This window comes from Pseudophryne corroboree, chromosome 6 (assembly GCF_028390025.1).
Source record: "Pseudophryne corroboree isolate aPseCor3 chromosome 6, aPseCor3.hap2, whole genome shotgun sequence".
NCBI lineage: Eukaryota > Metazoa > Chordata > Amphibia > Anura > Myobatrachidae > Pseudophryne > Pseudophryne corroboree.
Genome location: NC_086449.1, coordinates 18,142,484 through 18,203,431, shown reverse-complemented (window position 1 = coordinate 18,203,431; position 60,948 = coordinate 18,142,484). Strand labels below are relative to the sequence as shown.

At 42.7% G+C, this 60,948-nt stretch overlaps 1 protein-coding gene across 1 annotated transcript; it reads left to right on the top strand.

Annotated features, from left to right (window-relative positions):
- Positions 1-8,830: 8,830 nt before the first annotated feature.
- LOC134934074 (olfactory receptor 10A7-like) lies at positions 8,831-40,052 on the top strand. The gene is made up of 4 exons (XM_063929584.1): positions 8,831-9,338; positions 19,692-19,784; positions 36,784-36,857; positions 39,111-40,052. The coding sequence occupies exons 1-4, from the start codon at positions 8,831-8,833 to the stop codon at positions 40,050-40,052; spliced, it is 1,617 nt and encodes a 538-aa protein (XP_063785654.1).
- The last annotated feature ends 20,896 nt before the right edge of the window (positions 40,053-60,948 follow it).

Below are 60,948 nucleotides of genomic sequence, written 5' to 3'. Positions count from 1 at the left end.
GGATTATATGTCTCTGTAGTCCTGCACTTATATTGTATGTTTTGTATGTCACGTGAGTTTATAAATACTGAGATACACTAACCTCGGCTGTTTGGTTGCGGTGAGGTTGGCCACCAACCTCTCTATTCTGTAGTGTGAGACGCTGGATGTTTTGGCGTCTTCCTATGGCTCCGTATCTCTACGGGGTCTGTTTCCTTTCCTTCTCTCTTGCTTCTCTTTATTCTACCCCTGTGAGTTCCCCTTATGTGTCTCCCCCAGGGTTTTGCCTCTACTGTGGCACTCCGTTCAAGTTAAGGTACTTTTTCTGATGGCATCTGTTGGTTTCAGCGGCTATTTCGCTCCCTGTTTAATTTGTTATGGTCAGGATAGTCTCACTAAATGTTAAAGGATTGAACTCCCCACAGAAACGGAAATTGGCTCTGTCCTCCTTTTATAAACTGAAGGCGAACGTGATGGCAATTCAAGAAACCCATTTTAGGAAATTGGACCCCCCTAGATTTCATGATAACCATTTCCCTACATGCTATATGGCTAATGGTCCTACTAAAAAGGCTGGGGTAGCGATACTCTTTTCCCTGAACTGCTCTTTCACACTAGAGTCTCAAATTGTAGACCCTGAGGGTCGGTATCTCATATTAATAGAATAACTGGAAAATGTTATGGTCACTTTAGTATCATGTTATGCTCCAAATTCTGGTCAGCTTATGTTCTGTAAGAAACTATGTTCCTTAATACAAAAGCACACTAAAGAGGATGTTATGATTTTGGGGGATTTTAATTTAGTTGTGGATCCTCTACTAGATAGATCTCGTGCTACTAGTAGTAACATGTCTGGGAATCGGAACACTCAGGATGGGAGGACTGGCCTTCGCCAGTTGCTGGGTGAATACGATCTTTATGACGCATGGAGAACTAAACATCCCACTATGCGGGACTACTCTTTCTACTCGCATGTTCACTCCTCGTATTCTAGGATAGATCTTGCCTTGACTAATAAAGAGACTCTGACGGCAATTCGTGAAATTACTATATTACCAATGACTTGGTCTGACCATTCCCCATTATTGGTAGTATGGGAACTGGAGGCATGTAAACTCTCCCCAGGGCCCTGGAGACTGGGGAATTTTTTACTTAACCACCCCGACGCATTTCTCACCATACAACATTCTATACAGCTATACCTAGACACAAATAAGCCGGAAGATACCTCGATTTTCAATAATTGGTGCTCCTTTAAGGCAGTAATTCGAGGTTCTGCCATTCAAACTGCTTCCAGACTTAAACGCTCTCAATATGCTGAGCGCTTGTTAGCTGAAAGTGAGGCTGCCAGACTTGAATTGCTGCATAAAGCTGACCCTTTCAATAGATCTACTTTCAAACTTCTGCTAGCTGCTAGGGAAAAGATTAATGTTTTCTCCCTTCGAGATGTGCAACGTAACATTGCTCGTCTGAACCAGGGGTTTTATGTACTTGATAATAAGGCGGGTCGCCTCTTGGCTCGGAAGTTACGGGGTAGGCGAGCTAGAGCTAGGATCCACTATGTTTGCTCCTCCACGGGATCTAGAGGGTCTGACCCTTACGATATTGCTAACACCTTTGCAGAGTATTACTCTCGACTCTACGGTTTAAAATCAGACCAGACTACTCCCCAACCCAGAGCAGCTGACATTCAGTCCTTCTTGAAGGAGATCTCCCTCCCGACACTGGACCCCATGACCTGCCTGTCCCTTAGCTCCCCTTGGACAATAAAAGAACTGGAAGCAGCCATTATTGATCTCCCGAGAGACTAGGCGCCTGGCCCTGATGGCTTCCCCTCCAATTTTTATAAATCATATAAGGCTGATTTGGCCCCTGTGCTGTTGTCTGTTTTCAATGAGGCATCGGTTGTGGGGAGGTTTCCGAGAGAAATGCTTGAGGCACAAATACAGATGTGTCCACTATTACCTTTCTGAAAAAAGTATAATGGCCTGCCGTTCATGGCACGAGATAAGCTTTCCTCTTAAGATATACACGGCAAGCCATGTGTATTTCCTCTGAAATATAGTGCAGTACCACTTTTCAGACAGCAGGTGGCATTTTCAGAAACTGAGCAAGCAGAAAGTCTGATAAAGAGATTCTAGAGGGAGTAGTTCAGAACTGATTCTAGCAGCATTTTATTTGCAAATGGGCAAAACCATGGGGGTCATTCCGAAATGATCGCACGCTAGGTTGTTTTGCAGCATTGCGATCAGGTCGAAACTGCACATGCGTATGCACCTCAATGCGCATGTGCGTCGTACGGGTACAAAGCGGATCATTGCTGAGCAATGGATTTAACGAAGAATCGATTCGCACAGCAGATCGCAAGGAGATTGACAGGAAGAGGGCATTTGTGGGTGGCAACTGAACGCTTTCTGGGAGTGTTTGGAAAAACGCAGGCGTGTCCAAGCGTTTGCAGGGCAGGTGTCTGACGTCAATTCCGGACACGAACAGGCTAAAGTGTTTGCCCCGAATTTACATCAGACACCCACCCTGCAAACGCATAGACACACCTGCGTTTTTCCAAACACTCCCAGAAAACGGTCAGTTGACATCCACAAATGTTTTCTTCCAGTCAATCTCCTTGCGATTGTCTGTGCGAATGGATTCTTCATTAAATCCATTGCTCAGCAACGATCCACTTTGTACCTGTGCAACGCGCCTGCGTATTGCGGGGCACACACATGCGCAGTTATGTCCTGATCGCAGCTCAGCAAAACAACCTAGCGTGCAATCAGGCCTGCATGACCCCCATGGTTTTGCCCATCTGCTAACAAAATTGCAGCTATGGGGGGGTCATTCCGAGTTGATCGTAACCCTGCAAAATTTTGCAGGGCTACGATCAGGAACAGAGACATGTGGGGGATGCCCAGCACAGGGCCAGTCCGCCCTGCAGGTCAGTTACGCCCCCCCCCCCCCCCTGCAGAAGTGCAAAAGTATTGCACAGCGGCGATGCTTTTGTACTTCAGGAGTAGCTCCCGGCCAGCGCAGCTTTAGCGTGGTGGCCGGGAGCTACTCATTACTACACGGCCCGCAGCGGCTGGTCAGCAGCAGCGATCGGGTCAGAATGACCCCCATGAGCCGTATGTGCAGGGCAATTTATCCATCATGCACACGGGAATATCAGCTGCAGCAGCTAATTGTGAAGTATTAATATTTTTCCAATACATCTCTCATACTAACTTCCAACATGTACCTGGCTCAATGTTGCCTATATGTTTAAAAAAATCTTTTTCCTTGTGATTGATAATGTGCTGATGAAGAGTTCATACAAACTCCACACAGAGATTCAATATAGAAATTATGATACTAACTAAAAGGCACTATTGATACTTGTCATTTTTTGCAATTGTTTGGTGGTTAAGGTGCGAGTAGAGAGAGTTTTTGGTATTTCAATACCACATATATTTCACTGGGATCCGGTCTGAAGATCGACAGTGTCTACCATACAAGTGGGTGCTGCGTCTGTCTGCCACAAATCGGTCCAGTGCTGAGGCTGTGTTGCCATAATAAATCACTGAGTGCTCTGTCTGCCATACAAGTGGGTGCTGTGCCTGTCTGCCACAAATCAGTCCTGTGCTTGGGCTGTGCTCCATAATAAGTCACTGGGTGCTCTGCCTGCCATACAAGTGGGTGAAGAAACATGAGACCCAGGGCCTGATCAGCCATAAGCCTGCAGCCGGAATGGCTGAGTCCTGGGGGGGCACCGGCACAATAGATGCTTAGGCTCTACCTACTACTGGAAGCTGCAGATTCCATGCAGACAGCATGGAAGACGGCCCTTATAGGAGACAGATGCCAGGGGTATTACTAGACCATTACCCAGCGCTACCCAGAATTAGCATGTAACCCCCTAGCTCTAAGCATATAACCCCTATGGCAAAAAGCATATGTAACCCCTGGCAACGAGTATGTAACCCCTGGCAACGAGCATGTGACCGGGTCAGACTTCCGGTCAGCAGAATCAAGGATGCCGGTGGCTTCTCCTCCCACCTCTAGCCACCAACAGCACCGTGGGCAGCAACATGGACATCCATATGTGCAGGGCAATTTATCCATCAGGCACACGGGAATATCAGCAGCGGCAGCTAATTGTGAAGTATTAATATATCTCCAATACATGTGGGAGTGCCAGTAGTGTCCTCGGTGCAGAGGTGTAGGTGGTGTAATCAGTGCAGGGGGGCTGGCAGTATCCCCAGTGCAGGAGTGTCAGTAGTGCGGGAGATGTCCTCCTTGCACTTGGTTGATGGTACCGTGGACACTTCTGGCACTCCCGCACTGAGGACACCTCAGCAGGAAGCGTCCTGCTATGCAAAACCATTCACTCCCGCTGACATCGCTGGGCAGGCGGAAAATCACTCAGTTTGTATGCGCTGAGTGGTTTTCTGCCCAGCGATATCGGTGATCACACGGGCTCAGCAAGATCACTCAGCACACAGAGCTGCACCAGCGATGTGTGCTGAGCGATCTGTCACTGCCCGTGTTTGCAATAGAGAAAACATGGGTGATGACTAGATCTTTCAAGCATGCAGGGACGCACATCACTATCGCTATAGTCCATACACACATAGCGATTTGTGCTGTATTTCTAAGTGACTCAGCAAATCAATTAGAAAAGCAGCCCAAATCGCTATGTGTGTGTGATTGTATTCAGGTCGTTCTGATGTACAGTATTGCCAGCTTTAGAGTCCAGTTCTTAATTGTGTAGGTGTGAAAATCTCAGTGTGAGAGGCCTTTGAAGTAGATTCCTTGGGGAATAGAGATACAGCACAGTAACATGTATTCTGGGTGGGGGAAGGGCTGCTGTCCTGGAATTTGAAATAAACAGTGAACTTTTAGCAATTCAGAGCCTCAGTTTATTAATGCAAAAATTGGAGTTATTTGTTACTCAGAGCACAGAGGTGAATGAAGTCTAAAGTGACATTAAAGAATAAGTTAATTAAAACCTAATAGTGCTACAAGGTAACGGAACATATTATAATACTTTGCAATGATAAAATAATTCCAACTAAATAGTATAAATATACTGTAAGTTAGACAAAACTGAATGCAATTACTTGGATGCTTTGTACAATCCATACACAATTACAGTATACAGTGTTGCAGAGGTGACTACTTTTTTTTTTTAAACAATTTTCAAGATTGCATAACAAATGTAATACTAGGGTGAAGTACATGTTACAGATAAAATATAACAAATTAATTAATTTAAGCAGGTAGTCTAATTTTGATATTTCAAGCATTTGCAGAAAGGATGAGTACGATAGGTAAAGGGCCCTTTATGCAAATTCTATGCATTATTCGTTTGCATACTGTCTTTTTTGATGTGTCGACATATGGCCTGTCGACCAATATTGGTCGACCTAATGACTGTTGACCTTCTTTTTGTTGACAATATGATCCATTCCAATTACATGCAGCTGGCTTGTCCATTTCTTTCTATAATCACTGGCAGCACAGAAAATAAATGGTCTACATAATTATTACAGGTCTCCAATGTAAGTACGTTTTTCCAAAATGTATTGATGAAATCAATCAGTTGCTCTTTTGTCCTTGGCTTACATTGAGAATGAATATAACTTTTCATTTGAGACCACACTAGCTTGATAGGATTCATGTCCGGTGATCTGTGAAAAGTCAATAAAGGGAGAGAATTTAAAAATGGAATATTTGGCATTTCATGCTTTACAGTGCGGGAGGTGTCCTCAGTCCATGAGTGCTAGCAATAGGTGTGCCGGCAGGGTAGGGGTGTCGGCAGTGCAAAAGGTGTCCTCATTGCAGGAGTGCCGGCAGTGAGGGCGGTGTCCTCATTGCAGGAGTTCAGGGGTGCCAGCAGTGTGGGAGTGCCGGAAGTGTCCTCAGTGCAGGGGTGCCGGCAGTGTCGGCAGTGCAGGAGGTGTCCTTAGTGCAGGAATTCTGGCAGTATCCCCAGTGCAGGAGTGTCAGCAGTGCAGGCAGTGCCGGTGGTGTCCTCAGTGCAGGTATGTCGGCAGTGTCGGCAGTGTGGGAGTACTGGAGGTGTCCTTAGTGCAGGAGTTCAGGGGTGTCAGCAGTTTGGGAGTGCCAGAAGTGTCCTTGGTGCAGGGGTTCCAGCAGTGTTGGCAGTGTGGGAGGTGTCCTCAGTGCAAGAGTTCAAGGGTGCTGGCAGTGTCGGCAGTGTGGGAGTGTCTGAAGTGTCCTCGGTGCAGGGGTGCCAGCAGTGCGGGAGGTGTCCTCAGTCTAGGAGTGCTGGCAGTATCCCCAGTGCAGGTGTGCCGGCAGTGTCGACAGTTCGGGAGGTGTCCTTAGTGCAGGAATTCTGACAGTATCCCCAGTGCAGGAGTGTCAGCAGTGCAGGCAGTGCCGGTGGTGTCCTCAGTGCAGGGGTACCGGCAGTGCGGGAGTACTGGAGGTGTCCTTAGTGCAGAAGTTCAAGGGTGTCGGCAGTGTGGGAGTGCCAGAAGTGTCCTTGGTGTGAGAGGTGTCTTCAGTGCAGGAGTGCTGGCAGTATCCCCAGCGCAGGGGTGCCAGAAGTGTCAGCAGTCAGGGGTGCAGGCAGTGTGGGAGTGCCGGAAGTGTCCTCTGTGCAAAAGTGCCGGCAGTGTCGGCAGTGCAGGGGGTGTCCTCAGCGCAGGAGTGCTGGCAGCATCCCCAGTGCAGGGGTGCCGGCAGTGTGGGCAGTGCCGGCGGTGTCCTCAGTGCAGGGGTGCCGGTGACTTACTTACCTGCTGCAACGTTTTCAGCCTGTTCGGTCCTGGCTCTGACGTCAAACACCCGTCCTGGACACGCCTGCGTTTCTCTCACTACACCCGCGTTTTCTTCCCCCCCCCTCCCCCTGAAAACGGCTGCAAACGGTGAGTTGATGCCCAGGTACCCCCTCCGCCTGTCAATCTTTGTGCGATTGCAGCGATCGCTTTTTTCGGTTCCAGTGTCGTTTCCCGTCGATGGCCGTGCGTGCGCATAGCGGCCGTCGCACATGTGCAGTAGGGACCTGATTGCAGCTGTGCGAACGACAACACGCTGCGATTGGGTCATAATGACCCCCTAAGTCCTGAACTACTTAGAAACTGCACAACATTTTTTACCATAACAGGCCTGCACAAGTGATCAAAGCCTTGGTATGGGAAAAAAAACAACCCCCATAGGCGGAGGTTAGTTTGTCGCACGGGCTGAAAAAAGCATCTTCATCTGATCAACTCGTAATGAGGCCCTTTATTTGGAAATATTTTATCATTGCAAAATCTTATAATATGTTCTTTTACTCTATAGCACTAAGGTTTTTATTAACTTATTATTTAATTTCACTTTAGATTTCATTCACCTCTGTGCTTTGAGCAACATACTGTATACTGTAGTAAGCAGGGACGTGCCCACCGCACGTCACTGATAGTAACATCCCCCAGCCAGGATAAAATCTGTACCCCCCAAGGAGTCTACTTCAAAGGCCTCTCACACTGAGATTTTCACACCTACACAATTAGCAATTAGACTTTAAAGCTGGCCATACTGATTACAGTGTCTATTTAACAGCAATGTTAGTGCAAAGCTATGTTATGTGATGCACTGGCCACCCAGTGGTGAAACTATCAATTGTCACGAATTGTCACGGCACAATATGACGGCACAAAAGCACAAGGAATATATGTCATGCCAAATTTACTACCATAGCTCTGTTTTCAGAAAGGTAATAGTGGACACATCTGTAGTTGCTATTCCTAAACCTGGTAAACCCCCCGCGTCCGTCCAAATCTACCGTCCCATAGCTCTGTTGAACACAGATGTTAAGCTCTTTGCAAAGCTTATCGCCAATCGCCTTTCTCCGCTGCTCCCTTCTCTCATAGCTGCTGACCAGGTTGGCTTTGTCCTGGGCAGGCAGGCCCCGGACAACACTCGGAGAGTATATAACATTCTGGAATATTGTGATGTACATAAAACGCCCCTTCTCATACTTTCCCTGGACGCCGAAAAGGCATTTGATAGACTACACTGGGGATATTTGAGAGCTGTTCTGGATAAATTTGGGTTTGTTGGGAGGTTTTTGGACTCTATTTTTACTTTATACTCTGCCCCCTCTGCAAGGGTGTTTGTCAATGGTTGTTTGTCAGGGGACTTTGATATTTCGAACGGCACTAGACAGGGTTGCCCCCTGTCACCTCTCAGATTCGCCTTAGCTATCGAACCCTTAGCCGAAGCCATTAGATCTGAACCGACAGTTGCAGGTCCAGAGATAGGAGGTCTGACTCACAAGATCAGTTTATTCGCTGACGACATTTTACTTTGTTTAACCCACCCTGACGCCTCTCTGCCCGCTCTCCATATTATCCTGGACTGGTATTCCAGAATTTCCTACTACAAGTTAAATACTTCCAAAACCGAAGCTCTACTGCTACACACTACACTGCGCACTGTGACCTTGCTTAAAGACAGATATCGATACGCTTGGCAAGAGAGATCTATCAAGTACTTGGGTATTCATCTCTCTTTAGACAGAGACTTGTATGACTGTAATTATTTGCCCCTTTTCAGCACCTTTGAAAAACTAATCAAAGAATGGTTCCTTCATAAAATTTCCTGGTTAGGACGCATCTCTGCAACTAAGATGATTTTACTCCCTAAACTTCTATACCTGTTCCGGGCTATCCCTCATAATTTCACCAAACCTCTTGCCATAAGGGCTAACAAGATCATTTCCCAATATGTATGGAAGGAGTCTAGGCCCCGTATTGCTAGACAGTTTTTAATGTTACCTAAGACTGTTGGAGGTGTGGCCTGAACTAATTTAGAGGTGTACCATTCTGCCTGCCTTCTCAGTCAGGCTCGATATTGGTTCAATATGCACAATCCTAAACCATGGGTCCTCATTGAACTGTCCTTTTTGGATCTGAAAGACATGAGAGATCTTTTTTTATTGCCCGCCCATAGTGTCCCAAAATGGCAGGGCCCGGGGGAAGCGGTTAGATGCACCTTGAAGCTTTGGCAGGCTGCTGTTGCATCTGACTCGACTGTTTCGTTGCCGTCAGCCAATCTGCATATTGGAACTATCGCTCGTATCATACCTAATCTTGTGTTGGATGCTTGGATGGATGCTGGGATTGTGCATTTGAGGGATCTATGCTCGGAGGGAGGTTTGGTGCCCTTCTCTGGACTACAAAGTCATTCAGGTATTTCAAAGCAGGACTTCTTTAAATATTTGCAGATACGACATTGGCTTCAGTCCTGTGCCGGCGAATCTGTGGGTCCTGTCCCCCTTCCTGCTTCTTTACGTATTAGACTGTCTTCCCCTGAGCATTGGGGTGGGATTTCTAAATGGTATCAGTACATTATTCTTCTGTCTAAACAGGGTAAGACTCCCTCACAGCTGAAATGGGAAAGAGACCTCTGTATAGTACTGCGAGAGGAAGAGTGGGACTCCATTTCCTCAACGTGCTTTAAGATTTTGAAATGCCTCCAACATTCTGAAATGTACTTTAAATTATGCCAAAGGGCGTACTTTACTCTGCAGGAGCTTCATAGCATTGGCCCTCGGTCTCCCGGCTGTGCTGGAGAAACTGCGGCCATGTGGGTAATATTTTGCATATTTTTTGGGACTGTCAGGCTTTGAGACTGCTGTGGACCAAAGTGTTTTCTTTTATCCGAGAGGTGTTGGGGGTGGAAGTGCCAATGAACCCTATGTTTGCTTTATTTCATTATTCACTGTTTGAACTATTGCGGTGTGACAGATATGTAGCTGGCCACGTCCTCATATCCACCAAGGCGGCAATTGGACAGTTGTGGAAATCACAGACTATACCCACCATCCAAGTTATTGTCATTAATACCCATAAGCATTTTTTATTTGAAACAGCAGGAGGTATATATTCAATATCGCCTCCCTCGGTGTGGAAAAATTGGTTGAAATGGAAGGAATATGCGGAGAGGATTACCTATGGCTATTACTGGCTCTGCAGATCTGTCATAATTGCGTTCCCCACAATCTGATGCTACCTGATTACATTTGATATTTCTTATTCTACTTTATATCTATGCTTTACTATGCCTTTTTAGGAACACTTCTATAAGTAGAATCTGGCCCGTGTCTGTATGTCTCCCCATTTGTGTCACTGAATTGTTTTTTTATCTTCTTGTTTTACTTTCTTACTTGCTCTATCTGTTGCTTTCTTTGGTCTATATACAGTATGTTCGTCGCCGAATTCGGTAGTTCATGATTAGTAAACTGAATATCCCATTGTACGGTTATTGCATTATATAAATTGTGCTGGTTACTCTATTCAGTCAACTTTCTTGGATATAACCTGTATATTGTACTACTGTTCTTGGCTTTGTCTGTGTTTAAAACTAATAAAAAACATTTTAAAAAAAAGTTACTTGTCTAAACTAGGAAGAGGTGTAGTAATACCTAAGTAAGATTAAAACAGATAAAATACTCAACCCAGATAGCATGCACCCATTTGAGCTAAGGTGGCTAAGTATTTAATAGACTCCTACTTCTTAAATTTAGGATTTCTCTCATAACAGGGTTATTGCAACTAGACTTGTGGTAATAAGATGCAGTAATTATATTTTCAAAAGGAAAAAACAGAATTAAGGACATTTTTGACCTGCCAACAGCTGATTATTTGAAAGGATTCTGTGGGACAAGATTTTAAAAAATAATTTATTTAAACTATGTCACCTTGATTGTATGAATTTGTGGTCATGCATAACAAATATGATTACATTTTAAGAGGAGGTAATTTCTTACTGGATCTTGGGAGTGCAATTGAAGTAATACATTTGAATTTTTCAAAGGCAATTAAACTGTAAAATTGAAGTAATACATTTGAATTTTACAAAAGCAATTAAACGGTAAAATTGAAGTAATACATTTTAATTTTACAAAAGCAATTAAACGGTAAAATTGAAGTAATACATTTGAATTTTACAAAAGCAATTAATAATGGTCATTATATGGTAAAAGTGACATATGTATTTTAGGAGTAATAAACCTGGGAAGAAAAATATGTACATGGGTAGAGAACTGGTTAAAGTCAAAGTTATAAATTTAACAAATCAATTTTGGGTTAGAATGAGTATGGTGCAGAGGCAGAACTCTGGGAGGCAGCGGAGTCATCTGCCGCCGGGCTCCTGCTCTAAAGGAGGGCACCTCTCCTCCCATTCTGTGACACTGTAGAGATGTGCCCTGTGGGCACATCGGTGGTGCTGTCCCTGGCTGGGGACAGCGCTGGGGCAGCTTGTCTGTCCCCAGCGCTGGATGTGCGGTGGCGGGTGTCTGGTGCAGGGATCAGATGTTTCCCTGCACCAGGCTGGCGGCGGGTAGTGGCGCGGTGGCGCTTTGAACTTGGCGCCGCTTGGGCCGCCAATGAGAAGCGCCGCCGGCGTCTTTTCAAATCCGGCGCCGTCCGCGAGCTAATCGCGGCTCGCGGGGCGCCGGCCAATCGGAGGCGGGCGCGGCGAGCCAATCGGCGCTCGCCGCGTCACAGGCCCCGCCCCCGGCATCTGACGTCAGATGCCGGGTGGGAGCCAGGAGAAAAGACCGCGCGCGGGAGGGTGAAGGAAGAAGACGCCTTGCGGGAGCCGACGACGGAGGGCGCGCGGAAGAGCGCCGAAGAGCTCGGGTGGCCGCGGAAGAGGCCTGAAGACCCCAGGCTCCGGGAAGAAGATGTCCAGCGGCAGCTGGATGTGTCGAGGAGTCGGCGGCGCCGCTGGCCAGGACGGGCCAGCGGCAGAAGAGCTCATCCAGGCCGAGAAGCGCTTCAGTGGTTGGAAGCAATTGAGCTGTGCAGTTCCCCACTGCAGCCTTCTCCACCGCAGGTAGGCCCTTCTAAGGTGCCCCCCCTTCTCTCCTCCCTAGACCACCGGGTGTTCGGGCATTAGGCCCGTGGGCACAGTCAGGCCCTTCCAGCCTGTGGGAACGTAGTCGGGCCCTCCCGGCACGTGGGCACATAGTCGGGCCTTCTGGCCCGTGGGTGCATTTAGTCGGGCCCTCCTGGCCCGTGGGGGCATTTAGTCGGGCCCTCCTGGCCCGTGGGCATGTTTAGGCGGGCCCTCCAGGCCCGTCGGCCATGTGTAATCGGGGGACCCCCCGGCCCGTGGCCCTGATAGGCGGGCATTAGGCCCGAGTGGCACATCAGGCAATAGGCCTGTGGGACATTAGAGGGCATTAGGCCCTAGTGTACTTTGGCCGAATAGGGTAACATAAGGTGACCCTGGGCACCAGGCCCAGGTCACCCACGAGTGACGAGTTAGGCGGGCACTAGGCCCGTGGGTGAAGTCAGGCCTATGGCCTGTGCGCAGTCAGGGGGCGCTAGGCCCAGTGAAGAAGTCCCCCCCCCCCCCCGAGGTGAATAAAGGTGGCACTAGGCACTAGGTCCAGGCCACCCTGAGGTGATTAGGTAGGCAGGTCTGCTTGACCTGAGCCCCCGGAGGTGTACAGGAGGTGGGTAGGCTGTGCGGCGTCCACCCCCCAGAGCGCAGGTAGGGATCTAAAGGAACCGCACCGTTTGATGTTGTACTCTGATATGTGTGTTGTTACCGTGCAGGGCTAAGTGTTGTTTAGAGTTTGTGCATAGTTTGTGTTGCACCACCCACACTTGAGCCAGTTTGAGGGCTTTGTTTATGTAGTTAGTGTAGCGGATGCACACTAGGTTATAGTGAGGCCCTGCACGGCTGTTTCTCTCTTTGCTTCCTTACAGGGACCTGTAAGTGGAGAAGATCGGAGTACAAGACGTAGGACGGTGAGTAACATCGGTCTGTGTGTTCCTTCTGTGTGTGTCCCTATCTGTCTCCCTTCCTTCAGGGCGAACGGTGAGCCTTGCACGCCGGTGCAAGGTAGAATTTCCACCTGGTGCGAGAGTGCCAATAGGTGAAATTCGGGCTCTGAGGCGGACGCCTGGGATGACCCTCACCTAGCCCGAAAGCACTATTTTCATCGGGGCCGGAGGGCGTTTCGGTCCACAGTTAGGAGGACGGCACTCAGCAATCTCCTTCCTCCTAGGTCGTCGTGTCCGGGTCCGCCTGAAGATTTGCCAGGTCCGTTGAAGGTTCCGGTACCTGAAGGTGAGAGAGAGCGGCGCCTGGTGAGTACTGAAGCTACACCTGCACGGCAGCAGGTACCACCACACGCACCGCCGCACCTCTTACAACACCATTGAATTAAGTTAATTGATAGCTGTCGCTGTCTTTTCAGTGGCCGACTTCCTCACTGGTCCCTGCACCTTACAAATCACACCCTCTTAATTATACTGAATATACACATTTTACAAGTATCACACCCATGATTAGAAACCACAACCTATTACACTGGAAACAGACACCTTACTGATGAAGCTGTTTCCTCCTGTATAGGAAATATGAGAATTTTAACTATATGAAGATACTTCTCTGACAATTACACGTAACTTCATATAGTTAGAATTCTCATGCTTCCTCTACAGGAGCAAATAACTCCATCAGTAAAGTTTCTGCTGTTAGTGTAAAAGGTCATGGGTTCTAATCCGGGGTATGACTGCTAAGAAAGGTGTGATTTAAAATAAAAGACAATAAAATGTATAAATACAGTATATACATTTTTTTCAGAACACTCCACACACACACACACACACACACACACACACACACACAAACACATACATACATATATTTATCTTAATATAGGAAATAGGGGGGCACCAATATTTATCTTGCCTCCGGGCAACTGTGACAAACTTACGCCACTGGTATGGTGGAAGGGTCTGTAACAGACCATGGGGGTCACACCGAGTTGATTGCATGTAGCAACTTTTTGCTGCTCGTGCGATCAACTAGACGACGCCTATTGGGGAGTGTATTTTAGCAAAGCAGGGCTGCGATTGCTTGTGCAGCCCTGCTATGCTAAAAAAGCTAAAACTCTCACGTAAAGTAGAACGCCAGTGGCGTAAATCTCGAAGTTCAAGTGACTGTCTCACATATAAGACCGTGTACCACTCTTACCGTAATGCTCTGAACACTGCCAAACAAACATATTTTCAATCTCTCATCTCTCCTCAAGCCTCTAACCCCAAGCGGCTTTTTAATACATTTAAATCACTTCTTGTCCCTCCCTCACACAACCCACCAGCCACTGTCAGTGCGCAAGATCTTGCTTCCTATTTCAAGGACAAGATTGACAAGATCCTTAATGAAATGGTATGGTCTTCCACAGCCAGTGACCTGCTCAATTCCCTGCCTGAACCCTCTAACACGTTCTCTTCCTTTGATCCTAGAAATAAAGATGAAGTACGTATCTGCACTCTTTTCATCTGCCTACTCTAATACCTCTCGCTAAAGGACATTACTCTCTACTTATTCTCCTTGATCTCTCTGCTGCTTTTGACACTGTTGACCACTCTCTTATCATACAAACACTACAATCCCTAGGTATTCAGGACACAGCCCTTTCCTGGTTCTCATCCTACCTATCTAATTGCTCTTTCAGTGTTCGTTTCACTGATTCCAACTCCTATTCGCTACCTCTCTCAGTTGGAGTACCACAAGGCTCAGTCTTAGGTCCTCTGCTTTTCTCTATCTATACCAAATCTCTTTGCAAACTAATCAACTCTTTCGGATTTCAGTACCATCTGTATGCGGATGATACTCAAATCTACCTATCCTCCCCTGTTTTGTCACCATCTGTATTGGGCCGTGTCACTGAATGACTTTCTGCCATTTCATATTGGATGACATATCGCCACCTCAAACTTAATATTTCCAAAGCAGAATTAATTATATTTCCACCGGCCAATAGTAGTTTCCAACCTGATATCTCTATCACTGTTGAGAACTCGGCAATCATCCCCACCCCACAAGCTCGCTGCCTAGGTGTCATCCTTGACTCTGAACTGTCCTTTGTTCCCCATATTCAATCTGTCTCAAGATCATGTTACATACATCTAAGAAACATATCCAAAATACAACCATATTTTACACAAGACACAGCAAAAACTCTAATCCATGCTCTCATTATCTCCCGGATTGATTATTGTTATAGTCTCCTGACCGGTCTTCTCAAACATAGGCTCTCACCACTACAATCCATTTTTAATGTAGCTGCGAGGCTAATTTTCCTCACTAGATGTTCATCGTCTGCAGATCCACTCTGTCAGTTCCTCCGTTGGTTAACAGTATTCTAACATATTAAATATAAAATACTTTTACTGACATACAAGGCTATTAACCAAACTGCACCAACATACATCTCTTCACTCATCTCAAAATATCTCCCTACCAGACCTCTCCGCTCTGCACAAGATCTACGTCTCTAATCCACACGCGTTACTTGTTCACACTCAAAATTGCAGGACTTTATCCGGGCTTCACCCACTCTGTGGAATGCCCTCCCGTGCACAATAAGACTCTCCTCTAGTCTCCAAACCTTTAATCGTTCCCTGAAAACTCACCTCTTCAGACAAGCCTATCAAATTCCAGACCCACCCACATAACCTTCAATGCTTCCCTATCCAGTTACATCATCTCTGTACAGTATACATAACATCACATATTTTGTCTTTCTTTACTCTCACACCCTCCTGACACTTGGCCCACATTGCTGGGTGATCATATCATATAACCCATTAAGAACCTAGCAATCTGGTGGACCATTATGCAATAGGTAGCATCTATCCTTGTGTATCAATGCCTATTTCCCTAAAGATTGTAAGCTTGCGAGCAGGGCATTCCTACCGCTATGTCTGTCTGTTTTTACCCAGTTTTGTTCTATTACTGTTGTTCTAATTGTAAAGTGCAACAGAATATGCTATGCTGTATAAGAAACTGTTAATAAATAAAATAATAAATAAATCAAAAGTTTTGTGCAGAACAAGACTAGCCCTGCAGTTACTTACCCTGTGCGATGGTTCCAGTGGTGAAGGTCCCGGAATTGACGTCAGACAACCGCCCTCCAAATGCCTAGACACGCCTGCATTCGGATCTCCACGCCCGGAAAACGGTGAGTATCCACCCCGGAACTCCTCCGTTCTTTCAATCTTCTTGCGATCGCGCTGGCGATCACTTTCTTCTGGTCATTGCCCGGCGACGGCTGTTACTGGAAAACAACGCATGTGCACATTGCGGGTGCCGTGCATGCGCAGTTACAACCCGTTCGCACCTCAGCGATGAATCGCAGCGTGTGAATGGGTTGGAATGACCCCCATGTCCTTTTAATCGTTTTTATTAATTACCTTGCAAATGGTCTAGGTCACTTATTCTCAAACACTTTCAGGATTCTGCACACCCCTCCTCCCCTTCTTGGTTCCGCAACTTTATTCTAGCACTCTCCATCTATTGAGTCCATTACTTAAAACAAATTATTCAAAATTGTGTTTAATTTTTTGTTAAAGTAATAAAGGATATATTTTTTTAAATTTAATTTATATTAATTTCTTTTATATTAAAAAATAAAAAAAAATTGGAAAAAAATAAATAACTTAGTGAATATGTATTCATGAACAATTTTAATTCAACAGATGGACTTGATGAAACTATCAATGTTTACTTTAAAGATACTGAGTAGGAGCTTGATAATTGTACAATGAATGAGCAAGAAAACAAATAGCGTTATGAATAGGCTAAGACAGTGGTTCCCAAACTTTTTGGAATCTCGGTGCCCTAGATTATCGGAATTTTTTCACGGCACCCATATTCCAAAAGTTTCTTATTGAGAATTTCAGCAAGAAATATTACAGTTAGTAAATTGTTTATTTGTCATCCTTATGTTCAATTGTGTGGTAAGGGACAAGATTTGCTTCTATTTCTCCACACTGGTTTTGTCTATTACATTGACCATAAATAAGTTGAATTGGTCCTGGACCACCAGTCCAAGGTACCCTGCAAGTGCTTTAGGCACACAGTTTGAGAACCACTGGGTTAAGACATTGAAAAAATGATAGAAGAAATATACTTAAAAAAGAGAAACTATGGCAGGTAAAAACATTTCCTTTGATGGGTATAGCTGCTTGTAGCTGTGCCTCACATCTTAATTAGGTGGCTTCTCATATTTTATGATTTCTAAAGATTGATTATTTTTATTTTCTCCATTTGACTCACCTAAAATGGTGCAAACAAATAATATATTCAATATTCAATATTCATATGAGCATACAGCATGTACCTGGTGCTATTATAACATCATTGTATCTGAGTAGCTGATTCAGTTGTGTTTTGCTAAATTAAATGAACACAAGAAAGAACAACATTGCCTTGTTGTGGGGCACAAAGAAGAATGACACCATAAAATGTAACTTTTATTAATTTGGTTAAAAGGTAAGGGTAATGATTACATTATATTAACCAAATCAATACAATTGAAATCGAGAGTCTTTAGTGAATAATGTTCTAGAAAAAGTAAAAAATAAAAACATAATCAGATGTGGTCTATTTGTGTAGTCAAATAATAAATACATAATAGGTCTAGCTATGTGTCTTGATTTCTAGGTCTTATTATAAAATTGTATGTACTGTATATCAATATTTAGTATAGTAATATTAAGGGTACTTCTGTTGTATACTAGTCAATGCAACTCTGTGATCCTATTCACATACCAACTAGACTGTTTCTAGAGTGGAATGAGCAGAATAAGAACAAAGCAGTAGAAGAGAAAGAGTGATTTCTGATGCAGATAATATGCAGTTTACTGTACTGTCCAACTGCATGTTTCTAGAAATTGTAATACTGTACACAAAAAATGGTAAAAAAAAGGTCCAATTAAGCAGCCAGGACTAAAGGTTGCCATACACTAGTGCGACTTTTCCAAGGGCAGAAGTCACATACATTACCCTTGAACTGCCCGGCAGCTTCCTGGGTGGCAGGATCACATACCATACATCATATGCAGTCCTTTTGCATACAATGTATCGTAGGCAATCCCAGCAAAGGCTTACAAAGCATTCTGCATCTGAGAATCTATAGTGCAGCCTCTGTGATCCACAGGCTCCAATCTGATGAGCACAGGACACACACTTTGTTTAATGCACAAAGTTATAAAAAAGATTGGCTGAAATGACCTTCAGGCTGTCTGTATAAGGTGTATATGAAACATCAATGCATTCTGAGCTTAGACTTAGGTCCCATCGCCATGATATCTCATTATGGTATGCAATTATTCCAAATTACAGAAAAATCCGATATCCAAAATACTTCTGGTCCCAAGCATTTTGGATAAGGGATACTCAACCTGTACATACTGTAAAATATATGAATGATAAATTAAGACATAAGAACTAAGGGTATTGCATGAAGCTACCTGCTTGTGAGAGAGTGGGGAAAATGTGGAAAACAGATAAGATTAGTCAACATGGTTTAGAGTGAGTATTGAAGAATAGAATAGTCCGAGTAGTATAGGTTGTAGTAGAGTATTGTCTAGTAAAGAGGTGGGTTTTCAGAATGTGTTTAAAATTTGGAGATGGAGGAAGCATTTTATCAAGTAGTGAATTCTCGGAAAGAGAAAGAGAAGGGAGTCATTATTTTATAGTGCACAGGAACCCTTAAAAAATATTATTTTTCTTCATACAGAATTTGCATTTCCAATTCTGCAGAATGACTTACCCCTTTTTATATCTATAAAATATAACTATTATTATTCTTTGTTACAAAAAAATAATTTGTTAGAGATGCAATAAAGCAAAATATTAAAATATAATCAGCAGGAAGTAATGGCGCCTCATTTGCGCTCGCCACTCTGTCGGTATGCCGGCGGTTGGGCTCCCGGCGCCGGTATGCTGGTCGCCGGTAGCCTGGCCGCCGGCATACCATACTACACCCAAATTAAGCATCCTAAGAGGCAAAGGTATCAAAGGCATAGAACCTAAGAAAGGTGTAGATGGAAGACCCCGTGGCCGCCTTGTACTATTGTTCAGCAGAAGCACAATGACGGACCGCCCACGAGTGTCCCACAGAATAAGTAGAATGGGCAGTATCTGTAGTTGGGACAGTCAGGTCAGCCTGTGTGTAAAATTGTGAAATAGTCATACGAAGCCATTGAGCCAGTCCCTTTTGTGAATCCCGTATAACACAAAGAGAACATAAGAATCCAGAGGGAGATGGTGCATTTCACATAAATTTGAAGAGCACGGACTACGTCCAGGGAAGCTTCACCTGCAGAGGGTTCCAGGGGCTGGAAGACCAGAACTACATTATCGTCTTTAAGATGGAACCTGGATACAACTTTAGGTAGGTATCCAGCCCAGGTTCATAACGGGTTAATGCTGCATTACCGAGAGCTGGGATCCCAGCGGACAGCATCACAATGCCTGGATCCCTGTTGTAGAATGTTGGCGGGTGGGAGTGCGTAACAAAGTCCCTTGCGGGCTCGCTGAACTCACCACACTGCAGGCTCGGTGGTGAGCAGAGCTCACCATAGTTTCTATTCCCACTCTATGGGTGTCGTGAACACCAACGAGTGTAAATAGTCCCTTCTAGTCGGCATGCCAACTGTCTGTATTTTTATTGTTCGGGTTTCAGGGGGAGGTATTGTGACCATCATTCTCCTGACCATCAGTCACATAACTACATCCCATTCATAACAATCCAGTCTAAATGAAAAATCAAAAAGGGGGAGTGATAAGAGAGTGCATCCAAGTCAGATACACTGCAGGCTGAGGCAATAGCAAAGAGGAAAAGTATTTTTCACTGTGAGCTACTTGAGGTTAACTGAATCCAAATGTTCAAACGGATGTGTTTGTAGATCCCAAAGAACCAAAGACAAGTCCCACAGAGCCACCGGAGCAGGAGGTTGAAGGTGAAGAACACCCTAAAGGAACATTCTACCATCAGGCAGGTGAGTTATCCTTCGCTGGAACCAGATGGACAGAGCTGATACCTGAACTTTGAAGGACGCCAGACAGAGGCCTAGGTCCAAACCAGCCTGGAGAAAGGCAAGCACCTGAGAAACTGTGAAAGCTGTAGGGTCATAGCCTTTTGCAGAACACCACTGAAAGTAAGATTGCCAGACTCTGTAATAGATATGGGATGAGGAAGGTTTATGAGCCTTGAGCATCATCTGAACTACTGATTGGTAAAAACCCTTGGATCTTAAGAGGGATGAGTCAAGAGCCATACCGTCAAAGACAGACAAGCCAGATCCAGGTGCAGAGAAGAGCCTTGAGTTAGCAGATCTGACCATTGAGGCAGTGGAAAGGGAGTGTCTATGGAGAGACACTGTAGGTCGGCGAACCAATGGCATCTGAGCCAGGTCAGGGCTATCAACAGTATGGTGCCTCCTTGCTGCTTGAACTAAAAAAAAACATGGCAGGTGAAAGAACAGAGGGAAGATGTATGCTAGATTGAAGTATCCGCCTTACCACCACAGCATCCACAAAGGTGGCTGGTTGATCCCAGGTCCTGGACCTATATAGGGGTACTTTGCGGTTGTGTCGAGAATCCATGAGTTCCACTAGCAGCCCCATTTGCCAACTAGGAGCTGGAATACCTCTGAGTGTAGAGCACACTCTCAAGTGTAAACATCCTGTCAGCTTTGGAAGTCTGCATCCCAGAAGAGTACTCCTGGGATGAATACTATTGAGATAGCCGGGAGATGATGTTTGGCTCAAACCAGGATGTGTGCCACTTCTCTCATGGCTGCCAAACTTCACGTGCCACCCTAATGATTGAGGCAGGCTACAGCCGTCACATTGTTGGCCTGGACCTGGACAGGTTTGCGCCTGAGAAAATCCTGCTCCAGAGTGAGTGCACTGTATACTGCCCAAAACTCCAGGATGTTGATAGGTAGATGGCTTTTGTGGGGTGTCCAACTTCCCTGGAAGGAATGTTGACTGGTCATTGCACCCCACTGATGGAGGCTGGCTTCCGTAGTGAGGAGCACACAATCTGGAATCCAGAAAGGGTGACCCTTGCCCAAGGCAGGCTAGTGGAGCCACCACAAGTGGGAAAGGTGAACCTCTGGAGAGAGGACGATCATCTAAGCCTCGAGCAGATGATGCTGCCCATTCCACTGGGACAGGATCAAGTGCCTGGAGTGAAACTTGGTGTATTCCATCATGTTGAAGGTTGAGACCATGGACCCTAGATCCTGCATTGTAGAGTGGATAGATACTCGTCGACTGTTAAGTAACGTGCATATGCAAAAAATGCACCAAGAAAGTCCCAGGGCTTCTAAGCCACCAAGCTTGACCAATTTTTATATAACTATAATTGTAATGCTGCTCCCAATTTAGCAGTACTGTCCTGCCAATAATATACATGGAGAAAATAAAAATAATAATAATAATAATAATAATAATAATAATAATAATAATATTGATCTTTTGATATTAACTTGCATATGCGCAGGTAAAGTGCGGCAATTTTCTTTGCCGATAGGAAAATTCTCTGTACATAAAAATCCAGGCGTTCTCCTAGATGTGACATCCTCTGAGAGGGAAACAGGGAGTATTTTTTTTTAATTGATGAGCCAACCATGTTCCTGTAGGAAGGTAATGGTCAGCTGAAGATGGTGCTGTAGAAATTCTGGGGGTCACGCCAACAACAGGAGATCATCCAAGTACGGGAGTATTCTGACTCCCCGACACCTGATCTGTTCCGCCATGACCGCCATTATTTTGGTAAAGATTTGAGGGGCAGCAGACAGACCAAAGGGTAGGCATCCTGAATGTCCAGAGATGCCATAAAATCCAGAGGTTTCAATTTGAGGACAATTGAACGGAGTGTTTACATGCAAAACTTGGGCACTCGGATAAACCTGTTGAGTGATTTAAGCTTGAGAATAGACCGATGGCAACCATTCGCCATCAGAACCGGAAAAAGTGTGGAATATGGTGGGTGGGACCAGTATAATCACTCCTGAATGTAGTAGGGATTGAAAAGCTGTTCAGGGTCCAAGGGCCTTGATTGAATCTGATGGAGGGACAGTACAAAAGAACTGCTGGGAGGGCATCTTAGGAAGGTGAGAGCGTATCCATGAGAGACTACTTCTCATACCCAGGCATCTAAGGTTATCTGATGCCAGACAGCTGCGAACTGAAGAATTTGGCCTCCCACCCTGGGGTACCCCAGGAGGATGCCCATCTTTTCAGTATAAGGGTTTGTTTTCAGATTTAGTAGCTGGACATCTGGCAGCCCAAGCCTGTTTAGGGCGAGTATTGGTGGCATTCTGTGAGCTAGCCTGCTGAGGTACAGGATTGGCATTTTAGACTTACCCTGGGAGCAAAAGGACCAAAACGAGGATGGTCTAGGCTTTGGAGTAGAAGCTGAGGGTAAAAAGGCAGATTTTAAAGCAGCTAGCGATGCCTCTATCTTGTCCAATTCAGCACCAAACAGGATATCGCCAGCAAAGGATAGAGAATATAGCACCTTTTTGAGTCATTGTCTGCTTTTCAGAACCATAGCCACAGGACTTTACGAGCAACCACAGAGGTGGCAAACAATTTAGAGGCTAATAGTTAAATATCCAAGGTTGCTTCACACATGTAGAAGGCTGCCTCCTGGATATGGGAGATGTGGGCCAGTTGTTCACTGGTAGCATCTGAAGGGAGGCTGTCCTCAAGAGCATCCGCCCAGGCTACAATAGCCTTAGCTACCCAGGCAGAGGACATAGCTGGACAGGTAATAGTGCCTCCATGCGAAAAGATATACTTGAGACAGGTCTCAATTTTTCCATCCATGACCTCTTTAAGAGAAGACACTGTAAGTATAGGTAAAGAAAAGCTTCTGACTAGGTGTGCTACATGAGAAATGAAAACACCATAGGGGGAACCTCTGCACATCCTGCAGGAGAGTATAGAATGACACTAGTCTGTGGGGTAAAACAGTTTATACACAGACCGTTCTGTACAGAATCCTGAGGGGATAAACCCGCTGAACATGATTTACATGTAGCCAGCACAGTAGCCACAAACTCCTTCTTACCTTTGCCCTTGGAAGACATGGCACAAATGAGTGTATAGCCAAAATGCAATGTGACTCCTTTCACAAATACAGTAAATGTGAGCTACTATGAACCCCTGAACAACTGTATGTTAGGAATATGAAGGAATGAAAGTGATAGTTATAATTGACAGAAAAAAAAACAGAGACAGTATATTACAAACAGCAGACTGGAAAAAGTGACATACAATGCATATATATAAATTTACAATGAGCACTGAATCAGCTGCTCAAGCCTCAGTGGCTGGTAGTATTTAGCATTGAATAACCTGGCTCTGGGGATAAGTATACATGGAGACTAGACACGATTCTCCTGAGACTTGCTTCAGCTGAAGCTTGTGGTAAAATGGCCACTGAGCATCTCACTGAGGGAGGTGGGTGAGGAGGAGCAGCTCAGAGGTGGGAAGCCGCTGTGGAATTGCGCTCTGAACAGGGGGAGGGGCCATCTGGTGAATTCTGACCTCCCCTGTGCTGATGTTATCCCCTGGGCAAGCTGGCCTCATTAAGAGCCCCTGCTGCCAGCCGCTGGTGCCCTGGTGGTCTTGTGGGGTTGCGGATGAACTGGACGCCCACATCAGCTGGCTCTGGTGGTCTCTGCAGCTAAGGCACAACCAGAGGTGCAATCGGGGAATTATCTTACAGTACCTGTCCTTCGTGTGTCCCTTTTCAGCCTGGTTCCCCAAATGAGCTTTGTCTGCCAGTAGTGCTCTGTTGGTGCCCACCTATATCCTGGACAACTTGCCAATGTGGCGGCGCCGCTGTGCAGTTGTAGGACCAGCAGTACAGGCATCCTATAGGACTGCCCAGCACTGCATGCTCTGAGGAGAGAAAGAATAATAAAATAAAACAAGTCATAAAAATAAAAGCTTTGAGCTGCTCAAGAGCAGCCCCCTACCTTAAGTGCATCCGGCTCCTGCTGGCACCCAACTAAAACTGTCTAGCCTGGGGCTAAGGGCGGGGTGTAGTGAAGTGCCTCCTGGGAGCTAAAGCTTTTAACTATTTGTTGCCAGAATCAGCTACAGTTACCTACGCCCCAGCATAATCCCTGTGATCCCCTATGGACCCTGAAGAAGATATGGGTTCACCAAATTATTCATAGTTTTGTTTCAACATTAGTTTATTATAGAGAATGAATAGATCTCTTACTCTTAAAATGGGAAAGTTCTCACAGTATATAAAAATTAATAATTTGGAAAAATTATTATATTTGTTTAAGATGAATTGGCTTCAGACTTATTTGGTTAAAGAATCTTGAGTCACAAAAATGTTAAATGTCTGGAAAATTAACATAACTACGTCAAATAGATAATGGGGGTCATTCCGAGTCGATCGCTAGCTGCCGTTGTTCACTGCGCAGCGATGAGGCTAAAAAATGGCACTTATGCACATGCGTAAGTACCACAATGCGCATGCATGACGTACGAGTACAACGTCCTTTGTGGTTTTGCACAGGTTCTAGCGAACCTTTCATTCGCACTGGCGGCCGCAAGAAGATTGACAGGAAAGAGGCGTTTCTGGGTGTTAACTGACCGTTTACAGGTGGTGCTTAGAAAAATGCAGGCGTGCCAATGAAATTGCAGGCGTGGCTGGGCGAACGCTGGGCGGGTGTGTGACATCAAAAGCCAGCCCTCCAACGTTAGATACAACGCACACGTAGATTATGTCCAGGGCTGGTCTTGTTTTGCACAAAAAGGTTTTGCAGGCACTCTGCTGCACTCCCCGGTTGGCGGGGGAACAGCGTTTGCAGTGCTGCTAAAAGTAGCTAGTGAGCGATCAACCCGGAATGACCCCCCATGACCTTACAGTATACAGGGTCTCCTAGTTTGCACAGCACTTGTATCCAGCCCAATGTGTGTCTTTTGAATTTTACTTTGTGAACTTTATTACTTTACTAGGTATGTCTATGGCACATTTTATTTAATGTATTTCTTTTTTGCTTTGGCACATTATTCAAATGCCCTTTCCATAGGATACCCTCATGTGTTATCTCTGTCTTTTCGCAATTTATCATTTTGACATTGTACTGTACACTGTTTGATTCTTTGAACTAAATGTTTCTGAACCAATAAAACAAACATTTAAAAAAAAAAAAATTTAGTAGTTTCATTTCAAATTATATAAACATTGTTTGTGATAACTGGTCAAGTGCACCATTTTAATAAGAGATTAAATGAGATATGCAAAATAAATTGGTGTGATTGTGTTGTATAGATTGCTGATGAATTTGAGGTCAATTCAATATGGCGCATGGGGGCAAATTGTCATCGCAATGGCATTGAAATGAACTCCATCATCATTGTAGCACGGCCTTGCCCAGGTAACTATTTTTTTGTATGCAGCCCTAGAAATCAGAGAACAAGTTGGGCTCATCCTCTGGATGTATAGTAAAACTGTGGATGACAATTTATCTTCGAGAATTAGGGGTTAAGAAAAAAAAAGTTTTTACCTCACCTCCACCAGTCATGACAACAAGTAGGAACTGTCTGCAACTGCCCGGCCACATTGTAAAGTAACAGTGATGCTCATGTCTATTTAGTGAAATAATGTGCCTACTCTAGGCATAGGCAAACTAGGCAAATACCTAGCGCATTTTGAATGTCTAGGAGCACAAGCAGCTTCTGCTGATTAAAATGATATTCGGCATGCCTATATTCTGTTTGTGACTGCGGCTGTATCTGCATATGAAATGCTATGTTACAGTGTATTACTGGAAATCACTGTAACATAGCATTTCTTAATCAGATACAGCCACAGTCGCATACAGAATATAGACATGCCCCATATAATTTTAACCAACAGAAGCTGATTGTGCATCCTAGCCATGTAGCAATGCAAATAAGATGCATTTTCAGCAAAAAAGGCACCCGAAGTTAGCAAAGTTGCCAGTTGATTCACGCCAGACATCTCCTGCTGCATGGCGTATTGAGGCAAGATGTGTGAGGACACATCTGTATCCAAGTAGAGGCATTGGTGTCAGTGTTCGCGGCTGTGTGAGTGCTGTGTGCGGGTGGGTTGGTTGTGCAATAGTGTTTGGCATATGTATAAGGGGCATTATATATGTCATGTCATCTGTATAAATGCATTAATGATGTGCGGTATATGTGTAGGGGGCATTACTATGTGGTATTATGTTTATAAAGGCATTAATAATGTATGGCATTATGTGTATAAGGTCTTCTACTGTGTATACATTATCTATAGAAATGGCACTACTGTGTAGTCTAATGTGAATAAAGAGCAATATGGTGTGGTGTGATGTGAATAAGGAGCAATTCAGTGTGATGTAATATGAATAAGGGGTACTACTTTGGGTAGTAATGTATATAAGGTAAAGTGGTACTACTGTGTGATGTAATGTGAATAAGGGACACTATCGCATTATATAATGTGAATAAGGTTGAACTACTGTGTTGTGTAATTTGAATTGGTGGTCATGCCTCTTCCCAGCAGGAACACGCACTTTTTTGGGCTGTGCACCGAATGAGTACACTCTTCCTATTTAAGATATAGGGGATATGAGCACCAAATTGAGGACTTCTATGGGTGAGGGGTGATGGTGCTGGGAAAAGGAAAAGGTCAGAGGTGGAACTAGCGGTGGTACTAGGGGGCACCAGCCAAAATCTTACCTAGGGCATCATATTGGTTAGGACCGGCTCTGAAGTTAATTCTTGATTATCAGTAAGATCATGAGTCCAGATATAGGGGAAGATTTGCACCAACTGGCTTCCAAAAATGTATAGACAATACATTAGGAAAAGGGGTCCACATATTCCATACATTGGTGAGTGGGTATTATGTACCCTACAAAACCCATAGTTGTAGCTGAAACCATGGGATCACCCACATTTCAAAACAATGGAGTCAACTCTTTCAAGTTTAATGGCCTGTAATAGCTATTGCCTGGTAGTCACCTGTCATCAGCTGACAATATTATGCTGCACTCTGGAAAATAAATATTTTCCTTATATATAAGTGGGAGTGCATTACATGCCCAATCAGGATGTAGCTATGTAACTGGTGGTCAGGAGACCACCGGTCACAATACTGATGCCTACATCCTGACCCCTCAACAACCTGACAGTCAGCATGCCGACTAACAGGGACTATTCCCACTCGTGGGAGTCTACAACACCCATAGATTAAGTCCGCATGGGGCTTCATTGTGCTCTCCATCCCCGCCAGCATTCTAATCCCCGGGATCCCAGCACTGGTATGGTGACTGACGGGATCCGAAGTGCCAGTTATCCATACCCAACCCACCACAACATATATCTCATATCTAAGTAATGGCTAGCAAGATGTATAGTTACATTAGGAAACATCTGTAACTAGGAACAACACACAACTATAAAATAAAAGACTCCATAGGACACGGGATGAGGGTAGGGCTACTGTCCATAATTCTCTGGGAGATAACTCAGTTGAGCAATTGATGAGCCTGTACACAAGGTACAGTAAGGGCGAGCATACAATTTCGGAATTATAAATGGTTGGTGACAAAACATTAATAGCATTGACAGTATGGATAGTGCTAAAGGAGGAAAAAGGGGAACAGGGTCCTGCATATGAAAGCTTACACACTAAGCAGAGGCAGATTTAGACCTCATGGGGCACTGAACAAGACACCAATTTGGAGCCCCCTTCGTCTAACAATCTATAGCCCCCCCTGCTGATTTTAGCAAGCAGGCCCTCAGTCACTGTATGCCTTCCCCATTGATTGTAGCAGGTAGGTCACCAGTCAGTGCCCCCTTTACCATAAACTATAACAAATTGGCAATTGAACATGAACGTTCTGCATAAGCTCCCTGTATATGTATGATGTAGTGCTTTTAGAAGGTGTCACTCTTGATTTCTCCTTCTCCTTCACCCCCCATGCTAACTCTCTTGCAAAATCCTGTTGGCTCCAACTAGGAACATTGCATGGATCAGGCCATTCCTCTCGCAGGGTGTGGCTAAACTTATTATCAACTCACTGGTCATCTCACGGCTCAGCTATTGCAACATTCTCCTCACTGGCCTCCCATGCTCCCATCTCAATCCACTCCAATCTGTTCTCAACTCTCCAGCTCGACTTATCTTCCTCTCAATGCTCTACATCTGCCACTCCTCCAACCTTGCAAAGCTTCAAACGGGCACAAAAAACCACCAGTTCATCAAAGTGTACCCTTCCGCAAAGCAGGCCACTCTCCTAACCCACTACCTCATGCCTTGGCCATCTGTGCCTCGCTTACTTCCTACCATCAGGCCACCTTTGCTTGCTCGCACCTCATGTCACCTGTCTGTCTCCCCCTAAAGCCTACAGTGTGAGCTCGTTGGGGCAGGGCCCTCTTCCCTTATGTTCTCACAACCTTCTTCTATCACACTTCAATTAGCCTATGTTGCAAATGCCTGCATCTCCTCTAGCTCATTACTGTTCATCTCTTCTACTGGCTGCCAGTCCCCAGTAGTATGACGACTACTCCTTTGCTTTCTTTCTTTTGGCTTTAGTGAGTACTGAGAATTGCGTTGCTAATTGTGCTCTGTTTTAGTTTTTTTGTTACTGTAATGTTACAGTAAGTTCTGTATACCCTGAATTGTTCTAATGTATGCTGTAAGTACATCACTGCAAAACACTTGTGGTGCCTTATAAATAAAAAGTAATAATAGTAATAGTGAGTGGCTGGTATTACTGCACATCACTGGGCAGGCATTACACCCATTCTTAGTGTGCATGCTCAGAATACCTGGCTAGCTCCAGTGGTAGTCACCTTTGTAAAGAAAATAATAATGTGAGTCTGTCTGACAAATAAGGGCACATAAACAATTAGTTAACAGACCATATGCCGGGCATAAAATATCCAAAATGTATTCAGTTGTACAATACTCATGTCCCTTATTGATGAGCATAATCTTTCATCTAGCCCCATTAAACTCACTTCAATGGGTATATTTTAATCAAGTGATAAATAAAAATCACTTTTATTTTCTGTTGCTGATTTAGTCAAATGTTCCAGGACAAAGCAGGCTTGTTGAAAGTTGATCTAATTCAATTCCTATTATGTGTAGGTGTGAAAATCTCAGTGTGAGAGCCCTTTTGAGTATATAATCCTTATGGGGGTAGAGATAATCTGTTGCCTGACCTGAGAGCTAAACACATATGCTAGGAGCAGCCTGCTTCACTGTAGACTGATTATATTTGAAAGGAAGAATCATACCAATTGCTACATGATAAGGGATTGGACTAAAGCTTGGACGCCCTTATTTTGGAACTAAATACACTATTGGAAGTTAGTTTCACTGAAACATGTTGGGTTATTTGATGTTAATGTGACCAAAAGTGGACTTAACTTGCTTTTAACGCTCTCACTTCCTAAAGAGGAATTAAGGCCGCATTGCATGTGTGATACACCGAAGGAAGTATCTGTTCTATTCTTTCGTTTTCATAAAGAGGTCTACATGAAATTTCCAATGTAAACAAGAAAATAAAGGGTAAACTTTCAGAGCACATTTGAACCTGTCTATGAATTGGTTTGGCACACTCCAAGAACTCCTTTCTATAGAAATATATTTGGTCCATAATAGCAAAGGACTGATTCTGGGGAAGCATCTTTCACAAACTGGACTAGTATTTAGTTGTGTTGTATGAACATTAATACTATTTTAGTGAATTTTTGGTATTGTCAGTATATTTGCATTTGCATCTTACTCCACAAAAAAATAAAAAATGTCACACTTATGAAAATATGGAAATATATCAGATTGAAAAACGTTGGGCCTGATTCTGTGTTGTACGCCAAACACATATAGAAGTGTCTTTTGGTGGAATCCATACGCAAGATTCTTAACCAACTGTCATGGCAGTATTAGCAAATTAAACAAAATTTAATTACTGGTAATACTAATAACTGATAGTAATAATAATAATAATAATAATAATAATAAAAAAGGATCATGTTCAATGCTTTTTTATATGTTATTCCTAAATGCAGATTCTATTTGTCTATTCTATATAGTTCAAAAACTTCCTATTACAATAATTGATTTTTTTAATAAAGAGTTTGGTTTTTACAGAATCATTTCCTGACTGTTTAACTTAAAATTAAAAGTGGTAGTGTGTACTTATTGGGACAAATGTATATATTTTATAATTCACATGTTCTTATTTCTCAGTGTTAGATTTGATGTAAGAAAAATACTGCATTACAATTTTTGTTGTTATTGAAGTTACCAGTTCTCTGAAATTTTGGACTAATTCCTAATAGTCTTCTTGTACTCCCAACATTGAATGTACATCCCACACAGGGGAAATCACAGACCTCTCAAAATGATTACTTGGTTTACGTAATTGGTATTATTAATTTATTTAAAAAGGTATATATATATACAGGTTTTCACTTCAGTTTTTCATTTTATACTGTATCATAAAGGACGACAGAGCCACATTTCTTATTACAGGCACCATTTACTTAATGTTTGGAATTTGAATTCATGATATACATTCTCCATAGATCTACGGAATTTTCTAAGCTACAGAAATAAAAAATGTACAAAAAATTTACTGAGGTAAAATGAAAATAGAAAATTTTGGAGATACAGCTACTTCTATGGTAGGTGTGTTAAGCATTTTTTTTTGAGTTGTGCAAAATTCTCAGTGATTCACTCAAGACCACACATTCATACACTTGGGAAAGTTATTATTATTATTATTATTATTATTACTATCATCATCATCATCATCATCATCATCATCATTATTATTATTATTATTATTATTATTATTACCACCACCACCACCACCACCACCACCACCACCACAGATGATGATGATGATGATGATGATAATAATAATAATAATAATAATAATGATGATGATGATGATAGTAATAATAATAATAATAATAATAATAATAATAATACAATAAATTTGCTTTACCATCCCACAGTTCATGTACTGGCTTCTTTTAACTAATCTCTTATTAATAACACAAGAAATACATTTATGAAACACATATCTTTTAAAATACAGGGCAGCCAGATAGAGCTTTGCATAGATATGGAAACACTTAATTCAGGAGATTGGTCACAAAAAATGTTTCTATGCAAAGGCATTAGGAAACTTAGGGCCTAATACAGATTTGATTGCTGCTGTGCATTTTCGTGCAGCGGGCGATCAGATCCGAGCCATGCATGCATATGCACCGCAATGCGACGGTGAGACAGACGGCTACAATGGGGATCGCCGGTGAGCGACGGGGTGGTGCGAAGGATCCATTTGCAAGGTGATTGACAAGAAGAGGCCATTTGTGGATGTCAAATGACCGTTTTAAGGGAGTGTCTGTAAAAACACAGGCGGGCTCAAGCGTTTTCAGGGATGGTGTCTGACGTAAGTTCCTGCCACGATCAGCCTCTTCTCATGGAACTGGATAAGTAAGTCCTGGGCTGCGCAGAGACTGCACAAACTGATGTTTGTGCAGCTCTGCCACACATGCATAAGCACACTTGCACAGCGATTTCACCCTCCTCTTGTCGGCATCGACTATCTGATCGCAGCGCAGCAAAAATCGCAGCCCAGCAATCAGATCTGAATTACCGCCTATGTCTTTTTAATAGTAGACATGTTTTTAAAAAAGCTTTTTGTTAACATATAGTTTTTGGGGCTTTTTTATTTCATGTTTTTTGAAATACAACTATTTGTTTAAGTAACAGTGAGTTAGAAAAGGGTGTTAGAAGGTTAATGTGAAATTGTAGTGCAAAGTCAGCTTTGCAATTACTGTACCTATATATTTAACTTTTTTTTTTAGCTCAATTGTTTAAAAAATGTAATTGTATAATAACATAATATTGATTAATATAATTGTATACCAGTGATCTTGGTTGGAATTCAACATTGAGTATGAAAATGATGCACATTTACATGTGTTCTGTCATGCTATACTATATTTAAAAAAAAAACACAGGCAGAACAAAAATGTCACTGGCATTCTAGGTTCTACAAAAGTTATATGGCAAATTTGCAATTAATTCCATTCTGTGAAATTCTGTGACCAAATTAAGAATGAGGTGAATATTCTGAATATCAGTTTATTCAGCTGGTACTTGTTTAAATCCCTTTACAGAGACAAACTTGCTTTTGTCTAAATATAAAATACCATCTTAGCAGAAAATTACCATGCTCCTTACTCTTGGCCAAACAAATCCATATCTACTTATGCAATGACAAAAATTTGGGAGCATGCAAAGTATTTCATAACTCTTTAGTTTTGTGTTTTTCTATGCCTCTACATAGAAAGAAAATAGTAATGACCTGTTTGTTACTTAAATATTATATTACGTAAAATATTGTCATTTATTTATCTGTGTGCTTAATATAACTAACAATAATACAAAAACTGATGAAAAAAGGATATATATGCTAATTATGCTTTTTAATGCACACTGTATTTTTATATATGCCTCTGCTTTACTAGCTGCTGCCAAAGGTTTGAGATTTTTCTGAAGAAGTAAGAGACATCAGTAAGACCAGTAGAGTAGGTTAGATTACAGATGAGTACTCATACACCTAGCATCTATACACCACAAAGTGCAAGATGCCATGGGTGACTAAGACGATCTGAGAGGAGTAGCGTAATCTATTTTACTTTACATTTTGCATCTTATATGTGTTGCAAAATCAGTGAATTTTCACTCAAAGTATACTACCTAAATGCATAGGAGCTGTTTTTTTTTTACACATGTGTAAAGTCGCAGATGGGTGGAAAAGCCGCAGCCGCTCACTCTGGAGCAATTTCTTTACAAATTCAGGCTCATCTGCACGCATATCAAATTGATCAGTGTAATCTAGCATTAAAGCTTTACCGCTCCCATTTGTTTTATTTGTGTCCATATTTTGAGTAAGCAAGCATAGAACCTGGTGTGCTGAGAGGGTCTATTTAGTCTACATTAAGCCACAGTGTAAAAGGACACATCTATAGTCCTGGTCTAAACAATTGTATTCATTTAACATCCTCGGAGAAGATGGAATAAGCACCCAACCTCCATTTACACACCTAAGTTAGTCTTCATACAAAGAGATAGCAGCCGCTATCATGACAGATAGGAGTAAATTGAAAATAAGTTGATCACTCATTCACTCACTATTGTCAAGACCCACAACTATCCACCACCACAGGAGATCATTCTATTTTCTGACCAAGTTGCATGGTAATTATGTAGCTGATTAATGGTCCATTTATTTCCCATACTTATCATACAGCAACTGCCGTTCATTGTGATTTGCCCACAAAGAAATAACTGTAGAAACTTTAAAACAAAGACTGGCCTCTGAAAGAAATTTTAGTCTTGATGTCAAATTGGAGTGGCGAAGGGTCAGGAAGGCCATAACATTGGTTCCCGAGCTTCTATTGTACTGTATACTGATAAAACCATTTGTATGTGTCTGGTGATTGTGGCATAGTGAAAGTCTCCCACATTTGAAGAAAAGGTTAAATTATTTGGCACAGGAAAGAACCACACTCTTTCTTCAATTTAGAGATGTTCAGGTATACAAACCTGCTTTTGTGTGTCAGTTCGAGGGATAGACAGGAGGGGTATGCTTCTCAAGCAACCCTCTCTAGGTGAAGGATACTGCAGACCCTGACCTTAATGTTTTATGAACTCCTATGAAGTGTATCAGTTCATGCCGCAGAATGAAATTCACAATTACAGTAATTTTGGAAGTTGAGTTCTTCCATTTTATTGAAAAAAAATAGCAATTCTACAATTTTATTTATCAAACATTTTTTGACTGCTTCTTCTCTGATTAATTTCCATGACCAGATTTTTTTTTGTCAGGCACACAAATTTATATCAGAAAACATTCTTCTAGAAATACTTCTGTGCTTATAATCCCATTTGCAGGCTGTTTATTTTATTTTTATCTTATTAATGATTTTCAGAAAATTCAGACAGCAGAAAGCCTTGTTTTTTTCCAGCTTTTATTGCACTCTGTACAGCAGTGTATGCTCTAAAAACAAAAAGATAATAATTAGACAGCAGTATAATCATTATACTCCCGTGAACTGTAAGGGTCACTCTAAAAAACTCCATTATTAGATCATAAATATTTTCCTTTTATTTTTTAAACCTACATTTTAGATGCATTTTACCTGAATTAACACTATGTCCCATTCAATTCTGATTCCTAAATGTCACTCTCCTTATCAAATCTACATAAATCTACAGTGAATTCTTCAAGAAAATCATAATTTTTTTTATAGACTGATAAGATGCTGCCGATCTCATCAGCACCGGACATCCAATAAAACAAATCATAAAACAAAATCATACATAAAATTATGCATAGAAAGCTGGAGAAGGCTCAGACATTAGTTAGAGCAGTGGTCTCCAACCTTAATTGGGGTGTGAGCTACTTTTGGAAAATAAAACCTCTGAAGGAGCTACCCTCTCCACCCAATGCGCGTGCATTCCTGCAAAATTGGGTGTGGCCTCACAAAAGTGGGTGTGGCCTCACAACTACACATAATGCCCCCCAGTGTAGTGCCAGATACACAAATAATGCCCCTCAGCAGTGCCAGATACACAAATAATGCCTCCCAGCAGTGCCAGATACACAAATAATGCCTTCCAGCAGTGCCAGATACACAAATAATGCCCCCCCCACAGTGTCCGATACAGTACCCCACACAGTTCTAACCCTTGCTGGCTTCTTCTACTGCCGCCGGTGCTGCTCCTCCTGTATGAGGGACGGAAGGGGAGGAAAGCGCAGTGCGCGCCTCTCCTGTGAAGTACGGAGAGCGGCTGCGGTGAGGGTGACAGAGTCTCTGTTGGCGACGGGCATTTAAAATATGGTGCTGGTAAGTGAGCCATTCAAAACTCACGGTCCGGCAGCCAATCAGTAGCCACCACTGCCGGTCCATGAGCTCTGATTGGATGACGGCCAGCACCATATTAAAAATGAAGGGAGGAGGAGTGCCTGTGACTGCTCAAGCCTGTACGCTCTGTGAGCTACCAAAAATACTACGGTGAGCTACCGGTAGCTCGCGAGCTACAGGTTGGAGATCACTGAGTTAGAGGGTAGATAGGGTCTTGTTAATGAGAGTTTCCAATAAAAAAATTATTATTTGACTTATGTGATTGTCACTAGAGTATTTTCTGCATTGTATGTAATTTCCTAGAATGTTCTCTATATTGTTGAACAATCACAAGCACCCTCTTTTTATTGTATATTAGTGAGATGCTATCTTATTTTGTATATTTGTATTGAATGTTAGCAAATAGAATGCTTTCTGCATTATGTACAGGGTGATTCAAAAGTCGCAGTACACCCTTTTGTTTCAAAAACTATGCAGGAAATGGGAAATATGGGTGAGGTGGGCTATCTTTTAGGATATGTACCAAACATGGGCGCCATCTTGAAATTGGCCATCTTGAATCTAAGTTAGTTTTTTCAAATGGAAAGGTGGTCGTGTAACATGTCAAACAGCATCAGAATTTGCTGAAATGTTAATTGCTGCAACATATTTGAAATAGCAGTTATGGTTCAAAAATTACAATACTTTATTTGTTGGAATTACAGACTGAATACTCCAGTAACGTATGGATGAAATAAAAAAAGAAAAATAATAAAAAAAACAATCCTAAATAAAGTATTAAACTTACTCTGCAGTCTACAGCATGATTCTAATTAATTGGAACAAAACAATCATGGTGTTATGCACAAAACAAAAAATATTCCAGCACCAGTATTAGAGCACTTTGGTAATAGGCGTTCTCATTCCCTTATATTCAGATTATGGCCCTCATTCCGAGTTGTTCGCTCTGTATTTTTCATCGCATCGCAGTGAAAATCCGCTTAGTACGCATGCGCAATGTTCGCACTGCGACTGCGCCAAGTAACTTTACTATGAAGAAAGTATTTTTACTCACGGCTTTTTCTTCGCTCCGGCGATCGTAATGTGATTGACAGGAAATGGGTGTTACTGGGCGGAAACACGGCGTTTCAGGGGCGTGTGGCTGAAAACGCTACCGTTTCCGGAAAAAACGCAGGAGTGGCCGGAGAAACGGTGGGAGTGCCTGGGCGAACGCTGGGTGTGTTTGTGACGTCAACCAGGAACGACAAGCACTGAACTGATCGCACAGGCAGAGTAAGTCTGAAGCTACTCTGAAACTGCTAAGTAGTTAGTAATCGCAATATTGCGAATACATCGGTCGCAATTTTAAGAAGCTAAGATTCACTCCCAGTAGGCGGCGGCTTAGCGTGTGTAACTCTGCTAAATTCGCCTTGCGACCGATCAACTCGGAATGAGGGCCTATGTAATTTCCACGTATTACTATCTTAAATTCGGGAGTGCTACCCTTGGCCTAGGGATACATTACAAAAACACACAGAAAAAGAAAATCTGTTAAACTGTTTTCTGGGTGCACTGAGAACTTCACATCCAGAAAATATTGTTTAAAATTAAAACATATCTTTTATTATATTCCTTTAAGATTTACATCAATATGAAATAATTAAAATGTAGAAGATAAGCTTAGTGAAGAAGTGTAGAAAATGTAGTATTAAAATTAATTTTACTCATCAGAGGCTGCCGTTGCTATATTATATATAGGCCTAATAGCCCACACTGCCTATGCAAAACTCCTAAAGGTGGGGTTCTACTCATTCTCGGATATTATAATATGATGTTAGTCTGTGATCCCCACCCTAATATTACAAGGGGTATATATAATCACTTCCACTTTATCTTAATTCCTCATTAATCTGGAATATCTTGGATGTGATCTTTTCTCCTTTGAATACTGCTTTATTTATGAATACATGTATCTATTTTGTAACATATATTTTCTCATGCAATAGATACAATGTATGTATCCTGGAGTTAATGCTATTATATTCTTTATACTGATACTGTTTCCAGAACCACCACTGTTATATGAAATAAAATACAAAATAAGTATTTTATTTCATATAACAGTGGTGGTTCTGGAAACAGTATCAGTATAAAGAATATAATAGCATTAACTCCAGGATACATACATTGTATCTATTGCATGAGAAAATATATGTTACAAAATAGATACATGTATTCATAAATAAAGCAGTATTCAAAGGAGGAAAGATCACATCCAAGATATTCCAGATTAATGAGGAATTAAGATAAAGTGGAAGTGATTATATATACCCCTTGTAATATTAGGGTGGGGATCACAGACTAACATCATATTATAATATCCGAGAATGAGTAGAACCCCACCTTTAGGAGTTTTGCATAGGCAGTGGGGGCTATTAGGCCTATATATAATATAGCAACGGCAGCCTCTGATGAGTAAAATTAATTTTAATACCACATTTTCTACACTTCTTCACTTAGTTTATCTTCTACATTTTAATTATTTCATATTGCTGTAAATCTTAAAGGAATATAATAAAAGATATGTTTTCATTTTAAACAATATTTTCTGGATGTGAAGTTCTCAGTGCACCCAGAAAACAGTTTAACAGATTTTCTTTTTCTGTGTGTTTTTGTAATGTATCCCTAGGCCAAGGGTAGCACTCCCGAATTTAAGATAGTAATACGTGGAAATTACATAATCTGAATATAAGGGAATGAGAACGCCTATTACCAAAGTGCTCTAATACTGGTGCAGGAATATTTTTTGTTTTGTGCATAACACCATGATTGTTTTGTTCCAATTAATTAGAATCATGCTGTAGACTGCAGAGTAAGTTTAATACTTTATTTAGGATTTTTTTTTAATTATTTTTCTTTTTTTATTTCATCCATACGTTACTGGAGTATTCAGTCTGTAATTCCAACAAATAAAGTATTGTAATTTTTGAACCATAACTGCTATTTCAAATATGTTGCAGCAATTAACATTTCAGCAAATTCTGATGCTGTTTGACATGTTACAAGACCACCTTCCCATTTGAAAAAACTAACTTAGATTCAAGATGGCCAATTTCAAGAAGGCGCCCATGTTTGGTACATATCCTAAAAGATAGCCCACCTCACCCATATTTCCCATTTCCTGCATAGTTTTTGAAACAAAAGGGTGTACTGCGACTTTTGAATCAGTGCACCCAGAAAACGTCTTTTCTTTTTCTGTGTGTTTTTGTAATCATGGTGTTATGTTGGAAATTATATTATCATATGTATGTGTTCTTATGAACATACTGTATGTGGATTATAACTATCTATTTTGTCTCTTACTGTAATCAACCCAGAGTTGTTTGCCCTGTTTACTGTAAATACACCTTATCTCATGTTAGTAGTATATACTTAACTTGCAGTGATTTGTAATATTCTGCTTTTTGCAATAAGGATTCTACTGCCATATTTCTTCCCATTTTTAAGTTTGTTTTTTAAAGTTACAGTACTGACATTATTCTACTTGTTGTCATTACAATGAACCAATCTAAAGTACTGTATTATTATTATTATTATTATCCTTTCTTTATATGTGCCGCAAGTGTCTGCAGCACTTAACAGGATACAGAAACAGTACAGAACAAGAAACTCCAGTGTCTAAACCCTTGTGATTCTTTGTGAGTTTCCTTGGTGAATTTCAATATCAGATTTCTGTCACTCATGTGTCCTATTACCTGCTGTTCCCTATACCCATCCAGTTCCTACCCAGTTCTATAACCACATTACTGTTTGCCTCATGATGAATAATCAGTTCCAACTCTAGTGTCTACCAGCCCTCATATTTTTGAACCCAGAACGAGGGCTGCAACCTGCATGTTGGCCACAGTGAAGCCTAAACCTCTATGCAAGGGTTCCTGGTGAAAACCAATGACATGTTAGGCTCCGCTAACATGCCATTGGTTTTGAACACCTCTGTTATGGGTATCAGCCAATCGTTATGTATGCGTCAGCATCCATGATATCCATCCGTGGGTCTGCAACATCCCAATTAAGCAGTGGGAACACAAGAAAACAAGGGTATGTGCCATTAAAGGCATGGGAGAGGAGATGATTGCTTAAGTGAGGGAAGGAAAAGAACATGAGGAAGGACAGCCCTGCTCATAAGAGCTTACAATCTATAGGGGAGTGATAGACATAAAGGGGTGACACAGAGGGGAGAGACAGTGAGCAAAGAGCATTGAGCAGAGTTTTAGGATGAGAGCTGGACGGCTTTGATAAACAAGTGCATCTTGAGCGGCCATCTGAAGTTTCATAGAGGTGTATACTATATATACTGTACATATATAATGAATATAATTTCTTCTTACATTCAGAATTTATCACAGGGGAGCAACCAAACTATGGTCACTTCATTTATCCTTCTGGGATTTCAGGGTTCCATTAATATACGAATGTTACTGTTTATATCCTTCCTTGTGATTTATTGTATGACAATATGTGGGAACCTCCTGATCATCACACTGGTGTCCTACGACAGGAACCTCCATTCTCCCATGTACTTCTTCCTCACACAACTGTCTATGAGCGACATTATCATAGCCACAGACGTGGTTCCATACATGCTTCATATTTTATCAAATGGTCAGGGAAACATTAGTTTTATTGGCTGCATCACTCAATTATATGTCTTCTGTGCCTCAGGATCATCTGATTGTCTGATTCTCACAGTGATGGCTTATGACAGATATTTGGCTATTTGCAAACCCCTCCATTATGTGTCTATAATGAACAGGGGACACTGCATGAAATTGGCTATTCTGTGTTGGACGTTGAGTTTTTCTATTGTATTGATTGACAGTATTACAACAGCAATGCTACAGTTTTGTGGACCAAACATTATTGACCATTTCTTCTGTGATCTTGTTCCCCTACAGGAACTTTCTTGTTCAGATACTACAATTGTGCAATTAGAAGTTTCTTTACTAAGTGCCCCTCTGCTACTAATCCCATGCATAATAATTATAGCATCTTACATTAATATCCTTTTTACAGTCTTAACGACTTCATCTAATACTGTCAGACAGAAAGCCTTCTCCACCTGCACCTCCCATCTGACTGTGGTGTCCATATTTTTTTGGACCTTGTTTAGTGTTTATGGTCTACCAGCAAAAGGACAGTCACTGAGCATAAGTAAAATTGTATCACTCATTTATACTGTGATGACCCCTTTGTTAAATCCCATTATATACAGTCTCAGGAATAAGGACATCAAGAAAGCTTTACAGAAAACATTGCTTAAAAATGTGTTTTCTTAGCAATCTCATACCAAAGAAATACAGTAGTTTCTGGAAGCACTGCGTGTGGCAAACTCTGTTGTTGCAGGAAACAGGAATTCTAATGCTGTATTTCTGTCATATTACCTTCTGAGGGATATCTATAAAACCTTCTACAGAGTATACCTGGAGGCAATACCCATACCAGCCAACCAGATCCTCAATTTATAGAGTGTACTAGAGAAATGGTAGCTAGTATCTGATTGGTTGCTATGGGCAATACATCTGATTTTCCCTGTTAGAAGGTTTAATAAAGTTTCTCCTTTGTATTTACTCAAAGATGCTTTTGTCACAGATGGGTAATCAATGTTTTCTTATTACTGAGCTAAGAATCCATGAATCTAAAATAAAGTATTGGTTAAACTTGTAAGGCCAGAACGAAATGCATGGATGGAATCCACATATTGTATATAACCTTTAAGAAACAGACATCAGAATCAGAATCAGAATCAGCTTTATTGGCCAGGTATACTTACGTATACTAGGAATTTGTCTTCGGTTTGCTATACAACAGCCAAGTAGGTAACAGGTAAGCAGGTGTGTGTGTGTGTGTGTGTGTGGGGGGGGGGAGTAAAGTTACACAGATAGGTATACCGTAGGGACACAAGTTAGTTACATGTACGTCTAGTCAGTTAATGTTCAGGAGTTCAGCAGGCGGACAGCTTGGGGAAAGAAACTTTTGAGGCTTCTGGTGGATCTGGCGGGGACAGCCCTGTAGCGCCTGCCTGAAGGAAGCAAGTTAAACATGCTGTGGCTGGGGTGTAGCTGGTCTTTTACTATCTTCATTGCCCGCTTTTTAGCTCTGGACAAGTACAGGTCCTGGACTGAGGGAAGGTCGGCCCCGATGATCTTCTCTGCGGTTCTGACCACCTTTTGGAGCCTGCATCTGTCCCTCGCGCTGGCGGAGCTATACCATACGAGTATCGAGGAGCACAGTACCGACTTCACAATCGCGGAGTAGAAGAGGAGCAGGAGCTTCTGTGGGATGTTGAACTTCCTTAGTTGCCTGAGGAAGAACAACCTCTGCTGCGCTTTCCTAACAGTGGCATCAGCGTTGGACCCCCATTTAATGTCCCTGGAGATTGTGGTCCCTAGAAACTTGAAGGAGTCCACTAGCGATACCACACTGTCAGCAATCGTTAGTGGAGGTGCACTAGATGACTTCTTCCTGAAGTCCACTATCATCTCGACAGTTTTAAGGGGGTTGAGGTCAAGGTTGTTGTGGATGCACCACTGGGCCAGCCGGTCTACTTCCCGTCTATAGGCCGATTCGTCCCCATCCTTGATGAGGCCGATGACGGTGGTGTCATCGACGAATTTGATGATCCTTACTGATTGCGCCTCTGAGGTACAGTCATTTGTGTACAGGGAGAAGAGCAGGGGTGAGAGGACACAGCCCTGAGGGGCCCCTGTACTAATGGACCGCGCTTGAGAGGTGAATTCCCCCGCTTTCACCACCTGTGTCCTATCTGTCAGGAAGTCTATTATCCAGGAACAGGTAGCTTCTGGGACCCCTAGGCGAAGTAATTGTATTGAAGGCCGAGCTGAAATCGACAAACAGGACCCTCGCGTAGGTACCGGGAATGTCTAGGTGCTGTAGAATGTAGTGCAGGCCCAGGTTGACTGCATCAACGACACACCGATTTGAGCGATAGGCGAACTGCAGGGGGTCCAGTTGGGGGCCAGTCACAGTTTTCAGGTGATTCAAAACCAGACGCTCAAACGTTTTCATGACCACAGACGTCAGTGCTATCGGCCTGTAGTCGTTCAGGTTCGTGATAGTGGGTTTCTTGGGGACCGGGACTATAGTAGACCTTTTGAGGCAGGAAGGGACTTTCTGTAGCTCCAGCGATTTATTGAAGATCTTGGTGAATATGGGGGCGAGCTGACCTGCACATGCTCTTAGGGCAGATAGTGACACTCCGTCAGGACCCGGAGCTTTCCTGGTTTTGGTCCTTTTGAACAATGCCTCCACCTCTTCTTGGGTGACTTGCAGTGCCTGGGGTTGGCCATCGGTGTTCGGGGCATCGTAGAGGTGATTGTTTGGGTTGCAGGGGACTTCTTTTGCGAACCTGCAATAAAAGTGGTTCAGTTCATCTGCAAGGTCTTGGTGCATGGCGGTGGACTTTGATGTTTTCCTATAGTTGGTTATGGATTGCATTCCTTTCCATACAGATACGGGGTCATTGGTGGAGAGATCGTTTGTCAGCTTGTCCAAGAACCGCTTTTTTGCTAGCCTGATTCCTTTAGTCAGAGAGTTCCTAGTACGGTTGTATAGTGCTGTGTCATCGCTGCTATAGGCCTCCTCTTTGGCTCGACGAAGTTGCCTGAGCTGGGCATTAAACCAGGGCTTGTTGTTGTTGTAAATGCGGTAAGTCTTGGTAGGTACACACATGTCCTCACAGTAGCTGATGTAGGATGTGACAGTGTCTGTCAAGTCATTCAGGTCGGTTGCAGAGGCTTCAAAGACCCCCCATTCCGTGCTGTCAAAGCAGGCCTGGAGCTTCTTCTTGGCCTCATTGGTCCATTTCTTGACAGTCTTAACAACAGGCTTAACTGCTCTCAGCTTCTGTGTATAGGTAGGCAGTAGGTAGACGAGGCAGTGGTCAGATAGGCCGAGTGCAGCACGTGGGATAGACCGGAAGGCAGACTTGAGGGTAGTGTAGCAGTGATCAAGGGTGCACCCTTCCCTAGTGGGACACGTGACTTGTTGTTTGTACTTAGGTAGCTCATTGCTCAGGTTAGTTCTGTTGAAGTCACCCAGTACTATAAGCAGAAAGTCTGGGTGTTTTTGTTCTATGTCGGATATACATATGGCCAGGTGGTGCAGGGCTTCGTTCGCGTAGGCGAGGGGGGGGATGTACACTCCCACAAGGACAATTGAGGCAAATTCCCAGGGGGAAAAGAAAGGGTTGCAGTTGATACTCAGCATCTCCAGGTGAGGACTGCATGATTTGCCTATGATCGTGACATTGGTGCACCATCCGTCGGTGATGTAGAAGCAGATGCCACCACCCTTCGTTTTTCCTGAGAGAACCTTGGAGCGATCGGCCCTGAAGAGACTGAAGACCAGCAGAGACATCGGGTTGTCCGCAATATGGTCGTCCAGCCACATCTCCGTAAAGCAGAGGATGGATGACCCTGTAATGCCTGACCCTGCGCTGCCCAGAAGGAGGGACAATTCGTCGAACTTGTTTGCCAGTGAGCGCACATTCGAAAACAGGATCGCGGGTAGTGCAGATCGGTGCCCTCGCCGCCGCCGCCACCTCACTATGGCGCCTGCACGACAGCCTCTCCTCTGATTCCAGGTCCTTCTACTAGGGCCGACATGAGGGCCTCCATCTTTCTCTTTCCGGGGCCGGTGATCCATCCGCCAGTCGCCACCTGGGCTGCGGGGGGGGGGGGGGGGCGCGGCCGCTCGGTCATCCACTTCGGTGTCCACAACGTCTGCATCCTTGCCACACAGGGCAGCAAGGGCAGCGAGGGCTGCAAGGGCCGCTGATCCACCCGCCGACGGGCCCGATCGTGTGGTAAGCACCTCGGGAGCGCTCCAACTAAGGAGGGCTTCCCTGCTGTATTTGGTCACCGGTGGGGTAGACAAGGGCAAGGGAAAACAAGGGGAAACAGGTATTTTGGCTGAGCTGCGTAGCTCCGAGGCAGCCATCTGCGGCGCCATCTTAGATTGTAATCGCTATAATCGTTGTTGCTCTAACCTATTGCTGCTCCTTAATACAATGGGTATATTTGAAACAAGTGATGCTGTAAGTAAAATAACTGCTTTTTCTGTTGCTGATTTAGTCAAAACTAAAAGCAGCCTTGTGGTGAGGTGTTAGAATCCAATTCCTGTTGTGTAGGTGTGAAAGATCTCAGTGTGAGAGGCCTTTGAAGTAAATTTCTTGTGGGGGGTAGTGATAACATGTGTCCTTTGGAATGGCTCTTGCAAATTGAAGTGAGCAGTGACACTTCAGTGATTCAGAGCCTGAATATGCTGTATATTAGTTGATTAATGCAAGAAGTCAGTTATTTTTTGCTCAGAGAACAGAGGTGAATGATGTCTAAGTGAGGGGCTGGATGGAGCCAAATATAGGTTGTAGTTCACAGTACCTTGTCTGGGATGTCCAATGCAGAGTACAGTAGATTCCAAACTGAAGGACTTCTAAGTGGAGAGTTGCAGAGGTTTCAATCTAGTGTGTATCTCAGCGCAGGAATGCAAACTGTTGGTTTTGATCAGATGTCCACGTAGAGTAGAACAAGTTAAAGGTAAGTCCTTGGATATTTACGATGATTTATGGGTCAGTTGTGGTGAATTTCAGCTGTTTTATGGAGATGATCAGGAGCATGCAAAAGGTGATGCAGCCATCTTGTATATATTTTCCATAGATCTACAGTATATATTCTCACTGGTACTTGGTTCCCCACAAGTCTTGAGCAATATTGTACAGTATATACTGAATACTAGTACATGTAAGACCAAGAGTGATTACTAGTTGACAAATATTTACTGAACAAACAGTAAAAAGCAGAAAAATATGCAGTAATATAAAGGTAGCTTACAGTCAGTAGAAAAGTAGGGGTCACAAAACATGGTGAATTTAGGATGCAGACAGGGATAATCAATAATCAGGCTGAGTTCAGTGTAGGGGGCTAATAAGAAAATTTAGAATAAAAAACGTGGAATAAAAAAACGTGGTTGTCAGTAATATTCTGCACCTATGTTGGACATTATGTGATGTATAGTGAAGCGGGTTGGGTTCGCGTGACCCGCTGGTCACCATACCAATGCTGGGATCATGGCTTTTAGATGCCTGGTGGGGGGGGGACACTGAGTGCAACAAAGCCCCTTGCAAGATCGATGCGTTTGCCATGCTGCGGGCTCAGTGGCTAGCTGCACTCACCACAGGATCTATTCCCACTCTATGGGTGTCGTGGACACTCTCAAGTGGGAATAGTCCCTGTTAGTCAGCACTCCGACTGTCAGAATTGTGAGGGGGCAGGGTCCCAGCGTCAGTATTGTGACCAGCAGTCTCCTGACCGCTGGTTACCTAACTACATCCCAGTAAAGCAACCACTTTAACTTTCTCAAAAGAGAGGTTTTATATATATACTTACATAATATTAATGGGTGGTTGCTTATGTTTAATTCCCTTAGACAGGGCTGTCTTATCGCATGGGCTCAATGATCAATGACCCAAGGGCCCCAGGAGGATAAAGACTCTAGGCTGATAGTGGAAAGTCCCCTTTTTCCAGGGGTTCCAGATTTTGAAAATCCAGGTCTTACACGCTGAGCAGGACATCAAAACTGCCGCTGATAGCACCCCCACCCCTACCACTGGAGGATTGGTAGAGACCCCAAATAATTGCTTTGCCCAGGGTCCTACACTGCTGTTAAGATGGTTCTGCCCATGGATGCTGCTGGAGAAGAGGACCAATCTTCTTAAAGGGGTGGGTAAATGTGAATATTTTCCCCCCATCTTTGTAGTGGATTCTACTTGGACAACAGGTTCGAATGCACCAGGCACAAGGTGTGAGTGTGAATGTGAGAGTATGTAATAAACTTGTACTATCTATGGTGTGTGTGTCTAGTTTTTTTCAGTATTTCTATTACAGGGGACTATAGGTACCAGCAGCCCCTTAATGCCCCACATGCTTGCACTTTTGATTTTCCAAGTACCAGCATGCTGGGAGGTTTGCTGGGATCTTTAGTCTTCCTGTAATAGACAATATTAATCTGACTTTAACTGAATTGCTATCAACTCAAAACACACCACCCAGGGGTGCCAGGAATAGCCCTGGGCTTCAGCAAAAGACTTAGGTACCCTTGAGAGGTTGTAACAATTTCTTGGACAGTCTCCACTTTCTCAGGGCTCTCTGACCTTGGCTGACTCATTGGGGGGGAATGTTTTGTCTGGTGAACCATGGCAAGTGTGTCCCCTGGTTGTGGTATTTATCCTCCTGCTAGTGAAGCCTGTTGCTTGTTCTAAAAATACAAGGAAACCCTATGTCATTTTTTCCCTGTATTTTTAGACAAGGGCGAGATACCCAGCACTGGTTAATTAAATACAAGGAAACCCATGGATTTTCCCCCTGTATTTTTAGATCCAGGGATGGCTCAAAGTGCCCGAGCTGGTTATCCTTATAGGGGGGACCCCACACATTTTTTTTCAATTTTTAACACTTTCTTTACACTAACACACACAGATGCCTGTATGGATCTCACTGATCTTTGAAGGCTTCACGTTCAGAAGTATTTGGCTGCTGTCACACCCAGCAAACAATGCTGCCAAACATGACTACATACACCATTGGAAAACACATTCATGGAAAACATAATATCATAGTAAACGCCTGTGTCCAATCGATCACCACCATGTTTAATTTGGCCAAACATGGGTCAAACATAAATCTTAAAAAATGACCCCATAATCTTATAGGGGAAACATTTTTGAATAAAAAGTATCAATTTAGTGATTATATATATATATATATAAAAACACAAGGAACTGCGGCACTCAGGGACTAGTGAAATGTCAATGTATTAGACAAAAGATTATATCCATCGACGTTTCGGGAAATTTAACCACTTTCTCAAGATGTAGAGGCGCTACACGCTGCTGCGTTGCAACAGGAAGAGGCCCATAATTGGCTGCAGAAATTACAGTCCCAATGCGATACTTATCGCAGGGATCTGATTAAATTTAAGAAGAATAAGCTCAGCATTGTACAGGAGGATTACGACACGAACAGGGTGCATCGGTGGCTCATGGGGGGCAGCTCCGATAGCCCATACACGTCTCAGCCGAGGTCCAGACAGGGGTGGTGCAGACATAGGGAGAATAAACAGAGGTCTGGAGCATCGTCCAACAGCGATAGCGAGTTCGCAGTGGCCGACTCGGACGGCGACCAGGAACACTCGCTGGTCCCTTTAGGGGCAGCAGCTGCTCCGGCAGCCAAAGGAAGAGGGCGACCACCCGCAGGGGTGGTTAGAACACGCGACTCATTCGATCGAGCAGCGAAAAACAAAATTTAGTCTACAACTTATCCCAGCGTATCCTCACTGCAGTAGAAATGGATGTCCTTGGGAACGGACTCTCCTTTGTCCCTACTAACCAACACAAGGAGCTGGATTGGAAAATAGACCTGTATCAATTTTCCAGAAAACTGCGAAGACGGGAATATTTCTCTATGCACCCCACCACCACCCCCATTTCCCCTGTCATCTTCCAACCTTTCCTTAATAAAAGGAGCAGTTCGACGTTTGACCCACAGTCGACCAACTCCTCTATCAAGTCGTATATACGGCTTGTTGACGAGTCTTTGAACAAATATACCAAGGCGTCGAAGCAGAATCACCATAATTTGTCTAAACAGCAGTGGTCGGCGCTCAAGGATTTGGGATCATATTCCGATGTGGTCATCCGCCCCGCAGATAAGGGGGGTGGGATTGTCATACTGGATTTGGCTTACTACAGAACTGAGATCTTGGCCCAACTATCGGACCCCAATACATATTGCCAGTTGGATGCAGATCCGTCCTTGGAATACAAACTGGAACTGGACGGGATCTTAGCTAAAGCCAAAGCCCAAGGCCTTATTTCAGACAAAATTCATTAAGCACTCTCACAGGACTTTCCCATGGTTCCCATTTTCTTTACAGTTCCCAAAATCCATAAGGATCTCAATAAACCACCCGGCAACCCGATCATATCAGCATGCCAATCCTTATACCAACCCATTTCCCAGTTTCTAGATTGCATTCTACAGCCACTTGTTCTGAAGCAACCCAGATGTTTGAAAGACACCACATCTATTCTCTTACTTTTGGACTCCTTTGGTGAGGTGCCCGATGGGACCTTGCTGTGTACAATTGACATCTACAGTTTGTACACTAGCATCCCCCATGAAGGGGGTCTAAATGCCATGATGTCATTTTTGCGTGAGGAAGCCATGTTGGACGTAAACTTAGAACTATTTATGACCCTGCTGGAACTGACCTTAACTAGGAACTTCTTCCTTTTCGATGGCAGATTCTACCAACAAAAATCTGGTTGTGCCATGGGGAGTAACGTGGCACCATCCTACGCCAACATCTTCATGTTACAGGAGGAGTCACCTATGTTTTTCCACGACCCCTTGATTGCCCAGTCCTTCGCTTTATTCACCAGGTACATCGATGACATATTCATTCTCTGGACTGGAGGCGAGTCGGCCCTTGTACGCCTATTGGATTCCATTTACCTGCATCTTTCATGTTATATGTTTATGTAAATGGTCACGTACAGTAGGAAGCATCTTAAACCTTATTCATACAGTATATAGGCCCTCATTCCAAGTTGATTGCTCGCTAGTTACTTTTAGCAGCCATGCAAATACATAGTCGTCACCCACGGGTGAGTGTATTTTCGCTTTGCAACTGTGCAAATGCGTGTTCAGCCGAGCTGCATGAAAATGTTTTTTGCAGTTTCTGAGTAGCTCTGGACTTACTCAGCCCTTGCGATCACTTCAGTCTTTATGGTCCCGGAAATTGACGTCAGACACCCGCCCTGCAAACGCTTGGACACACCTGCATTTTTACAAATACTCCATGAAATGGTCAGTTGACACCCACAGACGCCCTCTTCCTGTCAATCTCCTTGCGATCGGCTATGCGAATGTATTCTTGGTGAAATCCATCGCCCAGCAACGATCTGCTTTGTACCCATACGATGCGCATGCACATTGCGGTTCATACGCATGCGCAGTAGTAACGTGTTTGCTGCGCTGCGAAAAATGGCAGTAAGCGATCAACTCGGAATGACCCCCATTGTACCTATGTATTTCCTTGTTAATAATTTAGTGAACTGTTCTGCATAGTGTATGAATCATAGCTCTACTGTAGGTGTCTTCATTGATAAAACATGATCCCTTACTTTAAGTTTTTTTAGGCATCTGCATAATATAATTATTGTTGTCATTTTGAAGAAGTAGGACAACCTAAGCCATTAACAACTGACTAAAGATTGTATAACACACATTTGTGCATTGCACCTTCTATTCTGTTTTCAAGTTATTGAAATGAATGTGAAAAAGACCTCTGTGCTGTCTTGGATATACCAAAACTATGTGTGTGCTCTTGGGTTAGCAAATATGTACAATGTATAGGATAAGTAGATGGAATAACTGTTTCACCACTAAAGCTGCACGATATCGGCAGCGACAGACCTGCTGGGGTTGCTGGCATTGGCAAGTGCATTCACACTTGCAGATGTTGGCAGCAAAGGAATGAGGGAGAGCCTTGCTGCATTCGGCAGCATGGCGCTCTTCGGCGATGTCACATGTCAGACCTGCAAGCAGTTCGATGGAGGAAGTCGCTGATGATGGGCGGGAGCGCACATACTATAGGCATTATGTAGTGCATACACTCTGAATGATTTTGAATGATATGTCGTTCCGATGCATCAGAATCATCCATATCACTTAAAACCGAATCCGCTCATCACTACTTAAAATATTGTCTTGTGTGTACGCACCGTAAGGCAATTTTTGCCCCTGTATGTAGTTTATATTTGCACTGTTTAGATCAATGGTTCTCAAACTCGGTCCTCAGGACCCCACACAGTGCATGTTTTGCAGATCTCCTCACAGAATCGCAAGTGAAATAATTAGCTCCACCTGTGAACCTTTTAAAATATGTCAGTGAGTAATTAATACACCTGTGCACCTGCTGGGTTACCTGCAAAACATGCACTGTGTGGGGTCCTGAGGACCGAGTTTGAGAACCTGTGGTTTAGATCATGAATGCATTGAAAAAGATTCAGAGGCACACTCCTTCCACTAAAAAGAGATGGATCATGTGTTCTATTTAACAATCAAGACAGCCTACTATATCAAACAAAGAGTCAAAGACTTTTCTATTCTAAGAATGGGAAGCAGGATAGTCTGCAGAAAGTGGTGCAATATCAGATGTGTTTTATTTGATAGATACTTTAAAATTAGAAAACATTTTGTGTTGTGATAGTGCAATTGAAGTTTCTGAAGAATTGCTGTTTTCCCTACAAGGTCACCCACTGTATTAGAGCTTTTTATTTACATAAATAAATTGTGTTTTTTTAATCTGGTAATCATGAGTGATCCCCAGACAATCAATGAATAAAGGCACCATTAAAAAAAAAATAGACTTCCCTCTTCAAATATGGTTTCCTGCATATATTCCGAATGGGAGAACATACACTATTTGAGAGTGTAGCACAGTGATGGCTAACCTTGACACTCCAGCTGTTATTGAACTACACATCCCAGCATGCCCTGCATCAGTTTTGCTATTTGACCATGCTAAAACTGATGCAGGGAAGGCTGGGATGTGTAGTTCAACAACAGCTGGAGTGTCAAGATTAGCCATCACTGGTGTAGCACGTCCTTTAAATATACACAAATATTCTGTTTATTTATTTATGATCTTTTTTTATCTTGAACACTAGATTAAAAAAAAATGGCCACACTAACATTTTATTTTATTTAAAAAGTATATATTCATTATTAATTATATTAATAAAGCAAATGAATGGACACCCTCCGATGGAGACTACTCATATTAAAATTACAGTATTCCAATTTATTATGGAAGCATTAGGGGAGACATGAGTTCTTTCAAATTTAGATGATTTAAGCAGTAATAATAATAATATTAATAATAATTTCATTTATATAGCACTCTTTCTCCAATAGGACTCAATGTGTTTAGGTGATGTTTATTCAACAGGAGAACTTTCACTTCAAAAAAATGTTTTAAAGTCTCAAAAATGTTAAAAAAGTAAATAATATAGAGACTGAGGATTTCGATACAGAACCTTCATACTTAAAAATGTATTTCCTCATTGTTTGAGAGGTATGTATGCATTTGAGGGCTGCTTCTGAGTTGGGAGAAAATCAAAAGAAGCAAGTAAAGTACAGTAACTTTACACCTGGACAAATCATGTTACAATGCAAGGGGAGCAAATATGTTTATTGATTTATTATTTTTGCATGTAGGGTAAATTCTAGATGATTTTGCATATACTTTAGCCCATAAATAATTTTTAGCTTTATACTTAAAGTAACAATACATCAGACAGCTCTTAGGGTTATTCCATTAGGCCACAATAAGGATTTTTCTGACGAGGGAAGGCAATATGGAGGCTCTTTGTAGGATACAGGAGATACATTGATTGTGTAGGGTGTAGAGGCCAGGGACAGACTCTTGGTTTAGTGATGGGGTCATTGACAGGCTCTTGGTAAATTGAAGAGAACATGGGTAGGCTCTCCAAGGTGCAGGGACTACAGTAAGATTATCAGTAGGGCATAGGGGACAAAGAAAGCACTGATTAGGGCACAGTGCACACACATGGTAAGGCTGTATGTAGGATGCAGGGAATATGGTAAGGCATGTAATGAAGAAAGGCCACTGGATGGTTGAATAAAAGTGGAGAAGACTTGCAAACCACTGTGGCCACTTGAAAGTGGTGTGAAGGGTGTACAGGCCATGAGAAGGATGTGTGTAGGGTGCAGGAGACAAGGAAAGATTATACTTATTAGAAAAATACACAAAACTGATTTTCCCCAGCACTCCAAGGGATATTAGCAATAAGATTTGAACACTACATAGTAGTAGAAAAATCAGAGATCTTAGATGCATATATTTGCAAAGATATGGTTATGGTGCATTTTGCCTCATTGAGATGTGATGGTTGATACAATTATCATTGCTATATTTTGCTATCTGCATTTGTAGCTATATACTAATATGTGCATATGAGCATATGGACACCCACTGCTGCCTCCTCATTGCTGTCTGATGGCATACAACTACAGAAACATCAGTGCCATCATCACAGATAGGGTGATCATGCAGATTCTGAGTGCCTCTGAAAGGGTGTAGTATGTGTTGCGGGCGGTCAGGCTCCCAGAGACCAGCATACCGGCGCCAGAATTCTGACCGTCAGCATACAGACAGCTGGGCAAGTGCAAATGAGCTCCTTGTGGGCTGGCTGTGCTTGCCACGCTGCGGGCACGGTGGCATGCTACACGTGCCATGCTATCTATTCTCCCTTTATGGGGGTCGTGGACACCCAAGAGGGAGAAAAGATGTTTGTATGCTGGCTGTCAGGATTACGGCACCGGTATGGTGGTCATCGTGAGCCCGGCTGCCGGCAACCTGAAGACCATCCCCTCTGAAGATGTGCTGGCTGGGCAGCTCTCCTGGGATACAGAGGTCTTTCCAGTAGCAAATGAGATTGCAACTGCAAATTTATGCACGCCCAGAAAATGCCAACTGAATCGCCATAATATGCCTGTGTTTACCTGACTGCTTCCTGTTACCACTCTCAAAAGCCATCTACCGGTCACTCAGTTTGTTTCTAATCCTTGTTGTCACTGTCATTGCAATGCAATCAATGTGCATGTGCAGAGCAGCTCAGATGCATGGACAGTAAGAAAACATTGACCAATTTGCATAATTCAGCCACTTTGTCAACGCATCTGAATGGGTCCTATTGTCTGTAAGGTTCAGGGGACAATTTTATGATGCAAGATCCACTGGAAGATTGCATTTACAGCACATGGGCTACTGGAGAGGATCATGGGCCACAAGTGCCTGCATGTAAGGTAGAGGGACCACTAAAAGGCTGTGTGTTAAATACAGTAACCACAGATAGTATTGTGAAGGGTGCAGGGGCCATCACAAGACTGTGTGTAGGGGCATTCAAAGCTATGATTATGGTGCAGGGTCTACAGGGAGGCTGTGTTTGGCATAAAAGCCTTGGAAGGCTGAGTGTATGGTGTAGGGACCACATAATCACTGTATGTAGGGTACAGGGGTCACGGTATGGCTCACTGTAGTGGACAAAGTCTACTGGAAGGATGAATGTTGTATGAAGGAACTAGTCTATGGATATGTCTATGGTCCAAGAACCACTGGAAGCCTGCATGTTAGTCCCTTGGGCTTAGGATAGGGTGCAGGGGCAAATTAAAGGCTGGGGGTAAGGTGGAAGTGTTACTGTGAGGCTCCATATAGGGTGCAGGAGCTGGCTAGTAGAAATTGTGTAAAGCAGAGTGACCATGAGTAGGCAGTGTGTAAGGCACATCAGTCATGGCAAGGCTGTGTGTAGTACACAGGGGCAACAGAAAGAGGCTGTGTGTCATAGAGGCCAGAGGAGAATATGTGTATGGAGTAGGTTCCAAGGAAGACTGTGTGTATAGAATAGGGACAACAGGAAGACTGTGTATGGTGTACTGGAGACACAGCAAGGCTGTGTAGAGAGTACAGAAGCTACAGCAAAGCTGAGTGTAGTATGTAGTAGGGTCTGCAGAAAGGTTGTCTGAATTGTGTACGAGACATGGTAAAGCTGTATTTATGGTGCTAGAACCCCTGAAGACATCACTTAGGACATGGACTACTGGAAGGGAGAATAGGCCACTGGAAAGCTGTGTTTAAATCATTGTGAACACATGAAGGTGGCATGTAAGGCGCAGGAGTCATGGCAAAGCTGTGTGTAACGTGCAGGGGCATTGCAGTGAGACATAACAGGTGGGATCCGGTCTCTATGTCGACCACACTTAGGTCGACAGTGTATAGGTCAACCACTATAGGTCGACAGTAACTAGGTCGACAGGGTTTCTAGGTCGACATGGTTTCTAGGTTGACATGTTCTAGGTCGACAGGTCAAAAAAACATTTTTAAACTTTTTCATACTTAACGATCCACGTGGACTACGATTGGGAATAGTAACCTGTGCCGAGCACAGCGAGGCACTGTGCCCGAAGCATGGCAAGTACAGCGAGACATACGAGGGGACACAGTGCACTAATTGGGGTTCCCGGTCACTGTACGGAGAAAACGACACCAACAAAAACATTAAAAACTCATGTCGACCTAGACACTGTCGACCTAGAAACCCAGTTGACTTATCATCCCTGTTGACCTAGTCACTGTTGACCTATAATGGTTGACCTTAACACTGTTGACCTTACTCTGGTCGATGCTCCATACCACACCCTTAGCAGCCACAGGAAGGCTATATGTATAGCATAGGTATAATGGGAAGGCTGAGTGTAGGGCACGGGTTTTATGAAAAGGCTTGTCTTTAGGGGCCATAGGAAGGCTTTTGGTTGGATGCAGGGTACATAGTAGGTAAGTATTTAGTATACTGGGGCCATGGGAAGGCTGTGTGTAAGGCACAGGGACTGTGTGAAGAGTGTGCACAGAGGACACAAGAAGGCTCTTGATAAAATACAGGGGAATGTGAAGCATCTCTGTAGGATACAAAGGTCACTGGAAGGTTCTTAGCAAGTTGTTGGGGTCACTTGTAAGCTCTCTATAGGGTGTAGGGGTTACTGCAATGCTCTTGATTTAGTTTGTAGTGCAATCAGCAGCTGCAAATGTTACTGAAAATGGTTACTGTATAGATAGAAGGGTTAAGGGGCCACTGGAAGGCTCTTAGTAGGGAACATGGGGCATGGTTAGTTCCTCAGTAGGCCTCATTGGAAACAGAAAGGTTCTCCTAATTTTGCAGGGGCCACAGGTAGGTTGACAATATGTACATTGCATGTTCTAAGATAAGGCTTTCTGTCAGACACAGTGATAACTAAAAAAAAAAATCTTCATAAAGGAAGCAGGGAACACAAGAAGGATATCTCTAGTGTTCAAGGAGAGTGGAAGGCTGTAGTATGCAGGTGATATTGGAAGGCTCTGTGTAGTGTGCAGACTTTCAGTAGCCACTTCACCATTTTGAGAGCAGGGGAGGCTTTCAGAATGGTTAGGGGGCCACTGAAAAGCTCTAAATAGGGCTAAAGGGTAAAACTCTAAAAAGGGTGAAGGGGATAGGGTAAGGTGCAGACAGCAAGCTAAGGCTGGCTAAAGAGTCAAGGGACCATGGGAATGCTGGATGTATGATGAAGGCAAAATGGTTAGGCTGTGTGTAGTGTGCATGAAAAATGGGTAGGCTGTGTCTAATGTTCAGATGAAACAGAAAGGTTCTTGAAGGGCACAGAGATTATAGTAATACTCTCAGTAGGTCACAGGGACACCATGATGCTCTTGGTAGGGTACAAAGGCCACAGAATGCTGGCAGGTTGGCATAGGGAATTGGCAAGGATGTCTGTAGGATGCAAATGAAGATTTAATGCAATGTGAAGGGGCCACGAGAAGGCTTTGTGTAGTGTGCAGGAGACACAAGAATGTTCTGTGTAGTGTGCAGGAGACACAAGGTTTATGTAGTGTACAGAAGACACAAGGTTTGTGTAGTGTTTAGAAGTCACAAGAAAGTTTATGTAGGGTGCAGGGGATATGGGAAGGCTCATTTTTTGTGCAAGGTACAGAGGAAGGCTCTAGGTTAGATGTTGGGTACACGGAATGGCTCTTGGTATATTACACAGTGAAGGCAGCTTCTGCAAATGTTCCTACAGTATGTACTATAGGTGAAAATACTGTAGGTGAAATGGGTTAGAGAAAGATTAATGTGGGGTTTTGTGGAGAAATGTATGACTAAAATGGCAGTGGATATGAAGAATAGAGAACCAACAAATGTGGTAGTGGCAAATATAGTGAAATAAATGAAAAATTTTAAATAACAGAGTTACAAATAATTAAACTAGAAATAATTTTTTTCAGATGTCAAAGTTTGTTCTTTTCAATTTTAAGGCATATGTACATAGGAAATCATACAAATGTTCAATTAAGGCTGAATCTTTAAAACTAATTTTTTGGCTTATGTAAATTATAGTTTTGCATATGATGAAAAGTGATGGAAGCACATTTAGTCAGTACAAACACATCTACTATTACAAGTAATCCCAACATCACATTGGACATCTGCATTCTGCAAATGTGTGTTGCGTCCAACTCTGAATCAGGTCCATTGTTAGCAAATAAATAAATTCTGAAAAAATTATGGACTATGTCGCTGATTCAAAATGAAAGGCAAGTCAAGACATTGCAGAACTGAATCCAAACTATAATGTATATTAAGGCTCTGTTTTTATATTTTATTCCTAAATGCACATTCTAATGGTCTAGTCCATAAACTGTAGTTCAAAAACTTCCTTTCCCAAAATTTTTTACACGGGTTTTATTGAATAATTCACTTATAGTTTCATTTAAAATGATCAGCAATAATGTGTATTTATTGAACAAATGTATGTATTTTATATTTCATATATTATTATTATTTATGAGTGTTAGATAGGATTCAAGGAAAATATTGCATTACATTTATTTAATGAAGTCACTGGTTCGCCTGATATTTTGGACTAATTCCTAACAGTGTTCTTGGCCTCACAAGAATATATTTAGATTCCACACAAGGGAAATTACAGAACTCTCATATGTTTTCTTATTTTTCTTAATTATTATAAATTATTTATTTAAAGTGGTGTATATATAAAGCTGGTTACTTCAATGTTCCCTCTTGTATTGTTTCAGAAAGAACAACAAAGAAAAATTTCTGGTTGCAAACATCATTTATATTTAATATTTTGAATTTGAGTTCCTCCATAAATCTCATTTATTTGCAAAACTGAAGAGATAAAAATGTTTAAAAAAATTCTGAGGGGAAATGAAAACAGTCAATTTTGGAGATACAGTAACATATATGGTAGGTCACAAACAACAGGTGTGTTTAACTAATAATAATAATAATAATAATAATAATAATAGCATTAACATCCCAAAAATCAAGTACTTCTTTAACAGAAGACAGGAGTGCAATATCAAGGCTCAGAGGCAGTACATAGGAGTATCCATCTTCATTAGTAGAAAAATTTCTAATTTAGGTTTGAATTTACTACTCTCCAATTAAAAACTAAAATTAGAACTCTTTGAAACACATCTCTTTTGTAATACAGAAAAGCCAGATAATCACATTGGGGGTGATTCCGAGTTGTTCGCTCGCTAGCTGCTTTTAGCAGCATTGCACACGCTAAGCCGCCGCCCTCTGGGAGCTTAGCAGAATTGCGAACGAAAGATTAGCAGAATTGCGAATAGAAATTTCTTAGCAGTTTCTGAGTAGCTCCAGACCAACTCACAAATAGCGATCAGTTCAGTCAGTTTTGTTCCTGGTTTGACATCACAAACACGCCCAGCGTTCGCCCAGCCACTCCCCTGTTTCTCCAGAAACTCCTTCGTTTTTCCCTGAAACGCCTGTGTTTTTCCGCAAACTCCCAGAAAACGGCCTGTTTCTGCCCAGAAACACCCACTTCCTGTCAATCACACTCCGATCAGTAGAACGATGAAAAAACATTGTTACACTGTGAGTAAAATACTAAACGTTTGTGCTAATTTACTTGGTGCAGGCGCGCTGCGTACATTGCGCATGCGCAGTTTGCGTCTAATCGCTCCGCAGCGAACAAAAATAATGAGCGAACAACTTGGAATGACCCCCATAGTAATGAAACTCTGATTTAATTCAGGAGATAGGTATTATAATATGTTTGAAGGCAGAGACATTAGTAAACTTGGTCCTTCCAGCATTTTTATAACCTATTGACTCTGCCTTTTTTGTTGTTGTTTATTGTTTTATTTAACAAACAACTATTTGTTTCAGTAACAACAATTTAGAAGGGAATGTTAAAAGGGAAATTTTAATTTGCAGTGCATAGAAACCTCTGTAATTTACTACATATTTAACACTTATTTTTAAGCTCAAATGCTTGAAAACATTGAATTATACATTGTGTTCTAAGAAGCATCCGTTATGCCAGTAACCCTGGGTGAATATTCCAAATGAGTAAAGAGGAAGAAGAATCTACATATATTAGAATTTTACAATAGAAAATACTACAGTATTTTGCATGTTCTATATCTAAAAATAAACATAAAATTGGACTATAATTTCTCCCTTTTTATGGCAATTAACATAGAATTTGCAGATTTACATGTAATATTGGTTCTACACTTTTAGAATAAACAGGCAAAACAAAAATAGCATGGAAATTCAGTATACAACAAAAATAAGGTGGTACCTTTTGCTGTAAAGGGCTCATTCTGCCTGGTAAATTCTGCAACCAAATTTAGAATGAGGTACATAGTCTGCAGAACAGTTTCTTCCATTCATATTTTTTTTAAATAATTTTAGAGACAAACTTGTTTGTCTTACATGTGGCCAAAGAAATCATTATCTAATTATGTGATTTCAAATATTTGGAGCATGCAGCAGGGCCGGTGCAAGGTCTCCCTGCACCCTAGGCAAAGTTTCCGCCTAGCGCCCCCTAACCTGCAATCCCCTGCAAAAATGTTTAAAAGTCTTTGAGTGCCGTCTTTTCTTCATATAGATTGATCCTCCATTATCTTTGCTCCTTCAGTGATTAGGTGCGCCCGCTTTGGCGCACCTAGTCACTGTGAGCGTCACTGTCTGGATGGGCGCATGCACCTGAACGGAGATGTTCCCCATTCACTTGAATGGAGAGCGTCTCCGTCCGGGTGGGCGCGCGTGCCTAGATAGAGACGCTTACAATGGAAAATGGCTCTGTGCACTCCCGGCATGAATAGGCAGACGTATCATCTAGACACGCCAGGAGTGCACGCCTGCGAATAGGCAGGCATAGATAAGAAAGGCTGCATCTGTATACTGTATAATACTGTATATGGGGTCTGGTTGGGACATTTAATTGGGGTTGGGTACGAGATGCCACAGTCAAAATACAGACAGTGGTATCCCGACCTCCATAATACCAACATTTTGAATTAAATTAATTACCCTTACCCCTTACACTAACCCTCCCTCCCTGCAGCCTAACCATAACCCTCCCCAGCAAACTAAAATTCAGGATGCCAATTGTCAAGCTTCCGTCATTAGAATTCTGAATGCTGGGATATCAACATTGCTTTAATTGTATGTGTATAAATACATACTGAAAATACGCACAGGCATACATATATTTGTATGTTCCTTATGGTGTTCCATTCCCTCATCTGACAGCACAGACAATTGCCAGCAGAGCAGGAGTGACGGCACAGACAATTGCCAGCAGAGTGGGGAAGGCACCTTCTCAGCCCTGCACACCCCTGCAGTGCTGACCAAGCATAGCACATTGTGTCAGCCCTACATAGAAACAATGTATTATCAACCTTTTTTAACATCAAATTATTTTAACTAAAATATAGGAGGTCATTCCGAGTTGTTCGCTCTGTAAAAATCTTCGCATCGCAGCGATTTTTCGCTTAGTGCGCATGCGCAATGTCAGCACTGCGACTGCGCCAAGTAAATTTGCTATGCAGTTAGGATTTTTACTCACGGCTTTTTCATCGTTCTGGCGATCGTAATGTGATTGACAGGAAATGGGTGTTACTGGGCGGAAACAGGCCGTTTTATGGGCGTGTGGGAAAAAACGCTACCGTTTCCGGAAAAAACGCAGGAGTGGCCGGAGAAACGGAGGAGTGTCTGGGCGAACGCTGGGTGTGTTTGTGACGTCAAACCAGGAACGACAAGCAGTGAAATGATCGCAGATGCCGAGTAAGTCTGAAGCTACTCAGAAACTGCTACGAGGTGTGTAATCGCAATATTGCGAATACATCGTTCGCAATTTTAAGATGCTAAGATACACTCCCAGTAGGCGGCGGCTTAGCATGAGCAAATCTGCTAAAATCCGCTTGCGAGCGAACAACTCGGAATGACCCCCATAGTTTTACAATTATATATATATATATATATACTAATTATTCTCTGTAATACGCACTGTTTTTCAGTATGCCACTACTTACTAACTGCTGACTAAATTTTTAGATTTTTATGAAGAAATAAAAGACATCATCAGAACCAGTGCAGTAGCCAAGAATACTATGTCCTCATACAATAACCTGCACCTTGTGTCATCTCGATACGTCAAACTAAAGCTGAACAATACCATAAATAACATTTATTGGCATCATCGAAAAAACAAATTTGTCTAGGTGTAGATTTCCTAAATATTAAAGTTTGTCTGCAGTCTAAAGCATGATGATCATTAAGGTAATATCACAGGCCATAACCATCATGATGCTATAGTTGCAAATATACTAACATATTTGTATATGCTTAAGAACATATGTGGAGTCTAGCTTTCTACTGCATCTCTTACTGCAAACAACCCGGAATTTTCTGCCCTGCACTGTAAAGTATATATAATTTTACTCCTAATTAGGGAGGCCAATCCCCGGATCGGGATCAGCGGGATCCCGAGATTTAGGAAAACAAATGGGTGGGATTCAATCCCAGGACTGGAAACTCCAATCCCAGGGATTGCGGGATTTACCTGCCCATTGTTTTTTTTTTATGCCAGGCAGCGTTGAGCGTCCTCAGACACTGCCCGGCTCCCTTTTCCTGGCTGCCCCTGCCCCTGTAGTGCACAGGTTACGCTGTGCAGTGTTAAACCAGCCGCCCATTGCGACTGGACCGCAACTCGCCACCAGTGAGCCCTCCCACCCACAATGGTAAATCTAAAGCCAGCCGCCTGCGCCACCCACACCACACATCGCCGGAAGCAGCCCGCAGTCCCAGTTCCCACCCACGATGGTATTTGTGTGTGCTGGGCTGAGGTGGGCAGGACCTTTTTTTAATCCCGATACCTGGCTTTAAAAAAAAAAAAAAGCCGGGGATTGGCCTGCCTACTCCTGATATTAATATATAACTTGCAGTGACTTCTAATATTCTGCATTTTGGAAAAAGTATTATACATCCATATTTTTTTTTCCTTTCTGTGTTTTATAACATTCAGTTCATTAACAGTACTGACTTTTTTTGTTTGTTGCTATTACAATAAAACAATCTTAAGAATATATTAATTAATTATTATTATTATTATTATTATTATTATTATTATTATTATTATGATCCTTTTTTATATGCACCATAAAACAAGATAAAATAGGATTTTGGTACCTACAAGTAAATCCTTT

Bases quoted from the DNA above. Each gene is read 5' to 3' on its own strand.
- LOC134934074 (XM_063929584.1), top strand. From the start codon at position 8,831: ATGCACAATCCTAAACCATGGGTCCTCATTGAACTGTCCTTTTTGGAT. The intron at 9,339-19,691 runs GTAAGACTCCCT...ATGTGTTTGTAG, and splicing joins TATTCTTCTGTCTAAACAGG to ATCCCAAAGAACCAAAGACA. The intron at 19,785-36,783 runs GTGAGTTATCCT...TACTGTTTCCAG, and splicing joins AACATTCTACCATCAGGCAG to AACCACCACTGTTATATGAA.